This window comes from Puma concolor, chromosome C1 (genome assembly GCF_028749965.1).
Source record: "Puma concolor isolate L17-30 chromosome C1, mPumCon1.1.hap2, whole genome shotgun sequence".
NCBI classification, from domain to species: domain Eukaryota; kingdom Metazoa; phylum Chordata; class Mammalia; order Carnivora; family Felidae; genus Puma; species Puma concolor.
The window spans coordinates 18,029,735-18,099,101 of NC_141674.1; the positions used below are offsets into that span (position 1 = coordinate 18,029,735).

At 49.4% G+C, this 69,367-nt stretch overlaps 1 pseudogene; it reads right to left on the minus strand.

The window, feature by feature from the left end:
* Nucleotides 1–55,415: 55,415 nt before the first annotated feature.
* Nucleotides 55,416–55,522, minus strand: LOC147577841 (U4 spliceosomal RNA; annotated as a pseudogene).
* Between the last annotated feature and the right edge of the window lie 13,845 nt (nt 55,523–69,367).

Genomic DNA, 69,367 nt, shown 5'->3' on the forward strand with positions numbered 1-69,367 from the left:
TTGCCACTCCTGGCTCAGGCCTCTAGTGGGGCCCAAGAACTCTGGGGCTACCTCCAGCCTGAGTCAGGTCTCACTCCTGGGGCTCTCTCCCTCGGCAGCAGGCACCTCATTTCTGAATCTTTCTGCTGGAGAAGTGGTTGTAGGTGAGAGGGCTGAGCCCCGGCTGAGGTCACGCTTCCCCTGGTGGAAAAGACACAGAGCCTCACACTCTCTGTTCTTTTTGCAATGTGCGTTGTCCTTGCCTCAGAGAAAGGAGGTGGGGTCCCTGGAGTCTTAACGCTAACCCTCCCTTCCCTGAACAGGCAAGGATCTGACCCCTAGCAGGAAGCCCAGAGCTGACTCAGGAGATGGTTCTGGACCTTGGAGGGGAGGAGGGGAAGGATGAAGGGCTAGAAGCCAGGGCAGAGAGCCAACAGCTGGCTTTGACAAGGCACCGCATGTTTTGGAAAGTGCCACGTGTTGCAGGGGTGTGGCATTTTCGCCTCCACCCTCCTCCCTGCCCATCTGGGCCCCACCCCTCCTAAAGAGCTGCCTCAACACTCCCTTCCTCCAGGAAGCCTTCCTGGATTGATTCTATCCTGCATTGCCTGGCATCACTTCCCTTATGAGGGAAGGAGGTGAGACTGAGACCCAGCTTGGTGTAAACTCACGGTCCAGTCGTGAGCCTGCACGTCACAGAAGTGAGCTTGCACATTGCAGCTGGCCCGACCTGTCTTCCATCTCGTGCTCAAATGTTGGGTCTCTCTTTGGAAATGGCTGTCAGCAGGATTTTGCAGATGAAACGCGCACACACACACACACACACACACACACACACTACTTGATCGTCCTATCTTGTTTTTTGTGGGGTTTTTTTGGGCCAGGAACAGTAGATGTTTCCAAAGTGAGCACATTGTGAATCTCTGAGCACCTGCAGCTTCCCAGATTTACTTGACCTCAGAACTTTTTTTTTTTTTTTTTTTTTTTTACAGTGGAGCATTTCAGGGGCTCATTACTGAGCACCCTTAGAGAAATGCTGGGGCAAAGACTATTCCAGAAAGGGCAGACCCCGCTTAGCAGTAACTTAAATTAACAACACAACATACTTCCATGGCCCGAGGGCTAACTCTGTGCGGGGGGGGGGGGGGGGGGGGGGGGGGGGGGGGGGGGGGGCTCTGTGCTAATAAGCCTCTCAGCAAATTCTCAAAAACAGTTGGTGAGATGAATATGATTCTGGAAGGAAGGAAGGATGCCTAGGTCATTTGGTGGTTTAATTCATGATAACCTCCCAAGCCACAGGTCTCCCATGACCTGGAATGATGTTCAAACTATCAACCCACATGGGACAGCCATTGACCAATATGCAGGCATACCTCACGTTATTGCACTTTGTAGATACTGCCTTTTTTTTTCTTTTTGCAAATTGAAGGTTTACGGCAACCCTGTGTCAAGCTAGTCTATTTATCGGCTCCATTTTTCCAACAGCATTTGCTCACTTCACGTCTCTGTGTCACATTCCCACAATATTTCAAACTTTTGCGTTATTATTGTATTTGTTACTGTGAATTGAGTTCGGTGATTACAACTCCCCGAAGCGCAGATGCTGGTTAACATCTTGTAGCAATCAGATATATATTTTTTAATGTTTATTTTGAGAGAGCGCGCGTGCCCACGAGTGGGGGAGGGGCAGAGAAAGAGGGAGAGAATTGCAAGCAGGCTCCATGTGCTCAGCACAGAGCCTGACGCCGGGCCCCATTTCACCAACAGTGAGATCATGACCTGAGTGGAAATCAAGAGTCAGACGCTGGACGGATTGAGCCACCCAGGTGCCCCACGATAAGGTATTTCTTAATTAAGACACGTATATTGTTATTACAACATAATGCTATTGTACACTTAGTAGGTGACAATCCAGTATAAACATAACTTATGTTTGCACTGGGAAACCCCAAAATTCACCCGACTGGCTTTATTGTGCTATTCGCTTTATTGCAGTGGTCCGGAAGCGTGCAGGATCACAGAGGTGTGCCTGGATTAGAGACCAAGATGTAGTGAGATCCCCTGGTGAGCTAGGCATTAGTCCTTTACTCACTGAACCGTGGGGGAGACCTGGAAGACTGGAGGGTAGGAGAGAGGATATCTCGGTGTTGAGGGGGCTGGTGAGGGGCCTCTGGGGGGCTTAGGACAGTAGCAGCTTACCAACCAGATGGGAGGTGTCTCGCTATTTTGACAGCTTTGTGGATTCGCTCGCGCTGAGCATAGACCCCGACCGGACCACAGAAGACACCCTTCCTGTCTACTGGGAGGAAGCAAGGCACTGGTCACTGCCCAGGTTAACATTTTGGTTTTATTTGCAAATTGAGAAAACAGTCTAAGGTAAACATCAGGGCATGGACTTTGATATCGGGCAGATCTGAGGGTGAATCCCAGAGGCATGTCCTTGAATGAGCCTTTCGCACTCTTTAAATCTCGGTAGGGACGGCCACACGGTTCACCTCACAGGGTTGTTAAGGGGGTCAAATGAGAAAATGCATGGTCTACGGGAAGTGCCCCACCAATGGGAGCCCTTATCAATAAGGGCAGTGGTGTTTCTTATCAACAAAACGGTGAGCTGGTTCAGCCTTCTTTTGAGGAAGACGACCCAAGCGTGGGACCTTCCACGGGCAAAATCCATTTCTTTCTGGACATGTCAGGCATCAGTTAGGACAGGGAAACTGGGATCGCATCCTGAGAAATACAACTCGAGCAGCTTCACGTTGCTGTCACGTGGGTTTCTGCACGGGCCACCCTGGGCACGTGACTCCGAAGTCGTACCGTGATGGCCAGGCGGAAGTATATTCAGCCAATCAGAGTTTAGCAACGGACCGGGCCTGGCCAGGCCATCCAATTAAAGACAGCAAAGTCCCGAGCTGTATTTATCCACCAGTCAGAACTCGGCAATGACCTAATCCCTCGCTGCTGTTCAATCAGAACTTGGCAAGGTTCAGATCGTCCGCTGTTAACTCTATGAGAACCGGCAATGTCCCGATGCTGGGCAGAGGACTGAATGAGACCGTGGACCGGTGTCAGGCTGGTCAGTCACACGTACAAGAGCTGTTGGTTTGACCTCCTCCCCAGCTGAGTTATTATGGTGAATTCAGAGAGCTCTTTAAAAGACTTACATATAGATCAGGGCGCCTGGGTGGCTCAGTTGGTTAAACATCCGACTTTGGCTCAGGTCATGGTCTCGTAGCTGGTGAGTTTGAGCCCCACATTGGGCTCTGCGCTGACAACTCAGAGCCCGGAGCCCGCTTTGGATTCTGTGTCTCCCTCACTCTCTGCCCCTCCCTCGCTTGCGTTCTGTGTCTCTCTCTCTCAAAAATAAATAAACATTAAAAAAAAAAAAAGACATATACCATACAAAAGAACAAATCATAATCAAATTTAAATCACAATTAATACCATAATCATTTATGTTGTTTATAACAAGTATTATGTGTTTTATTATTTTGTTAACAAAAACTATTTAACTTTTTTTTTTTCAGAGAGAGAGTGCACAAGTGTGGGAGAGAGGCAGAGAGAGAGAGAGAGAGAGAGAGAGAGAGAGAGAGGGAAAATCACAAGCAGCTCAGCACAGAGCCTGACACAGGGCTTGATCCCACGACCCTGGGATCAGGGCCTGAGCTGAAATCAAGAGTTGGACGCTCAACCAACTGAGCCATCCAGGCACCCCATCAAAAACTATTTATAAAGGGCCATGCTCCCCATGAGAAAATTGGACACGGATGATTTCAAATGACAAAGGCTGGCGATGTTCCTCACGGATGACTTTTGCAGAGGTCCTCACCAGCCAGGAACTGCCTCTGTCCCACGGGTGGCCTTTCCAGTACCTTCTCAATAAAAATGGCCTTGGCCGCTGGTGAATGAGCTAGCTGCCCACTGCCCACCAGTCAGTCCAGGGGACGCCTGGGTCTCCAGTCCAGAGCGGCACTGCCTCAAAGCCAGTCACCTGGAAGTAGGGGTCGGCCTGTCCAGAGTCGCCACCTCCTTCCCAGAACAGTTGGGGGTGATTCTCAGAGGAGAGGTACGCACAACATGCTCCTGGCTAATGGACTCAGCATGCTTATCGCTGCCCAGATGAGGCCTGGTTAATTACTGACCAGAGAATGGAGGTGACCGAATCCTCGGCCTCTAGACAGTCCAGGGGGTCTCGCAGCCTGGAGGACAGTTTCTTGGCCCCCGCGAAGAGGTGCATTCACCACTCCAGCGAGAGGGAGCTGACTCAATTCTCTGGGGTGTTCAGACCTTGGGACGGAGGCCCTGGGGAGCCCCCAGGCTGTCTTCTGTGCGGCTAAGACAAGAAGCGGCACCTGCCCGTCTCAGTTGGCTTGATGTGTGATCCAGCTGCAGAGGCAGGGGCGTTGAGTGCTTGGACGGCTACCAAAGGGCGGTGTGAGTGGCCGAGCCAAGGCTGTGCTCGCAAGGCTCCCTGGACAAGTCACACTCCCTCTTTGACCTCAGTCGGATGAAGGTGCTGAAGGCTGTGATCGCCAGGGTCCCTCAGCCTGCTTTTCAGCCCTGCCCCCATTGTCTGGCACTCCCCTGTTCCTTCCTCTGCCCCTCCACCAACACCCTCTCCCTCAACCAGACAAGCTCTGCCCTGACCCTGCTCCCTTCCCCCTCTCCCCAAAGCCCTCTCCACGTCCCTCCTCCTGGGCAAATGCGACCTGAGCTGCAAGATCTGACTAAATGCCCTTCTCCTCCCTGAAGCCCCTTCTGACTGCACCAGCCCTTACGCATCTCCCACTCTCTAATGGTTGCCACGTGTGCAACCGGAACCTCTGATCTTCTTCCAGGTTTCTGGAAGAATCACAGCAGCTAATACTACATAGCACTGCCTATATGCCAGGCACTGGAGTAAACACGGTATGCATGTTAACTCATTGAATCCCCACAATTCTGCTTTTATTCCCAGTTTGCAGATGGGGAAGGTGAGTCCAGAGTGGTTAAAAAAAAAAACAAAAAAACCTGTGCACAGACAGTCAGTGTGTGTTGGGGCTGGGATACGAACCCAGGCAGTACGGGTTCAGAGCTGTGCTGGGCAACAGGGTAGCCTCCAGCCCTGTGTGGCTAGGAGCACTGGAAATACAGCTAGTGTGAACTAAGACGTGCCGTAAGCATTTAGCGCACACCGGGTTCTGAAGCCTCGGTGTGACCCACGGAATGTAAAATGTCACGTTAATATTTTTTGCATCGATTACATGGCGACATTAGATAAAGAAAGTATATCATCGAAATTAATTTATTTCACTTTTTCTTTTTACTTCTTGATGTGGCTACTCGAAAATTTTAAATTATAATATGTAGCTCATATTATATTTCTATTGGACAGTGGTGTTCTAAAATCCACACTCCTAAACACTCTGCTGAACTGCCTGTCTCTTGGATGAAGGAGGTGGTGATAGTGGGGACAGGAGTGGTGGAGGTGGTGATGTTGACATGTGGGATGGGATGGAGGTGATAACGGAGTGGTGATGGATGAAGCCATCTCATTGATAACATCTACTACTGGATTTTATTTTATTTTTGTTTTTGTTTTTATTATTTATTTTTGAGAGAGAGAGAGAGACAGAGCATGAGCAGGAGAGGGGCAGAGAGAGAGAGAGAGAGACACAGACTTGGAAGGAGGCTCCAGGCTCTGAGCTGTCAGCACAGAGTCCAACGCGGGGCTCGAACCCACGAACGGTGAGATCATGACCTGAACCGAAGTCGGATGCTCAACTGACTGAGCCACCCAGGCGCCCCTACTTTATTTAATTTTTAAAAATGCTTATTATCAGGGGGCCTAGGTGGCTCAGTCGGTTAAGCATCGACTCTTGGTTTCAGCTCAGGTCATGATCTCACCATTCATGGGTTTGAGCCTGGTGTTGGAGTCCACACTGATGGCATGGGATCTGCTCGGGATTCTCGCTCTCCCTCTCTCTCTGCCCCTCCACCACTCATGAACTCGCGTTTGCTCTCTCTCTCTCAAAAAAAAAAAAAAAAAAAAACTTTAAAAAAGCTTATTATTTAAGTATAGTTGACATACAATGTTATATTGGTTCCAGTTGTACAACATAGCGATTCAACAGTTCTACGTATTAGGCTGTGCTGACCACGTTGACGGTGATGTGCAGTTACCATTGGTTACCATACAGTGTTATGACAACGCTGCGGGCTACATTCCCTCTACTATACTTTCCAGCTTCATGATTGAATTATTTTACAGCTGGAAGTTTGTACCTCTCAATCCCCTTCTCCTATGTTTCCCGTCCCCTTACAACCCCCTCTCTTCTGGCAACCACCAGTTTGTTCTCTGTGTGTATGAGTCTGTGTCTATTTTTTTGTGTGCTATTTGTTGTGCTTTTTTAGATCGCACATGTAAGTAAAATCGTATGGAATTTATTTTTTTCTGTCTGACTGATTTCACTTCGCATAGTATTCTCCAGGTCCGTCCAGTTGTCGCAAATGGCAAGATCTCATTCTTTTTTTATGGTTGAATGATATTCCATTGTGTGTGTGTGTGCGTATGTATGCGTGTGTGTGCATATATATGTGTATGTATATATATATATATATATATATATATATATATCACATCTTCTTTATCCATTAGTCTCTTTATTTTTGTTATTTTTTGAGAGCGAGAGTGCGTGAGCAGGGAGAGAGAGAGAGAGAGAGAGAGAGAGAGAATCTTAAGCAGACTCCACACCCAACATGGAGCTAGACGTGGGCCTTGATCTCACAACCATGAGATCATGACCTGAAATCAAGAGCTGGACACTTAACCTACTGAGCTACCCAGGCGCCCCATCCATTCATCTCTTGAAGGACACTGAGGCTATTTGTATGACTTGGCTGTTGTAAACAATGCTTCACTAAACATAGGGGTGCATATCTCTGTTTGAATTAGTGCTTTTGTTTTCTTTGGGCAAAAATACCCACGAGTGGAATTACTGGATTGTAGGGTATTTCTATTTTTAATTTTTTGAGGGACCTCCATACTGTTTTTCACAGTGGCCGCACCAATTTGCATTCCCGGCATCAGCACACAAGGGTTCCTTTTTGTCCACATCCTAACACTTGTTACTTATCTTCTTGCCACCAGCCGTTCTGACGGGTGTTAAGTGATACCTTCTTGTGGTCTTGATTTTCATTTCCGTGATGATGAGTGATGTTGAGCATCTTTTCATGTGTTTGTTGGCCCTCTATATATCTTCTTTGGGAAAATGTCTCTTCAGGTCCTCTGCCCATTTTTAATCAGATTTTTTGTTTGTTTGTTTGTTTGTTTTTGAGTTATATAGGTTCTTTATATATTTTGGAGATTAGCTCTTTATAGGTTAAGTTATTTGGAACTATCTCCCCCTGTTTAGTAGGTTGCCTTGTCATGCTATTGATGATTTCCTTCTCTGTGCAAAAGCTTTTTGTTCTGGTGTAGTCCCGACAATTTATTGTTGCTTTTGTTTCCCTTGCTTGAGAAGACAGATCCATAAAGATGTTAACATCTAATATTTTTTTAAATTTTTTTTAACATTTATTTATTTTTGAGACAGAGAGAGAGCATGAACAGGGGAGGGTCAGAGAAAGAGGGAGACACAGAATCTGAAACAGGCTCCAGGCTCTGAGCTGTCAGCCCAGAGCCCGACGCGGGGCTCGAACCCACGGACCGCGAGATCATGACCTGAGCTGAAGTCGGCCGCTCAACCGACTGAGCCACCCAGGCGCCCCAACATCTAATATTTTAAAAGAAACATCGGTTTTTCTTCAAAATACGTATCCATTGTAAGAGATAATTCAAACAGTACAGAGAGAGTGAAAATCTCCCTCTGTTCTTTTACTTCAGAGATTGCCACTGGTTTAATGGGTTATAGCCTTCCAGACCTTCTGTTAATACGGAAACATGAGGTATATAAACTTAACGTGAGATATAAGCTTAAAAATAGATGATTTGGTATTTGATAGCATATATAGTGTCCTGTAACCTGTATTTTTTTTTTTTTTTTACCTAGCAATTTATTGTGTCTATTTTCCTTCATCAGTATGGACAAATTTAAATCATTCTTTTTACCAGCTATGTAATATCCCATTGCATGGTTCCATCAGCGCTATTCAACAAAACCCCCTATGAGTGTCCATTGAGTTGTTTCTAATTTGTACTATTTTAAGCAGTGATGCAATGAACATGTACACTGATCAGTCCTAGAATTTTGTGCTAACCATCCTATGGAGTGATTTGTAAAAACACAGCTGCTTGATTGAGGTGTCTACATGTTTACTATTTTGCCTCAGGTTGCTAAGGGACCCCTCAGAAATTACCCTCCTGAACACTGTATATGCAAGTTCCTGCTCCCATCTCAGCTCCATCCACTTTTGCTAGGATGTGTGCAGTAGTCTCTCAGCTCTCTTCCCACATTCACTCTGCTACCCCCAATTTTTCTTCTTAAAATAGCCAGGGGCACCTTTTCAAAATACAAGTCGTTCCCCCCACCCCCCACCTCCTCCCCAAAAAACACTTTGAGGCCACATTGCCCCTTGGGTAGAGACAGAATCCTACCCCTGCCCTATAGGGCCCCGTGGGATCTGGCCTCTGCCTACCTCGCCAGCTCTTTCTGTGCACATTCTCCCTTCAATCTCTGCAGCCACATCAGTTCTCTTAGAGTCCCCTGCATTCTCTGTTCTTTCTCACCTCAGGACCTTTGCATGAGCTGTATCCTCTACCTGGAATGCCCTTTCCAGCCCTCATCCCACCCCTTCACCTATTTAACTCCTGCTTATTTTTCATCTTTCAGCCCAAATGGCACTTCCTCAAGGGACCCTGCCCTGACCTCCCCCCAGACTAGGCTCTCAGAGGACGCTACCCACCCCACAGGGCACCTCTCACTATTGATGAGTGCACATCTCCCTATGTGATTATCCTTCTCCTGGGGGGCAAGGGCTCCTCCCCGTGGCACCCCAGACTCCACACAATGCCTGGCTCTCAGACACTCCGTAAAGCGTTGTAGAATTTTTTTTTTATTTAACACATACTCGGTCATAAAATTCTGACCCATACAATGTGTTCTTGTGTGACCCTCCCTGTGACCTTGCAAAGGAAGCGGGGCTTGGAGGATCACGATCCTTTCACAGAGGAGGAAGTGGAGGAACGCATTGCTTTGTCTAAGGTTACTGAGCAGGTAAAGGGCCAGGGTGTAGGATTCGAACCCAACTCTCCCACCGACCCTTCTCACACCTGAACTCTTTCTTCCAGGACCCCAACCCTTGCTACTTGTCTTTTTGATAATAGCCATTCTGACGAGTGTCAAGTGATAACTCTATCACTTTATGCACTTTATGCAGAAAATTGCATCTTTATGCAGAAAATTATCATTTTTTTCTTTTGCATCAACTACTAAATCTTCTATCTGGACTTTTATGGTTCAGGCAAAGTTAGAGGTGGACAGAACCTTGCAGGTAAAGGTCAGGTGCCTCGTTTACACCGGACGGAACCAGGGTACAGAGTCTGTCCCCCGGAAAATACACTCAGTCACCTAGTGAACAAAGGTGCACTGAGCATCAGCCATGTGTTGACCACTGTTCCTAGTTCTGAGGATGCAGCAAGGGAACAAGACAGACTCAGTCCTTGATCTCAAGCTGCTGCTATTCTACAGGGGAAAGACAATAAACACATCTGAGAATTTCGGAATATGATACGTTTTTGTCAGGAAAAAAAATTTCACCGAAAAAAGGGACAGGGAGTGCTTATCCATGGTGGCCGTGGAGGGCATTTCTAAGGGGATGACATTTGAACTAAGTCCTGAATGATGGGAAAGAGGGAGCCACGGGAAGTCCTGGGGTGGGGGCAGAGCATTCCAGAAAGAGGAGACAATGCAGAAGGCCCAGGTGCCTTGTGCACAGCGAGCAAGCGTGAGAATAGGGGCTGGTGTGGAAGGAGAGGTGGGCAGCGACCAATCCGACAGGATCTTGAGGTCATGGTGAGAAGAGTGGCTTTTAGCCCTGGTGTGATAGGAAGCCAGCTGGAAGGTCTGAGCAGGAGAGTCCTGCAGTCTGATGTACAGTTGTAAAATACCACTCCGACCACCACATGCAGACGGACGGTGGGAGGGTGGATAGGATGACCGGTTCGAAGTGACTGGTCATGTGGACCAGGCTGCAGGGAGGTGAGAGAGAAGTGGTCAGATGGAGTATATCTTGACCCACAAGAGGTGCTGATGAATAGGAGGTGGGGCACGAGAGAAACAGCGATCCAGGACGGCTCCTGGGTTTTGGATCTGAGCAACTTTTAATGGGCTGGGGGCCCTGGGGGTGAGCCAGGATGGGGGGGAGTGGCGATCAGAATTAAGTCTGGGGGACATAGTCAGTTTGAGATGTTAAGGAGACATACCAGTGGCCCAATGGAGTGGGCAGGTGGATTTCTGAGTCCAGCCTGGGGTGGGGGGCATCAGTGTAGAAATGGAACCAGGGAGGTCACCTGCCTCCCGTCTCCGGTGCTGTTTCCACCGTCTGTCTCTCTGCCTGGCCCTTTCTTGCTGTCTCAGCTCTCCTCCGGGAGGCAGGTAGCAGAGAGAGGCCTCTGGGGTGATGGAGAGCCCTGCCCTCTGCTTTCCCCGCCTACCCTGGCCCCGTTCCCTTGGCAAACAGCCCCAGGCCTCCTAGGCTGCTGTATTTCAGAAAAGCGTTCCAGTTTGGCAAAGCAAATATAGCCGAGGAGAAAAGGCAACACCTTGCAAAATAGCACCAGGCCCCCAAAGGAGATTTTCTTGGTCTTGCCTTTAACTTTCTCAACTGGCCTCAAGCCAAGAATGTGTCCTGTATTTTCTTCCTTGGTCCCTCCCCACCGCCCACCCCATCCCTGGTGTCTGCAGTTCCCAGAGTGTTAATCTCCCATCACAGGAGTGGGAGACCTCAGAAATGGCCTGGGGGTACACAGCTGGCCTGGGCCATCCTCCTCCCTCCCACAAAGCCCTGGGCTTCCAGTGGAATGGTGGGAAAGAGTGTGGGCTCTGGAGAGGAACTGCCAGGATTGGAAGTCCTAGCGTGGCAGCTGTGTGACCTTAGGCGAGTCACTTCCCTCTCTGTGCCTCAGTCTCCTAGTCTGTAAAATGGGATGATGATAGTACTACCTGACAGGCTGGTGGTGAGGAGAGGAGTTATTAATGTGTATAAGGCTTAGAAGGGTGCTTGGAAGTAGTAAGTGCCAATAGGTGATATTGATTATTATGATTTCCCTGGGCTTGGTCAAGATAAAGAACACAGGCCCCAGAGGGGCGCTGCCTGAGTTCAAGTACCGGCTCCACGACTTACCACTTAACCCCTAGGTGCCCCGGGCTCCTCCTCTCTAGCAGAGGGCTGCCCTCACAAGCTGGTAGGGCTTGTGGACATGCGACAGGCGAAGCACTTACCGGTGCCCGGCACGGGGTCCTGCGTGCTCCGTGGACGCTGATTGGTAGGAAAGCAGTGCCCTTGCTTACCTGGGCTTCCCAAATTCGGCCCAGGCCTCTGACCTCCGCAGCCCAGGCTGAGATTCACTCATGGGCAGACTTCCCGAAATTCCACCGTTACCGCCTCACTTCTTTGGCTTAACACTTTGCCATCATTAAAACACAGCTAGCGCAGGAGAGGGTGAGACTTTGGTCTTCTGTCACGCGAAGACCTCAGTGTGAAGATATTTGTCAGCTATTTTCCTGAGAGGGATGTGGGAAGGGAAATGTGCTCTCCCATCATGCCTCTCCTCCGGGCTTAGACCCTCAGGCCCTCCCCTTGCCTGCTGCGAGGGGCTCAGGCTCCTCTCCCTGGCCTGCCAGCCCTGCCCGACCCACCTCTCACCATACACGTCCTGCGCAGCCCCGAGGCCAGTCTGGACTTCTTGGCCTTTCTGGCCCCAGTGCCTTTGCTCATTCTAGTCCCGTCACCAAAATCACATCCCTTTCCCCCGTCCCTGCTCACGCTGCTCTTCGCCTCTCTCAGATGGTCTACGTCAGGGTTTCTGAGCCTTGGCACTCCTGACATGGCGACATGGCGGCGGGGTGGGGGAGCAGAATATTTCTTTGTTGTGGAGACGGTCCTGAGCACTGTAGGATGTTTCTCAGCATTGCCAGCTTCTCCTCACTAGAAGCCAGTTGCACCTCTCCAGTGTGGCATCCCCAAATGCCTCTAGGGGTCACCAGATGTCCCCCAGGGTGTGGTGGGGTTGAGAACCACTGGTGTATAAGCAAGGAGTGGGGACTTGGCTGGGCCTGGGTTGGGTTCCCACCCTGGCTCTGCTCCCGCTGACTGGGGGGCGGGGCGAGAGCTACTTGAGCCTCAGTGTGCCCAGCTGCAGAGTGGGCACAAGAAAGTCTGTCCCACAGATGCCAGGTTATTTACTTATTGTTAACGTTCATTTCTTTATTTTGAGAGAGACGGAGGGAGAGGGCAACACGCGCGGGGGAGGGGCAGAGAGAGAGGGAGGCAGAGATACAAACTGTAGACCAGGGCTCCTGCAGCCTCAACGCCCTGGTGTTGCCTGGCCCTCCCCTGGCCTAGTGGGCACCATCCACACAGGCCGCGTCCTCGGACGGAATTGTGGCCATGGCTGTGTCGCGGCCTTGACACGGGCAGAGGCCCCGACTGGCACACCTGGCCTCGGTGCCCACCTGGCTGGTGCCTCCGCACCTGTCACACTCCGGCTCTGGGGCCGTCGGGGGCAGGGCGCAGGCAGAGGCTCGCCCGACTCCCCACTTACAGCATCCTCCTCCCCCCTCCCCCCGCCCCAGGTACTCTCCGTGCCTTTAGCCCACTTTAATCTCTTCATGGGCTTTATCATGATCGAAACTATGTCCTTTATTTATTTACAACCTTGCCGATTCAGAGTTCTTCCCCAACCAGAATGGTCAGCTTCCTGGGAGAGGGGCCCTGTCCTGCCCACTGCCGCAGCCCCGGGGCCAAAGACAGGCATCCAGTAAGTGCTGGGTGAAGACGTGAGTCCAGCTGTAAAGTGTTGTCCGTCTTGGCCAGTCCAAACGTCATCTTGCTCCCCAAGTGGAAACCACATTTCTCTTCTCTGGGCCTCCGAATTATCTGTATCTCTCTCCCTTCGCTGAGTTACTTGGTCCTTTGGCTCTGCTCCTTATGGAACGTGAGCTCCTGGAGGGAGTTGCTTATTCTCCCTGCTTATTTCTGTAATCTGCACAGAGCATGGGATTCCCTGCTTATTTCCCTGCTTATTTCTGTATTCCCTGCTTATTTCTGTATTCTGCACACAGCATGGCACAAAGAAACCTCAGCATAAATACGGATAGGGACAGTGGGCACCCAAGGAGGCATGAGAAGGGCACTGCCGTTTGCTGATTGTTTCAGAAGCTTGGCAGACAAATTTCATCTCCCCTGCTAGAGCAGATTAAAGATGGCTGCAAAGTCTTTGACATTCATCTTACATAAAGGCAGGGCTTAAGTCCCCTTAAAACATGGTGGGCCCATGACTGCGCTGGCCAAGAGAATACAGCCGAAGGGATGTCCTTCCAGGTCCGGGGTTGGGCCCTGAGAGACCGGTAGCTTCTCCTCGCTGTCATGAGGAGCCTCGAGCTGCCCCGTGGACAGCGCTCACTGCCTTGGCTGGCGAAATCCGGCACGGAACCCCCGAGATGGTGTGGAGAGGGGACACAGCCTGGGCTGAGCCCAGCCTCACAGCTGTCCCCACCAAGCTTCCAGGAGTGCGAGTGACGCTTCGGAGGAGCCCGGCTGCCAGCCGAATCAGGCAACCTCAGTCAGGCCATCTGGAGCCTAATTATTGCCCTGCTGACCTCTGCCTGAGTGCTTAGCCCACAAAAGCATGAGACGCAATGAAATGTTTGTTTTAAATCACCAGCTTTGTGATAGGTTATCAGGACACATGTCAACTCAGTTGGAGGCAGCTGAACGAGCAGGAGTCTGAAGCTGTGACTGGTGGGGAAGCCTCTGTGATCAATTAGTGATGTCTGCCGGGGATGTGGGAGGGAAGACGCGGCTGCACTTTTCATATTCCCGGAAAATTGTGCCGAATACAGCAGGTCATGGTTTTATTTATTTAGTTCTCACAGGTAGGGCTTATCATTCCCATTTTATAAATGAGAAGACTGAGGAACACAGAGATTACAAAGCTTGCCCACGGTTGCTCAGCTAATGGGGGGCGGAATGGGTTCTGTGGCTCCAAAGGCCCCACTTTTCCCACTGGACAAGGCGAGAACACAGTCGTTTCCCCACAGGCGAGCCTCCCCTGTGTCCGGATTGATTGTTGACCTCTTGCCCTGCCTTCCGCCCGCCAACCCTCCAGAGCTCACGACCAGGCCTTCACTCTGGGGCTGGAGACAGCTGGCACTAGGCCAGCCTCGCCAGGGCCCCAGAACTGCTGGGTTTCCCCTTCTGTCATGGGAGGCTGGCGCTTAGGTATCGCTCAAGGGTGGAGCCAGGCAGGTTTGTAAAGAGCTTAACAAAATACCCGCTTCACGGCTCCAGGAGCCGGGCAAAGCCAAGCACTCCGTGCGAGGTTCTTAGAGAGCAGTTAGGCCAACCTTTCTCGGGGCGGGGGAGGGGAGGGGGTCGGAAGCCCGGGGTGGGAGAGGGAGGACCACAGGCTGCCAGCTCAGGCCCAGCTCCACCCCTTCCTGGAAGTGGGATCTTGAACAAGTGACTTCGCCACTCTGACCCTCAGTGTTTTCATCTGTCAGGGGAGGAATATTAGACCTCCCTTGGCATGATAATTTTGAAGATAAAAGGATTTAATGTCAGCGAATTCCTAGAACAATGCGTGGCACGCATTGGTGCCTATTAAATATCCCTTGATGAATGAATGAAATGCTGGAGACCTCTTTACTATGCCGAGGTGCATTCGCAGGTCTGGATCCCACGCTGGTCGGCTCGCTCTCTGTGCTCACCGAGTAGGTGCCTGATACGGATTTGCTGAAAAAAATTCTTCTAAGTCCAGCTGAAGGTAGTCATTTGCAGATACAATAAAAAAAAAAAAAAAATTTGTAGAATACATTCCAAAGCGGACAGAATGTATTCAGGTGATGATAATACTTGTGTTCTTCAGACCCCATATCAGGCAGCCTTATCTGTGAACCGGGAAGTAAGCAAACAAAAAAAAAAAAAAAAAAAAAAAAAAAGGCCTCCGAACACACGGAACAGGCGATATAAAGTTCATGCACCGCTACTTACGACTTTTCTCCTGGAAGTACCCTCCGATCCTCATTTTTAACCTAGTCACTCTTGGTTTACAAACAAATCCGACAAGCATTACATGGTGATTTTAAAGCCCACCCCAGATTAGAAGAAGCCCTCGAAGACGGAGAAGAAGTGCTCGGGCAGAAATGATGCCAACAGGAAACTGGGCTTTGTAGCCATGAAGTAGGAATGATAACAAAATTCAGTAAAACCCCGTAATAACCCAAATTCTTGTAAACCAGGATTGGCAACTGGCCCCTGGTCCCCTGGAAGTTTTGACCAGCTAGCTACGCAGGCTGCTCTAACGTTGCAACGCACAGTCTTGCATTATACGTGATTGGAATCTTTAGGCTCCGCGTCTGATGTTATGGCGGTTTTCTCGAGGCTTCTCAGTAAGCGCTCACTTACTGAGGACTTCATGTATGCCGGGTGTTTTATGTGCACTTGCTCATTTAATCCCCACAACCAGCCCGTGAGATGGGTGTTATTACCCCCTTATTAGACAGGAGGGCTTCTCAGCCTTGGCACTGTTTACATTTGGGGACAGATCATTCTTGCGCATTGTAGCGCGTGAACAGTATCCCTGGCTCTTAAACCACTAGATGCCGGGGACCCCCCCCATCCCCCATGTTGTGACAGCCAAAGATGTCTCTGGCAAGATGTCTCTGCCAAACGCCCCTAGAACTGAATCACCCCCAGCTGAGGATCTCTGTTAGAGGCGTAGAAACTGAGACTCAGAGATGGTGAGGGTTGCCCGAAATCATAAACTCGGGAGCGCAGAGCTGGGATTTGCTCCCAAGTCCGTGGGCCACCATAGCGTAAGCTCTGAGCTCCTAAAATGATGTCCAGGTTACCCCACAAAGACTGTTATAAGGCTCAAATGGGATTATATTCTGGAATAAAGGTCACACCTTGCTGTTCTTAAACCATTACTGATCAAGCTGGGCCCCTTGGGGATGACCTTTGTTCTTGGGGACAAATTCCCCTGAACTGCACCCTTGGCCTCCCTGACCCTTTCCTCTTCGGCCTTTCCCTGAGGGTTTTCTCCAGGTTTCCTCTCCACAAGATGGAGGTAGCAAGGAATGGCCATATGTGGCACTCTTGTACTCCATTTTTGATGGGCTCCTTGTTTCTTCAAAGAGTGATCCCCTAGGAGGAAACGACACTGTCCCTCCTTGCTCCCAATCTAGGTTTATAGGGTTGATAGCTCAGCCGGTTGCCCTGTTGAGGACACAAGTCAAGGACGGCAGTTAGGTTGGATGGAACGCAACAACCCCAATGAATTTGGGGGGCACCATGTTGAGAAGGATTCTGAGGTCGTATCTGGGCTTAGTGGGGAAGAGGCTTGTGCTGGTTTGTGGGCACAAGCAGTAGGGGTGTCCTGAGCTACTTTCTGTCCCCGCCTTAGGGTTAGAGGGAGCTGGTTCTCCCAGGTAGGTCCTGGACCAGGAAGATGGGCTTCAGAAGACAGGCCTTTGACAAAGGGACCGAGTGTCTGTATTTCCCCCAGGCCTCACTGCCCGTGATCTGGTTGTGGAGGAGTCTGGGTGTTCTAGGCGGAGGGTTCTCTTGGAGGGTGGAGAGGGCACTCTTTGCACACAGAGGCAGACAGGGAACTGGGCATTTCCTAAGCTCGCTGGATCCAGCACGGAGGGTGGGTGGCCTGTGACACAGAGAACTTAGCTGCCTGATGCCCTCTGTGCTTATGTTCCTCGTGTCCTCCCTGGCCGTAGTGGCATCTTGTTGAAAGGGTCTCGGCTGTGCTGTGGGGAACGAAGGTTAAAAACTCCAAGGCCACACTGGAAGCAGACCAGCAAAGAGAGCACTGTGTGTCTCCCCAAGACGGGAGGGATCAGCGGGAGGCCCCCAAAGAGATAGGGGAATCTCGAAGGACAGGACTTGGGGCCGCCCCACTTTGCTGCCCACCTTCGAGGATGTGGCTTTGGATGACGGATTCCTTATAAAACACCACCCTCCCTAAGGTCAGGGGCCAGTTCAGACCCAGGGATCTGGGAAGAATCTGAGACAATCTCTCAGTATTCAAAAGGATGGCCGCATACACATGTTCCAGCCTTTTGGTGAGCACTTAATTGCTCGTGGGTACGGGGATCACGGGCCCTGGATTTTCACAGCAGCTGCTTTCAAATCATCAGATCTTTTATTCCAGGCTGTGAGATGATAAAAGTCTCAAAACTGTCGAAAGCATGAACCTCTCGTGATGTGAACTAATTCATTCAATAAGTATTTATTGAGCACATCTGTGTGACCGGCATAATATTAGGCAGAGTGGTGAGCAGAATGGACAAAAATCCCTGCCCTCGTGTAGGTGACACTCTGGTGAGAGGGACAGACAATGACAAGCAAGAGAGTAAAGCGGAGGACACGTTACACCAGGCTAAGTGTGAAGAAGAAATAAAGTGGGGAAGAAAAGGAGAGGGAGAAGTAAAATTTTAAATAGGATGGCCAGGGGAGATGAGAAGGTGATTGTTGAGTACAATGCTGAAGGAAATGAGGCTGCTAGCCAAGGACAGTCAGGGAAGAACATTCCAGGCTGAGGAAACAGAAAGTGCAAAGGCCCTGAGGTGGGGGTGTGCCTGCCTATTCCCGGGAACATCCAGGAGCCGGACCAGTGAGTGAGGGGGAGAGTGGAAGGAAAGGGGGGCCAAGAGGTGACGGGCCCAGGCCATGTAGGGTCTACAGGGCTTGGTAAAGAATTTGAATTTTCCTCTCCGTCTAGAGGCTATGCCATACACAGTTAACAGTGGTTTTCTCTGGGGCATAGAATTTTAAGTAATTTGTCTTTACTTTTTTGTTGTATGTTTGTGTGTTTGCTTGTTAATACAATGAATATATATTGCTTTTAGAATAAGAAAAAGGCCAAATACCTTTTAAGTTTAAAAAAATGTATGCATTTTTGCTAAGTTTTGCATTCCCCCACCCTGTAATTTAAGGCAATTCTTTTTTTTTTTTTTTTTAATTTTTTTAACGTTTATTTATTTTTGAGACAGAGAGAGACAGAGCATGAACGGGGGAGGGTCAGAGAGAGGGAGACACAGAATCGGAAACAGGCTCCAGGCTCTGAGCTGTCAGCACAGAGCCCGACGTGGGGCTCGAACTCACGGACCATGACCTGAGCCAAGGTCGGCCACTTAACCGACTGAGCCACCCAGGCGCCCCTTAAGGCAATTCTTAAGCACATCACAAAACGAGATTGGATTTGTCTTTTGGAAGATCTTTCCTGTAAGTGAAAAGCACTTGAGATCTTTTATGGAATGAATTGGGTAAAAAAAATCGTGTTGAAAACACAAAGTAGAATATGCCGTCTTCCGCTCCGATTATTGTAGGTACTCCCAGTGTAAGGAGCACTGAGCAGGGTGCAGGATGCTGGTGACAGTGGGATACAGTGGCTAAGGGCATTACTGGAGGGTGACTGCCGGGTGCCATTGCCCCTTCCCACTCTGTCCCCAAGCTAGGTCTCTTAACCACCTGGGCTCAGCTTTCTCATCTATAAAAAGGAAATAATGATGATGCCAATGTGAGTGCGGGAAACAGAAGACATTCCAGGTACGCTGAACAAGAGAGATTTAACACGGGGAATTAGAAGCTTACAGAATCACTGGAACCATATGAGCCCCTGGGAACCATATCCAGAACTGACCCCCTAGGGGAGCTACAACTCTGAGGTCACACTCGCGATATACCCCTAACTGCCAGTCACGGGTCAGGAAGGCAGATTTAGAAGCCACCATCACGGGGCGCCTGGGTGGCTCAGTCAGTTAAGTGTCTGACTTCAGCTCAGGTCATGATCTTGCAGTTCATGAGTTCGAGCCCCACATCGGGCTCTGTGCTGACAGCTCAGAGCCTGGAGCCTGCCTCGGATTCTGTGTCTCTCTCTCTCTCTCTCTGCCCCTCCCCCGCTCATGCTCTGTGTCTGTCTCTGTCTGTCTCTCAAAAATAAAAACATTTAAAAAAAAATTTAGAACTCACCATCGCAACTGCCTCTTGGCTCCCTGTGTTTAAGGGGTACCGGAATCTGCTGCAGAAAAATGTCATTTCCTCACCTTTGCTGGGCAGCAGAAACAACTAAAAAGAGAGGAAAGGGGTTCTGCCGCTCCTCTGCCTACAAACACCTCATGAGAGCATCTAATGGGCAGAATCTAATTCCGAGCCAGAACCCTAGGTGCAAGGGAGTCTGGGAAATGTAGTTTTTCGCTTTCTAACCTTCTCACCAAAGATGAGATAGTCTGAGTCCTCTGGGTGCAGATGTAGGGACAGAATTAAACATGCAAGGATCTTATTAGGGGAAGTGCCCGAGGCGGAGAAAAGGGGAAGGGAGCCGGGGGAGCGAGGCTGGGAGATTGCAAAGCAAGTCTGACTCCAGGTGAGGGAGAGATGGAGAGAAGGTTGGGGGGTAGGAGGGGGAGCATCTAAGAAAGTTTTGGCAAAGCCACCTGAGAATCCTTGAAGCAGAACTGATCAACAAAGGAGTTTCGGGCTCCAGGGACCAAGTCTGTGGTCGCATCCCAGTCTTTCAAGGAGCCGTCCCTTGGGGATGGATTTCAAAGCTCGGCTGCCGGGGGCCTTAGGGCAACAACACCTGCTAGAGAGTAGGCTCTCAGCAGATGTTGGAGCAGCTTGAAGGTCCATAAGCCAGGAGGCCCCTTCTGGGCGTCAAGATCCTCTCCATCCTCTGTGGGAGACCATGCTGGGTGTCCTGGAAACAAGTAATTATAGGATGACGAGGCGGAGAGGGTGTATGTTGGCTGCGTGTCCTTGTCGACAGGGAAGCCTCTCATGACACGGGTTCCGGGCCCCACCCTGGCAGTTGATGGAGCTGGTGGAAGGGGGGGCCTGGACATACATAAATTTAACAAGAGGCCTGTAGTTCTGAGACCACAGCTGTAGGTGTCGGGGGAAAGAGGGCTTAGGCTGGGTGGAGGCGGGGGGGGGGGGGGGGCGGGCAGGAAGACTTTGGAGGTCTTGAAGAACGAATAGGAGGTCAAAGCGAAGGAGCGGAGGACATTCTGAGTGCGGGGACCAATGCGTACAAAGGCCGAGTGGCTTCCGCAAAGATCTTGGCGTGGTCAGGTCAAGGATCTTTTTCTTTTCTTTTCTTGAACAGTTACTAGCGGCCGGGCTCAGTGCTAAGGGTTTAACAGGCTTCGCATCGCTGAGCCCTCACAGCAACCCTAGGAGATCAGTGTTATTACCACTCCCATTTTGTAGGTGAGGCAACTGAGGCTCAGAGAGGCTGCCTGACTTTCCCCAAGTCACACAGCTATTTTAAGATGAAGTCGAGGTTGGGATCCATTTGTGGCCAGAGCCCTTGCTGTTGATGTTTCTGGGAGAAGAGGCTGAAGGAGCAGGTAGGGGTCTGGGAGGGACACGGGTGCACGTACGGCGTGACGTCTAGGAACACAGGCTGTGGGGTCGTCAGAGGTGGGTTCGGACCTCCTGCTGCTGGCTGTGTGGCTTTCGGCAAGTTAGCCTCTCTGTGCCTTGTTTTCTTCATCTGTAAAATGAGGTAATAATGCCTACCTTATGGTAGGTCGGGAGGTTAAATGAGTTAGGATTCGCAAGGCACCTAGCACCGTGCATAGTTGCGAACTGTTAGTAAATCGTGCAGACTCGTAGAGAGTGGGGAGCTAAGCGTTTTAAGCTGGACTGCAAATACCTCTAGGAGGCCCACTAGGGAGCAGAGCCCTAAATTAAACGAAAATGCCACTCAGACTTTGGGGCACTGGCCGGCAGTGGCCGGGAGGCTGCGGGGCAGCCGCGAATCCCAGAGGCAGCTGGCTTTGTGGTCATTTCAGAAGTCTCGCCACGTGGCCGGTCCCCCAGCGCCTGGTCCGCAGGCAGGGCCTCAAATTACTTTGGAAAAATCTCCGGAGGAGCCTCCTGGGCTGAGGTGAGGGAGAAAGCCATCGCACAGGGCCCGCTGACACAAGGGTGGGGCCGCGACTTTACAGAGACTCAGTTCCCTCAGAGTGAGGACAAACACCGCAATGTGACGTGTACTTATTTCTCGGGTGGTGGAATAATTGGGGATTCTTTCTCGCTCCTGCGTTTTTGCGCGCTTTCCACCCTGAGTATGCCCGGGTTTTCTATTTTTTTTGAAAAAACAAAATAAACGTTATTTGAAAGGGAAAACATAGACCCCCTCCCCCTGGGGAGGCTGACTCACATCTCCCCCCGCATCCAGTGAGAAGGCCACGTATCCCTCCCCTCCCTCCGTGGGAACAGGCCCTCGACACCCCCCTGCCTTCTCTGCAAGCCCACCATGGCTTGTGTGTTTGTTTAGGGTAGTGGTTCTCAAATTTCTTAGTCTTGGGGTCACTTGACACTCTTAAAAATCACTGAGAGTTCTTGTAGGTTATATCTGTTGCTAATTTTCACATTAGAAATGAAACCTGAGGGGTGCCTGGGTGGCTCAGTCGGTTAAGCGTCCGACTTCGGCTCAGGTCATGATCTCGCCGTTCGTGGGTTCGAGCCCCACGTTGGGCTCTGTGCTGACAGCTCGGAGCCTGGAGCCTGCTTCGGATCCTGTGTCTCCCTCTCTGTGTCCCTCCCCCGCTCATGCTCTGTCTCTCTATCTCTCTCTCTCAAGAATAAATAAACATTAAAAAAAAAAAAAAGAAATGAAACCTGAGAAATGTTAGTAATATTCATTTACTAATTCACTACAAGCAGTGATTGTCAGTCGGGGACAATTTTGCTTTCCAGAGGACACCTGGCAATGTCTGGAGATATTTTACTTCATCCCAACTGGGGGTTAGAGGATGTGACTGGTGACTGGTGGGCAGAGGCCAGCAATGCTGCTAATACCCTTCAACACACAGGCCAGCCCCCACCACAGAGAATTACCTGGTCCAAAACGTCAATAGTGCCAGGGTTAAGAAACCCTGATTTAAAGTAAGGATAAAGAACTCACTACACACTGACATGAAAACATATTTTTATGTTTTATTTATTTTTTAATGTTTATTTATTTTTGAGAGAGAGAGAGAGCATGAGCAGGGGAGGGGCAGAGAGAGAGGGAGACACAGGATCCGAAGCAGGCTCCAGGCTCTGAGCTGGTAGCCCAGAGCCCAATGTGGGGCTCAATCCCACAAACTATGAGATCATGACCTGAGCTGAAATCAAGAGTCGGACGCTTAACTGACTGAGCCACCCAGGCGCCCCTTACAGTCCTCTTCAATGCCTGTTTTCTTATGGCCACCACTGCGTTCAATCTGTTGCAATATCACAAGTCACGTGCCTTCTGGAACATTCCAAAGAATGCATTTTGTTAGAGTACAAGAGTGAAAACGACAAAGAACGTCTCAACACTAATTATGATCATTGCTTTGACCTGTGGGCCCCCCAAAGGGTCTCCGGGACCCCAAGGAATCCAGAGACCACCTTTAAAGAATGGCTGCTATAGGAAGACCCTTCCAGAAACTACTTCCAGAAACAACGGTTGTGTTCTGGGTGTGAACACATCTGGCCCCGCTGGCCTCGTGGGAGGGCAGTGGGGGGGGGGGGGGGGGAGGAATTGGTGAAAAGCCAAATGTGTGTCGACACACACACACACACACACACACACAAGCCCCCTTCTCTTCACCTCTGCTTCTATCACTTGTCAGCCGCTAGAAAAACATGACAATTTCTAAGGACAGATCTCACGTTTCACCTCCGTGAGAAAACAACAGGCCAGACAAGTGGGGATAAAAAGAAAGAGGGGAAAGGGTGGGAGAGGCGGGCTTCCCTGGCTGTTCTGAGAGGGAGGAAGGGGTGCCCCCAGCTGCTTTGGGGTCCCAGCGGCTGGAGGGGGGTGTGCAGACGGCCCACGCCTTGGCCTTGCCCATGAGCCTGGCCCTGGCAGCCGCAAGCGAGGTGCCCTGCCTTGTCTCTGAGTCACCCACCTGAGTTTCGAAGGGTGAGATAGGCTAATTTTTGGCAAGGAGAGAGGGAGCCCCAGCCTTTGGGGCCCAGGAGGGGTGAGCCAGGGTGTCACCTCTTTTCTCAAAAGGAGCCATGAATCCAGGTCAGGAAGCCTGCCACTCAGGAGGCCCGGCTCCCTGGGTCCCCTCTGGGCCAGCCCTTCAATGTGCCCACACCCCTGAGGGGGTGGAGAGTTCAGCTGCCACTCTATGGAGGCTGAGGAAACAGGAGCACTGGAGGGCATTTATGGAGCACCTGCTGTGTGCGGCAGGCTCTGAGCTCATTCCTTCTAGTGCGTTTTGCATTTACCCTCACCACAGCCCGCGTGCTGGAAATCGTCATTATTCCCCTTCTATCCACGTGGACAGCAAGGCCCCAGGAAGAAATTACTTATCCGTGGTCCAGGGAGACTGGAGTCGGGATTGGATCTCGGTTTGTCGAGATCCACAGCCCAGACTCACAACGTTTTCTCCTGTAAATTGTTGTGCTGAGAGTCAGGCATTTACGAATGCACCGGGTCACGAGGGCCCACTCTGAGCCCCGTGCTGGGAGTGCCAGATACGGGCAGTGAAACACGCTTCCCGCCTTCCTCCCAGCTCTCTACTTGGTGGGAAGGGGCAGGGGAGGAGAGGGTTGAGCGAGGAAAACAGGTGATGCTACTGGGTTGCGTCGAGTGCTGTGGTGAGGTAAGCAGGGTGCCTGGGAGCCGAGGAGGCCCCTGACTCAGACTGGGGAGAGAGTGGGCAAGGCCGGCTTCCTGGAGGAGGTAACACATAAGCTAGAGACAAGCTGGAGGTCACCACGCAAGGACGAGAAAGAGCACCACAGTGGGGGAATGACACTTTAGTGGCACACACTCAGCGACCCTGGAGATCTGGGATTTCTACCACCAGCCCCCCACCCTGTTTGTATTCTACTTCTGGGAGAGGATCGGCTGGGGCACTTACAGGGGAACGGCAGCTGTCCCTTCCCCTGTATGGAAGCTGGGGACAGTGCTGGCGGGTGGGGACTCAGGGTGGCTCCAGGCCCAGTGGTGTGGGTGGGGAGGGGGCGGGGCAGGAGATCCAGCTGCTCTTAGAAATAGGTATTTGCATGCTGAGTACATTTTTCATGCTGGGCATAAACCTGGGCACCGGCCATAAAGTACCTCACTGGAGTTTTACAATCCTGTGAAATTCGGGATGAATTTGTTTTATGCGAGAATCCTTTCACTGAAGGCCGTGCACAAATCCACACCCACAAGGTACAAGCCCAATCCTGACAAAGGGGTCTTGTGTGGCTGCGGCCGGCCCAGCAGAAGTGACCATCTCCCTGCTTGGCCTCCTGTGAAATGATTCGTGGTTCGTGAGTTCAAGCCCCATGTCGGGCTCTGTGCTGACAGCTCAGAGCCTGGAGCCTGCTTCCGATTCTGTGTCTCCCCCTCTCTCTGTCCCTCCCCCTCCCCCAAGAATAAATAAACGTTAAAAAAAATTTAATATGACTTTCTATCACACAACCTCCTCGCTGGTAACCACCACTATGCACTTTGCAGACGAGGGAAAGGGGACTTTGAGGAGTGAAGGCACCAGCTTGGGGGAAAGAGTGGGGCTGGAATTGGAGCTCAGACAACTGGTGTCCAAACTCTTGGATCCTCACCCTGCTTCTCTGATGCCAGAAAAATCCCTGAATCTGGGAAGGTCCCCTCCTCCCTATCGCCCGTCTGAGCCTCCCCTAGCCTAACTCTGGATGGCTCTTTCACCCCTTTCTCCCCGACCAGGGGAGCACAGGGAGGGAGAGAGAATGAAGCGTCTGCAGTGTGTGTTTAAGGTTTTCCCAAGTGACTCAGGGGCTGGGCCCTGAAAGAAAGTCAGCCTGGCATGTCTGGGCAAGCCCCCTGTCCTGGTTCCCCCCCTTTCCCCAAACAAGGCGATGAGTGTGGGGCCACTTGGGGCCCAGAGGGGCTGTAAGGAGGGCGGGGTGACTGTTGCGGGGTTGGAATAAAAAGATCTTAAGACTGATCCCTGGGAGGGAAGTGATTTCTTGCTTCAAAATAACTTCAGAATAGGAAGTCCTGATAAACCCAAAGAAAAAAGTGTAAAACCCACGATCCCATCACTCAGGCATAAACACTGTTCGTGTTTGGGCGTGCTTCTTCCCAGTGCTTTGTGTATGCACCTATCTATATACATATTTATATTTGTAATAATAAGTGTATTCATAATAACATTTTATTATTGCCAAAACAATGTGTCTTCACTGTAGAACGTTTAGAGAGTAGAAATGAAAAGAGAAGGAAGGAAGTAAAGGTGCGCCTGGGTGGCTCAGTCGGTTAAGCGGCCGACTTCGTCTCAGGTCACAATCTCGCAGTCCGTGAGTTCGAGCCCTGCGTCGGGCTCTGTGCTGACAGCTCAGAGGCTGGAGCCTGCTTCTGAGTCTGTGTCTCCCTCTCTCTCTCTGTCCCTCCCCTGCTCATGCTCTGTTGCTCTCTGCCTCAAAAATAAATACAAATTTTAAAAATAAAAAAAAAAAAAAAAGAGAAGGAAGTGAAAAATGATGATCTCAGCTAGTACGACTTCCTAGGTTTTTCTCCATTTTCTTGTAAATTGGGTTATAATGAATATATTAATATAAATCATCATGCCACTCCTGCCTGCTAGGGTTTTGGGCATGGAAGCGTTTCTCCAAACAAACAGAAGTTAAAGACAAAACAAAGGAGTGGATTTTAACCTCTTTTACAATACAGACCTTCTTGAGGATCCGATAAGAGCTACAGACACACAAGAATGCACACGTAAACGTTTTCCTAAAATGTCAGGGGGTCCACAGCATCCCTGAAGCCCTGGCATAGGAGCCATGGGCCCCAGTCTCCAACTCCTCTGTTCCTGAATTATCAAGTGAGAAGGGCTTCTTATCCAGGGTCAAGAGGGAAAGTCACACCCAGTGCCCTGGCTACCCCCCTCCCCTTTTTCACCTGAATATTTTTTGGGGGGGGGGAGTTCAATTTAGTTGGCAGAGTAGGAAGGGGTTTCTACTGTTAGTATTTCATTCTTTGGGAAAGAAGCGTGTGAAAATAGTAGGTGTGGGAGGAGGGGGTGCGGAGGTGGGGAGCGGGCACCTGGGTGGCTCAGGTGATTAGGCGTCCTCCTCTTGGCTTCAGCTCAGATCATGATCTCGTGGTTCCTGAGTTCAAACCGCAAGTGGGGCTCTGCGCTGATGGCACAGAACCTGCTTGGGATTCTCTCTCGCAAAATAAATACACAAAAGTGAAAAAAAAAAAAGTTAATAGGCTTCCATTTCCCCTGCCAACGCAGAGAACATAAACCTTCTCTGAGCCTCTGGGAACATCCATATGTGTGTATTTACATGAATATCTTCCCTTGCTTAAAAAAAAGCCATTATATATACAGAATAGTCTCTATATCTGAGATTTATGTTTTCTATTAATTGAAACTAAATACAGGGGCGCTTGGCTGGCTCAGCGGGTAGAGCACGAGATTCTTGACCTTGGGGGGGGTGAGTTTGAGCCCCATGTTGCATATAGAGATTGCTTACAAGCAAAGACACTAAATATAGCTGTCTGGGGCTGGCTTGCTGACTTCCAACCATTGGCAGGGAAAATGCTCAGGAAATCAGGAGGGAAAATGACAATACAAGGAGAAAATCCAAGGGATGCTCGGGCAGCCTTCAAGGAGCGTGCATGGGGAGCCTGAAGCACAGCTCTCCACAATTCACTTCTCATTTAACCTTCTTTCTGACACCCTCTAGGGCGACTTCACTCTTGTTAGTGTTTCATACTTTTTCCTTACGGTGCTGGGTGGTACTTTCTTCAGCCCTTCCCTATAGGTAGACATCCAGGTTGTTTCTGATTTGCTGCAGTGGATAATCATTCTGATGTAATCATCAAGATGATATGTCTTTAACCTCAACCGTATAAAACTTCTGTGCACATTAGCAAAAGGTGCCCATCCAGGTAGACGCGGGCCAGTAACAAGGTACTGACTTGGCTTGGCAAGTAGAGGGTATACCGATTCCAGCCCCACATGCCCCTCAGCCTGATGTCCTTGTGCAGTGAACAACCTGCACATCTATATATGGTAGTCTCACTTTGCACCTTATTTTTTCCCATGTAAGATGGATCTCTAAAAGTAAGACTGCTCAGATAAAGGGTGGGCATTTTAAAAACTTTTTTAAGTGTTTATTTTTGAGAGAGAGAGAGACAGAGTGTGAGTGGGGAGGGGGAGAGAGAGAGGGAGACACAGAATCCAAAGCAGGCTCCAGGCTCCGAGCTGTCAGTGCAGAGTCTGATGCGGGGCTCAAACTCACGAGCTGCGAGATCATGACCTGAGCTGAAGTCAGAGGCTTAACTGACTGAGCCACCCAGGCACCCCAAAGGGTGTGCATTTTTAACTGTAAAAGATTCTGCCAGATGTGTGTGTGTGTGTATGTGTGTGTGTGTGTGTGCATGTATGTATGCTTTCAAAATTGGGATATTTGTTATAACATATTTATATGCTATAACATGTTTATATAAACTATAACATATTTCAGTCCTAACATATTTTGACTGCCTTTCTTGTCACTACCAATTCTATGTTTTCACCTTGATTTTTTATTTTATTTTAAGTTTATTCATTCATTTGGGGGGGGGAGGGGCAGAGAGAGAGACAAGGAGAGAGAATCCCAAGCAGGCTCCACACTATCAGTGCAGAGTCCCACACGGGGCTCAAACCCACGAACCATGAGGTGATGACCCGAACGAAATCAAGAGTCAGATGCTTAACAGACCGAGCCACCCAGGCACCCTTGCACCCTGATTTTTTAAACAGCTTTTGCGGTATAACTGACATCCAATAAACTCTACATTTTAGGTTTATTATTATTATTATTTTTTTTTGGCAACAGAAAAGGCTAATTAGAAAGTTCTCACCCTGGGGTGCCTGGGTGGCTCAGTCGTTTGGGCGTCCAACTCTTGATTTCAGTTCGGGTCGTGGTTCCTGGGAGTTGTGGGATCAATCCCTGCGTTGGGCTCTGTGCTGCGTGTGGAGCCTGCTGAGGATTCTCTCTCTGCCCCTCTCCCCCACTGGCACTCTCTCTCTCTCTCTCTCTCTCAAACAGCAATAAATAAAGAAAAGAAAAAGAAAATTCTCACCCTGGACTGGTGAAGTGTAAATTATACCTACTTAAATAATGTACAACTTTTTACAAATCTCGAGTCATTATGTTGTACACCTGAAATCAATACGTTACACATCAATTACATCTCAATAAAAAATAGATAAACCCATAAACGGACTCATAAAAAATGTAAAACTTCATACGCTGTGACACATGGTTACACTATTGAAACCATAACCAAAATCAAGAAGATAAGTACAACCAAAAATAAGTAAACAATAGTCAAAATAAAGAAGATAAAACATATCCGTCACACCCCAAAGCCCCTTCCTATCCCTTTGTGCACACGCCTCGATCCCCAGGCAACCACTCCTTTGCTTTTTTCACTGTAGATTAGTTTATGCTTCCTAGAATTGTAAAAAAAAAAAAAAAAAAGTGGAATTAACATACTGTCTTTTGTCTAACTTCTTTCACTTAGCAAAATTATTTTGAGATTCATCTATCATTTGTATTGCTAAGTAGTGTTTCGTTGTATGGGTGTACCAGGGTTGTGTATCCACTCACCTGCTGGTGTTGTTTTTTTATTTCTTTAACATTTATTCATTTTTGAGACACAGAGACAGAGCACGAGTGGGGGAGCGGCAGAGAGAGAAAGAGACACAGAATCCGAAGCAGGCTCTGGGCTCTGAGCTGTCAGCACAGAGCCCCACACGGCGCTCGAACCCATGAACCCCAAGATCATGATCTGAGTCGAAGCCGGATGCTTAACCGACGGAGCCACCCAGATGCCCCTCCACTCGTCTGTTAATGGACATTTGGGTCGTTTCCTATATGGAGCTATGACAAATAATACTGGTGTGAACATTCACGCATAAACCTTTGTATGGATCTAGGCTTTCATTTTTCTTGGGTGAAAACCTAAGAGTGAAATGACTAGATAGCATGGCTGGTGTATGTTCAGCTTTTTAAGGACATGACAAACTGTTTTCCAGAGTGGTTGTACTATTTTACATGCCTACCAACAGTGTCCAAGAATTCTGCTTGTTCCAAGTATTCATCAACATGATATCGCTGGGCTTTTTCATTTTTATACTTTTATGCTGGACATTTTTTCACGTGCTTCCTTTCCATCTGTGCATCTTATTTGGTGAAGTGTCAATTTGAATCTTCTGCCCATTTGTAAATTGTGAAATTCTTATTATTGAGCGTTGAGTGCTTATAAATTCTCACAACAAAAAGTTCCTTATCAGATTTGCAAACATTTTATTGCTTGTATTTTATTTTTTAATATTTTATCATTTTTGGTCTTATTTATTTTTGTTATATTTCCTTTATTCTATTATTCTTAACAATTTAATTTTTGTTGTTATTTGCAAACATTTTATTTACTTTTGTGGCTTGTCTTTTTCACTCTCTTGATGGTGTTTTTTGAAGAGCAGAAGTCTTTAATATTAATGTAATCCAATCAGTTTTTCCTGTATGGAATTTTGGTATCTAAAATCTAAATCTAAAAATCTAAAAATCTAAATCTAAATCTAATCCAAGATTACAAAAGGTTTTTTCTAATGTTTTCTTCAAGAAGGCTTACACTTAAAAAAAAAAAAATAATGTTTATTTTTGAGAGAGAGAGAGAGACATAGATTGTGAGTGAAGGAAGGGCAGAGAGAGAGGGAGACACAGAATCCGAAGCAGGCTCCAGGCTCCGAGCTGTCAGCACAGAGCGTGACATAGGGCTCGAACCCATGAACCTCGAGATCGTGACCTGAGCCGAAGTCAGTCGTTTAACTGATTGAGCCACCCAGGCACCCCAAGAAGTCTCACAGGTTTAAATTTTACACTTAGGTCTACGATCCAAACTGAATTAATTTTTTTTGTTTGATCTGTGATTTTGTTTTTAATTATCTTAAGCCTTATCATATAATCTACAAATTTGTGCTGATGATATATCTCCTCTATTTTAATCCTTCTAACGAGTTGGCAGAAGCACCGTTACCAATCACACGTACACGGTAATTCTACAACTGTGTTTTTGAATAGCTGTTTAGAAGACAATCCTGAATTACAACTTGCTCTTGGTAAAGAATTCACAAGCCAAGTTTGCTCCTTTATCTTGTCGCCCTGAATTTTAAAAGCATCTGACCTTATAGATTGTCTACAAAATGTGAGAAGTGTTATATATGTAAGCCACAGTAAAATGGCCTTCATGAGGGCTGCCTGGGTGGCTCAGTCGGCTAAGCGTCTGACTTCGGCTCAGGTCATGACCTCACGGTTCATGGGTCCGAGCCCCGCGTTGGGCTCTGTGCTGACTGCTCAGAGCCTGGAGCCTGCTTCCAGATTCTGGAGGCCCCCCCCCCCCCCCCGCCTCTCCCCCTCTTGTGCTCTCTCAAAAGTAAATAAATGTTAACAAAATTTTTTTCATGCCTTTCATGAAGCAAAAGGCAACATTTTGGACGCAGAGAGTTTTAATTAAACTGGCATAGTTAAGGCCAAAAAGAGAAAGTGGACATTGCCAGCCTATCTTCACCCCTTGCCTTTCCCGGGCCAAGGAACATGACTTGAAACACAGCTGAATCTTGCTGTCACTATGAGATGGTGAAGGGATTCCCTCAGTATTTAAATACGTTGATATAACCAGTTATATAAATCTAAATATAAAACCAGGTTTAGAAATGGCATCTACCACCTCCGTGAAAAAGCTTCACATCACGAATTGTTTCCAATCGTATCTTCGGAAGGGGAGAAATGACAGCACTTGCTGAGCCAGAATTACTGTCAAAGTTCAGAAAGCTGATCGCATGCATTTAACCACAAGCCAATCTTATCGCAATCAGGACCATCCAAAAGAAATGTCCGATCAGCCATTCGTCATCTGAGTTCTGGTGTATGAGATCAATTTAAATACGGTACACGTAAAAAAAGTCAGGAGACATTTTTGTTTTGTATAAATAAGACCGTGGCCAACCATCACTCCTTAGTAGTTTTTGTGAAATAGGCTGTTAAGTCTGTGTGTTCTCCTGTCTTATTTTTTTTTCATGTTTGTTTATTTTGAGAGAGAGAGAGAGAGAGAATGCACACAGGCGCTAGGACAAGTGGGGGAGGGGCAAAGGGAGAGGGAGAGAGAATCCCAATGCCAGGATGCGATGTGGGGTTCGATCTCATAAACCGTGAGATCATGACCTGAGCCAAAGTCAAGAGTGGGATGCTTAACCTGCTGAGCCTCCCAGGCGCCCCTCCCCTGTCTTCCTAATGCCGGTGAAGATCATTTTTGCTCCAAGGATGTACTTCTTGGGATTCTCCAAATACTCCATCAGTGTCTCCCCTCCCCAGGTGAGGCCTTTGTTCACGTTGACATCCACGTTAGAAAATCCAGGGACCCGACCCGCCTTTCGCCAAATAGACCGTCGAGATTTGGCCCAGTCTCCTGCTTGCTTCTCTTTGCTGCCGTATGGCATCAGGCACGCTTCTGACCAATAACCTTGCCCTTCTCAGCATCATTCGTGTTTAAAACACTCTTTCATGGTACAGGAAACAAAGGTGCCCGCTCGCAAGCCGGATGTCTGCTCTTTCCGACAGGAGTTAAGTTTTACACATACGGGGTGAGGTGTGGATGGAAGTTTTTTGGTTTTCTTTGTGTTTTTGCATACGGTTATCCACTTGGATGCTGATGTTAATGGTGAAAGGTAACCATTGCCCAGCAAATCTCCTCCCCCCGCTTCCTGAAGACAAGTCCTACCCTAGATGATGTCTTTCCCACAGTGCTGCCTCCACTGAGGGCACTTAGTGAGCCCTTGTTGAATGACGAAATGAATCTGTTCCGCCTCAAGGAATCCCTGAATGTCAGAGCTGGGGCTGATCTCAGATTATCTAGTCCAGATGAGACCCCTTACCCCCATGTTACGGGGGGGGGAATACTCCAGCTTCGGGACAAGGAGTATTTGCCCAGAGCACAGGTGACAGAACCAAAGCTTAAACTCAGGGCCTCTGATCCTTTGTCCAGCGCACTTCCCAGAATACCACGCTGGCTCCTGTCCCCAAGACTGTTTGCCAGGAGCGACGCCGTCTTGTGAAAGCCCCGACTGGGCGAACGTGTGTCAAACCCCTTTGGAAGGGCTACCACGTGCTGAGCACCTGCCTTGTGCAAGGCATTTGCACCCAACATTTCACTTCATGCTCACAGCAGCCTTTGCAAAGTTCATTATGGTCTCCATTCTACAGATCAGGAAACTGAGGCCCAGAGAGCTTAAGTGCTACAGGCTCATGGAGGAGAACGAGCTCTAATTCACGACTGCCAAACTCCAAAGCTTCCTTTTGTCTTAAATATTCCTTCTCTGGCCCCGCTGCCGTCCAAGAGACCCCGCAGATTGGTTCAGAACCCAAACTCGAGCTGGAAGCCTGGTTTGAACCCCACCTGGGACAAGTCAGCTGTCCTTCATGTGCCCGAGTTTCCTCATCTCTAAAACAGGAACCGTGACACTAACAATGCCTGGCTGTGAGATTAAAAGAGCTGACATGTGGACCAGCCCTCAGAACAGTGGCTGAGAGTAGCAAGCCCTCAATGAGTCTCGGCGGTTATCCTTCTGGGGCAGGGAAGCTGGGACAGTCTGATGGGAGCTCCCGCACATCTGCCCGTAAAAGGGCAGGGGAGCCTGTGTGCCGAGCCAAGGCGAGGCTGAGCAGAAATGAGAATGGGCCAAACAGATGCAACCAAGGCAAGAGGCCAGGAGGGTACCCGCCTGGCCCAGGCTCCACAAACAAGGATCAAGCCCTAGTCTGACCCCTTGCTGTTCTGTGGAACGTTCCAAAGGCGAGGAAAAATTACATGCCCAGACACACTCATACTCACAAGTAGGTTCTCACAGATGGGGTGAGCTCGTGTGCGCACGTGAACTCACAGAACACTCACAACGTAAAGATGGGACTATGTGCTGTGGGGATCCCCTCTCGCCTGTTTTCTGAGAATGACGGAGAAGGTATTTGAAGGGGTTGGTTCAAGCCATCATGAAACTATAGCTTCAGGTTTAGGAGGGATCTCAGAGACTGTGGTTCACTCTTATTCCCTTCCCTCTTCCCCATTCAGGGGAGACAAGACAGCAGCACTATGGGTAAACGCAGGCTTCAGAGATCACAGTCGTGGGTTGAAATCTGACCTATTCTGGCAGTTTTGCAGATAAGTCATGTGCTTTCTTACTGACCTCTGGGCCTTTGCACATGCTGATGTGGCTGCCTAAGCCCTCTCCCTCAACCTTTCATCAGACCAATGCCTCCTCCTTTCTTGGGACTCAGTTTAGACATCACCTCCTCTGGGAAGCCTTTTCTGACCACTGCCTACCCCCTTTTGCCCTAAGCTAAAGACCTTCAAAACATTTTGGTTTTTGCCCAGCACATATACGTCATGCTGTCTTCAGACGATCTGTCTGTTGTCTGTCTCCCCCAGTAGACTGCGAGCTACTCAAGTGCAGAGATTATGGCTTCTGTGTTATGTCATTTCAGACAATTCATTTAACTTCCCCAAGCCTCGGTTTCTTTACTGGGGTGTTGTGTGGATTAAGTCAGATAACCAAACAAAATTCATACAAAGTCCATCATTCAGTGCTTGGCACGCAGTAGGTGCTCAAGAGATGGTTTAGATGATGATGATTGATGATGATAATGGCAACTGCATTTGTCAGACTTGCTACAACCAGTAAACTCGAGAAATTTCAGGGGGTTAGAACAATACAAGTTATTCTGCTTTGGGGAATATGCCCCAAAGAATCAAAAGCAGGAACTCTTTAACAGATATTTGTACACCAGCGTTTACAGCAGCATTATTCACAACAGGTACAAAGCGGAAACAACCCAAACGTCCACCGACAGAAGAATGGATAAGCACGATGTGGTGCATCCATACAATGGGGTACTATGCGGCCTTAAAAAGGAAGGAAATTCTGACATACGCCACGACATGAATGAACCTTGAAAACATTGTGCTAAGCGAAATAGCCCAGACACAAAAACACAAATGCCGTCCGATTCCATTTGCATGAAATACCCAGAGGAGTCAAATTCTCAGAGACAGAATCTAGCCTGGTGGGGGCTGGGGGAGCTGGAATGGCCAATGATTATTTAAAGGGAACAGAGTTTCAGTTTTACAAGATGAAAAGAGGTCTGGGGACACAGGAATGATGGTGGTTGCACAACGGTGTGTGTACTTATTGCCACTGAACTGTAGGCTTAAAAAAGGTTAAAATGTGGGGCGCCTGGGGGGCTCAGTCGGTTAAGCGTCCGGCTTCGGCTCAGGTCATGATCTCACGCCCCGAGTTCAAGCCCCGCATCAGGCTCTGTGCTGACAGCTCAGAGCCTGGTGCCTGCTTCAGATTCCGTGTCTCCCTCTCTCTCTGACCCTCCCCCGTTCATGCTCTGTCTCTCTCTGTCTCAAAAATAAATAAACGTTAAAAAAAATAAAGTAAAATTTTAAAAAATTAAAAAAAAAAAAAGGTTAAAATGTGGGGCGCCTGGGTGGCTCAGTCGGTTAAAGGTCTGAATCTTGGTTTCGGCTCAGGTCATGATCTCACGGTTGGCGGGTCTGAGCCCCGCATTGGGCTCCGTGCTGACGGTGAGGAGCCTGCTTGTGTGCTCTCTCGCTCTCTCCCACTTTTTCTCAAAAACAAATGAACATAAAAAGTAGTTAAAAGGCAAGTTTTGTGTTATGCTTATTTTACCTTAGTAAAAAAAATAAAAGTTTTATCTTTATTCCAGTTTTAGCCAATGAGGGTGCTCCTATTTGGGGGTTCTCCTCCATGCAGTGATTTAGGGATCCAGGCTTCCTCCTCCTTGTGCCTCTGTCATCTTCAGTGTGTGGATCCCAGTGTCACCCTAGAATAGAGGTTGTAAGCTAACCCTGTGAACCAAACACAGCTAGCAGTCTGCTTTTGTATAGGCTTAAATCTAAGAATGGATTTACATTTCCAAAACATTGTGAAGAAGAAGAAGAGGGGGAGGGGAAGGGAAGAAGAAAAAAGAAGGAAGGAAACGAGGGGAGGGCGGGAAAAGGAGGAAGGAGGAAGAAGAATATGCAACAGAGACTGTATAACGCACGCAAAGCCTAAAATATTTATTGTCTGGCCCTTTACCAAAAAAGTCTGCCAACCTTTGGCTTAGACACATTTCCCATTCCAGACAGCTAAGTGGTCCACATCGCTTCCGCCCACATCCTATTGGCTAGAACTGTCACATGGCCTTATCTGGCTGCAAGGGAGTCTGGGATATGTAGTCCAGCTGTGTGCTCAGAAGGAAAAGGAAATGAACTCGGTGTCACCCCCAGAATCTCTCTTACAACGAAGACAATAGTCATGATGGTGATGAAGAACATTGGGGTTGTCTCTCTAACTGTTCCATCCCTCTCTCACAGCAGCGATAATGTAGTCAAGGAAGTTTATCTCAGCCCAATTTAGTTCAAGACATTCCTGGTGACCCCCATCTCCAGTGACTGGTTCAGAAACCCAGGCTTAAGCCAAGCAGAGAACGGCATTCGTCTGGCAACAGTTATTGCTTCGGGGATGGGGAAGTGACCCAAGTTGTCCTAGTCAGACCGAAAGGAAGAATTCTGTTTGGGAAGAGGTTCTCTCTCTTCCCCTAGTTGTGAAAAAGGGAGCATGTAGCCAGAGGAAGCACAAAATTCAGAAGGCAGTCATCCTGAGGAGACTTAGGCGATGTCAACCTTGTCACCACAGCACAGAGAGAGAGAGAAAGAGAGAGAGAGAGGATCTGCTACAGAACCAGCCCCTAGCGTTCAGTTACGAGACCACAAATAACCTACTTGAGGCCATATAGTCAGTGGCAGAGCCAGAATTTGAACTTAGGCAGTGTGATTGCAGAATCCACCCCCAGAACGACCACCCCACACCATCCTTGTGAACAAGCCCTCCTGGAGAACCCTATAGAAACAATAAAAAGGCATTAGAGAGGGGCGCCTGGGTGGCTCAGTTGGTTAGGCATCCGACTTCGGCTCAGGTCACGATCTCACATTTTGTGAGTTCGAGCCCCGCGTGGGGCTCTGTGCGGACAGCTCAGAGCCTGGAGCCTGCTTCGGATTCTGTGTCTCCCTCTCTCTCTCCCCCTCCCCAATGGTGCTCTGTCTGTTTCTGTCTTCCAAAAATAAATAAGTGTTCAAAAAATTAAAAATGTCCCCTCACAGTGCCTCTTGAAATCTGATGAAAGCCGGTGGTAACCCTCGCCACAAGAAAACTGTACCCTCTTGCTTTTGAAAATTCTGATACAGTTTCAGGGCATCTGTGAACCTCTTGAATCGGTCCCCATCCCAGGTGAAGAACCCCAGACTGACTGATTTAAAAAAAGAATTCAAACTCCAGGGGGCCAGAGAAAGCAACAGTAAACCCCAAAAGAGGAATGATCAAATGGGGGAATTTCAGCCAACCACTTAGATACGGTCAGAGGCTGGAATCTTACTGGGACGGGTTCCTGTTGGGAAGCGGGCTCCCCAGGGTCTGGGCCCAAATGAATGTGTCGTCTGTCCATACACTCCTCAGATGTTCGCAGGGCATCTGCTCCGTACCTGGCCTTGTGCTCAATTCTGGTTCAGAGATGAACCAGACACAGGCTGGCCCTTAAGGAGCATACAGGGCAATGGCAGAGATGATAACTTCAGGGTTAGTATTTAAACAAAGGCAATCTGGGGCGCCTGGGTGGCGCAGTCGGTTAGGCGTCCGACTTCAGCCAGGTCACGATCTCGCGGTCCGGGAGTTCGAGCCCCGCGTCGGGCTCTGGGCTGATGGCTCAGAGCCTGGAGCCTGTTTCCGATTCTGTGTCTCCCTCTCTCTCTGCCCCTCCCCCGTTCATGCTCTGTCTCTCTCTGTCCCAAAAATAAATAAACGTTGAAAAAAAAAATTTAAAAAAAAAAATAAATAAATAAACAAAGGCAATCAGAAAATACAGAGCGAGGCCCAACAATCCTTGCCTTGCTGGGGCTTTAAAATATTTCCCTTACTGATGAGAATACGGTGACCGACAACAGCTAGAAGGGGCCTGCCAACCAATGATGAAGCTTGATCTTAACTCAGGAAAGGGCCAGAGTCATACTAGAGGCGTCTCCAGCTCCTAAGATGACTGGGGGATGGTATGGGGAAGAAGGAATTAAGAACCAGCAAGAATTTAAGGGTGGAAACCTTTGCGTGTCCCTAGATAATGACCCCTCTTAATTGATTCTTTTATTTTTTATTTTTTTTTTAACGTTTATTGCCCAGAGAGAAAGAGACAGAGCATGAGTGGGGGAGGGGCCGAGAAGGCGGGAGACACAGACTCGGAAACAGGCTCCAGGCTCCACGCTGTCTGCACAGAGCCCGACTAAGGGCTCAAACTCACAAACCCTGAGATCATGACCCGAGCCAAGGCAGGACGCTCAACCGACTGAGCCACCCAGGCGCCCCGATACTGAGCCCTCTTTGTAACAGGCCAAAGAAGGCAGGGCTCAGCCTCTCTCTTCCTCAACCACTGAAAGGTCCGTCTTACCCCGTGAAAGGCCAGCTCCAGATCGAGGCCTGCAGAAAGATCGGGACACATTCAGCAACGGCATCAGAAACCCGGCGGATGTCAGCACAAGAAGGGAAACGCGTCAGGGATTCCCGTGCGCCTGCTCTGTGTCACCTAGGGCCACCCGTGAGCAGGCATGAGGTTGAGTAAATGCCTGTGCCCTCTGTCTGCTTGACCGTCTCTCCTTATCATTGGAGCATCGTAGGCCCCCGGGGAATGGGATGGTGTCTGGGAAACTGAAGCAGCCACGGGTTCCAGCGCTGACGTGGTGGCTTCTTTAGTTTTGTGCCGTGCTGATCTGTGAGCATGAGATTGTCCACTTGAGAATTCATAACAACGTTCTCACTTAAACCTTATAACCCCGGGAGGTGGGTGGGGTAAGGTCACAGAGCTAGGACACTGAAGAACAGGAATTTGAAACCGAGTGGACTGATGCCGGGACCTGTGCTTCTAACCGTTATGACCCCCTGCCTCCTGCTAAGAGAGAGAGAGAGAGAGAGAGAGAGAGAGAGAGAGAGACCGTCCCGGCACTCGGCGATGGCCAGAGTGGCATCATCCTAGCAGCCATCTGTTCCTTCCTTCCAGCTCCAGAGCTCCAGTGCGACTCCGTGAGGCCCTCCCAGAGCACCAGAGCACCCTCCCTTCATCCCTTTTGAGTCACAGGTCCTTTCTGCTTTGCATTATGTTTCTGTACATGTGCTTCTTTCTCCAAGACAGCAGACGCTCTTTGTAGGACATGGGCCTCATGTGCATCGTCTGGGAGTTCCTCCTGGGGCCTAAGCCATGGCAGGCGTCAATAAAGTCCTGTCCAGGCTTCTAATTCACGAGCGAAGAAAGTAATTTCCCCATCTTGGTCTCACGGCGGGTCATGCTGCCAGGCACACAAATACTGTCCCAGGGCCCTGGATGATGCCACTCGGGCCGGTGCCTCATAAATACGGGCACGAAGGGCAGACTCGAGTCCATCTGAGGAGCAAACGTCCTTGAGGAAGTGGCATGTTAAGGCAGGGATATGAGCCAGCCCGACCTGTGAGCTCCCGCAGTCCAGAAGGTTCTAGGAAACGGCTCCTTGTGGGGTGCGTCCGGGGTCAGACCTGTGCACTGGGAAACCCGCAGCCCCGCCTTGGCGGATTGGAGCGGGGAGGCTGTTGGCACGAGGCTCTGCCCAATAGGAGAGCTCAGTGCCGGACAGTAACCCAATCAGAGCCTCCCGTGGCCACGCGGTGCACTCTGGGACCGGAAATTCACGATCCGGGGCCCAGAAACACGTGGTTCTTCTAGGCCTCCATCTTTGTTTCTGGGGAAAGAGGCGCAACCAGGTTGTGGAGAGGGCCCTGGCGTGCCTCGGATCCTCTTTGTTCGTCTGGCAGAAGATCTCGGGATCTTCGGTCCCACAGCTGGGATGGAAGAGTTAGCGTTCCGTCTTTGATGTGCTACCCTAGCCTGCTCTTAACCACAAGTGTTTCCGTTAAGTGGTCCTGAAACCCATCCTGTCTTGCACAACCTTCCAGCAGCCAGTATCAGCCATCATCGCTTGAGTAGTTTCCTCCTACCCCCACCTCCCAGGCTTAGAGGGGTAAAGTGGCTTGCTCAAAATGGCACCATTGAACTATCAGGACCCAGTTTTGAACCCAGCTCTGTGTGATTCCAAGATCTTTTTTTTTTTTTTTTTTAAGTTTATTTGTTTTTTAGTAATCGCTACATCCAACGTGGGGCTCGAACTCATGACCCTAACCAAGAGTCTGCATGCTCTTTTGAGCCAGCAGGTGCCCCTGGTTCCCAGATCTCAGTAATTAGAGTTCCAAGTAAAAGTCAGCTTCTGACTGGAGTCTTGGGTTGTTGGCTGTTTCCTTCACTGCCTAGCAGTGTAGGAAGGGCATGCTGTCTGTGCGCTGAGGGTTTAGCATAGGGCTGAGCACACAGTAGGTCATATATATGTGCTGGCTGGTGAACGCATTTTCTCTCGACTCTGCTTCACCGCTTACTGCCCTGATGAGGTCACTCAGGAGACCTCGCCACCCTTGCACGCATCCGTCAATTCGTCAAAAGGAGTGAGGAACAATAAATGATTGGTCAGCCTGTTGTTTCACTGGCAGACCTGTGGTGAGTTTCCCATCCTTCAAGGCTGGCAGCGTGGCACAGCCCATGGGAGAGAGGACTGGCTCAGAGGTCAGACTGGCACAGGCCAAAAAAGCAACACTAAACTAGGGGAACTACATCAGACTAACAAGCTTCTGCACAGCAAAGGAAGCAATCAACAAAATGAAAAGGCAACTTACAGATCGGGAGAAAATATTTGTAGACCAGATCTCTGACAAGGGATTAATATAAAGCATATATAAAGAGCTCATAAACACAGAACAAACTCAGGTTTTAAATGGGCAAAGGAATCTAAGTAGACATTGATACAAAGGAGGGATACAGATGGCCAAAAAAATAAAAGGTGCTCAACATCACTGATCGTTGGAGAAAGGCAAATCAAAACCACAGTGAGTTTTGGTTAGAATGGCTATTATCAGAAAGATAAGAATAAGTTTTGCTGAGGATGTAGAGAAAAGAGAAACTTTACTGGTGGGAATGTAAACAGGTTCACAGCCATTATGAAAAAACAATATGGAGGTTCCTTCACAAATTAAAAGGGGAACTACCACGTGAGGGTTAGATACACAAAGGAGAGGAAATCAGTACCGTGAAGGGCTGTCTGCCCTCCCATGTTCCTTGCGGCACGATTCACAATCGCCAAGATACGGAAATAACCTAAGCGTGGGTTGGCAGATAAATGAATCAAGTAATTGTCATATATACATATATATATGAATATTAATCAGCCTTTAAGAAGAGGGAAACCTGCCATTTATAACAGCACGGATGAACACGGAGGGCGTTATGCTAAGTGAAATAAGCCAGACACATAAAGAAAAATACTGCATGATCTCGCTCATATGTGGCATCTGAAAAAGCTGAATTCATAGGAGCGGAGAGTAGGACAGCAGTTACTAGGGGTGGGGAGACAAGGGACACTGAGCGTTGCAGTTAGATAAGACAAGTTCTAGAGATCTCAGGGACAGAAAGGTGATTTATGCTTACTAATACGGTGTTGTATACTGGAAATTTGCTAAGAGTAGATCTCAGGTGCTCTCAGCACACACACCAAAATTACTATGGGAGGAGATGGATATGCTAATCAGGTTGACTGTAGTCGTCGTTTCACTGTGTATATAAACATATCATGCCATAATACTTACATATACACAATTCTCATTGAAAGAATAAAATCAGACCCCCCCCCCCCCCAAAAAAAAAAAACAGACCAAGTTTCAAATCTTGGGTAATTTACTATCTATAAGACCATGTCTGGTTTCAGTTTCCTCCACTGTATATAATAATTATCAACCTGACAAGCGCCCAACACGTCAACACATTAGTTTCCAGATGCTTTTTGTTTGTGTGTTTGCTAACACATAACCACTCGGGAAATTGATCCAAAAGAGAGATTCATTCCTGTGTCTCCTGACTCTGGATCCAGTCCTTTTTCTCCAAATAAATCAAACTCTCCTGTTCTCAATTTCCCTCTCTCTCTCTCTCTCTCTCTCTGACACACACACACGTACACTTTCTTTTTTAGTAAGCCAGACCTGGGTTCAAATCCTGCCCCTGCAACTTTTTTGTTTCCCCATCTTGGGCAAGGACTAACTGATATAACTGTATGTTAGATGCGATCATCGTTACAGCTTGGCTCCGTACTTTTCCTGCCTCTGCTACCGGGCGCATAACAAATTTATACATTTGTACGCAAGTTCGTACGCAAAGCAAAGCGTGTTGTTCCTCATCCTGGAGACTCCCCCCAGCCCCAGTAGCACCGGCACAGGCACATTTACTGAGTACCTCCTACGTGTCGGGGACTGTGTTGAAGCCCTCACGCCATCACCCCTCTGCTTCTCACAGAAATCCTGCGACTGGGTCACATCAGCCCCATTTGACAACCGACGGATGTGACCGCTGAGACTCAGAAGGTTGAAGTGATTCGATTAAAGTTACCCAATAAGGAAGAAGCGGCCCCAGTCTCCAACCCAGGTCTGTCTGCTTCTGGAGCTCGTGTTGGCTGACCCATGTTGTGCCGCCCGGCCCTGCGAGCAGGTGTTCGGTAGCCGCGATGAATGGGTGGTGAGCTGTGCAGGGGAGTCAGGCGGCAGCCCGTGTGGCATGTGACCTGTCACCCGTGCCTACTTATGTCCAGTAGTATCTGAAGAGCCCTTTCTCTAGTCACACCGTCTTTCCTGAGGGCCCTGCAGTCAGGCAGCCTTCACGGGGTGGAGACCACATCCTCTGGCCCAACCTAGACCCCCAGTGGCGGCAGGGGCTTGCCACTGTGCCGGGCGCACGACCTTGTCAGCAGATGGATAGATGGGTTGGGTGACACAGAGGGCCCGTGAGACACGGCCCTTGTTGTGAAACTGCTCTTGGTTCCGGAGCAGGGAAGATTCCTTCCTGCCCACCTCCGGAGGGCTGGGCCGCCCGAGGGCCAAACACCCTCCTAGGAGTTGAGGAGGTTGTGGGACGGATGCGGGCGTGGTAGGTGGCCGTGAAATTTTCCAGTCCCTTCCCTTCTCCTGGTCCTGTGACTGTCTTCACAGCCAGCCTACCAAATGCTATGCGTTGGAGTTCCCAGCACGCTTTCACATACATGAGCCCATTCTCGGGCCCCTCAGCCATACCTCGCAGGTAGGTGTGGACAGAAGGCAGCTTGGCACGGTGACAGAACCCGGGTTGTCGTCAGATCTGGTTCAGATCCCAGTTCCACCACTCACTAACCTTTGACTTCAGGAACTGTCCTAAACGTCTCTGAATCTGGGCTTCCTCTGTCTGTAAGATGGGGATAAGTGTAGTGCCTTCATCACAGGGGGTTGTGAGCATTAGATGACTTCTGTCGGATTGGGAAGAACTCAAAAACTGAATTTGTAGAAGTTGCATATTCCCTATATAATTATCCTGTAGTCTGCTGTCCACTGGATAAATGGCTTACCCCTGGTCGCTCAGCTTGTGAGTGGCAGAGTTGGGCTCACTTTGGGACAGTACCAGTAAGTGCTTATTATATGTTCCAGCCAACTGGAATAGGTTGGCAAAAGGGATTCAGGCTGCCCTTCACTTCCCGTGTTCCTATCATGCTTCTTGGGGACAGGAGAGGGCACCGGGCTAGGGAGTAGTGCTCAGAGGCAGCAATGTGGGAGTGGGGCCGGATGGAAGGATATAGGGGGGTTCATGATGCGCCTTATCTTACCTCCTTTCCATCCACCCCCCCCCCCCCCCCATCTAAGGTCTCCTCCCTGCCGGTTCTCTGCCTGTTGCTGTAACTTTCCAGCCTCTTGGTGATTTCCCAAGATTAACGTGCCACACCTCAAATAAGCTGTTTGCCTAAATGATAGGATGCTCTTGGGTCATCCAATGAATGAATATTTATGAAGTCTCCACAAGGCAGACAACCCTGTAATCAGAGCTGGAGGGCGGAGGTGGTGGACGAAAAAGATCTGGGCCCGAAGGAGCTTCTGCTACAGCAGTAGACCCAGGAAGCCGTACTGGGTGGATGTATTTCTGTCCCCTCCACCTACTTCCTGATTCACGCACACCGGGGTTCTTTTTAAATCGGTGTCAGTTCCTTTGTCAAACTCTGCACACGGTGGGTGGAGTTCGGCTTCTTTTAGTCCCCAAGGGCTGTCTGGCTGGGTGGGTTCAGGGAGCCAAGAGCAGACAGCTATTTAACATTCTCTGGAAGAGGGACGAATGAATCACGGTTGTCTTGGGTGGTGAGTGCCAGCTGCCCTGTCTCTAATCTGTACCTGAGTGGGAGACTCTCGGAGAAGAGGACAGGGCGGCTTCTGTGTCCCTGCCCTCCGGCCCTGCCCCGAAGGCAGCTGCCTTTCTGAAGGGCGGGCAAGATGTCTGGCAGAAGTCAGGATGCTTTTGACCTCATATGGAGCCTAGGGTTGCCTTTGCCCCAGGTTGTCCGCTCTATCGGATGTATTAAATGCGAAGGCCTGTTGGGCCCACTTTCTTTTTCTGCTGCCCTTAAAAAGAAATGAATCTTATTTTATTATTAGAAAGGTAATTAATACATGTCTAAACACTTTGGAAAAAGGGGAGTGTCGAAAGAATTTTTTAAAACTGTATTTAGACCTACCACCCCAAGACAACCGCAAATGTTGGTATATTTTATTTAAGTCCTTTTAAAAGTATCTTTGTAGATTTTATTATTATTATTATTATTTTCATTTATTGGAGTATAATTGACACACGACGTTACATTACTTTCAAGTATACAACACAGTGACTCGACAGGTCTATATGTCATACGATGCTCATCACAAGCATAGCCACCGTCCGTCACCATCCAATGCTATTCCAGCACCATTGACCATATTCCCCATATTCTTTCATCCAGGTGACTTATTCACTCTGTAACTGGAAGTCTCCTATCTCCCACCCCCCTTCCCCCGTTCCCCCCCCTTCCCCCCCACCCCTGCCGGCAACCTGTATTTATGGGTCTGTTTCTGCTTTTTGTTTCTTCGTTTTGTTTTTTAGATTCCACATGTAAGTAAAATCATACCGTATTTGTCTCTCTGTCTGACTCATGTCACTTAGCATCATACCCTCTAGGTCCATCCACGTGTCAAAGGGCAAGATCGCATTCTTTTGGATGGCTGAGTAATATTCCATTGTGTATAGATGCCACATCTTCTTTATCCTTTCATGTATCAGTGGACACTTAGGTTGCTTCTAAGTTGCTTCTAGGTTGTATCTTGGGCTATTATAAATATTGCTGCAATCAACGTGGGGATCATATATCTTTTTGAATTAGTGTCTTGTTTTCTCTGGGTAAATACGCAGTAACAGAATTATTGGATCCTGTGGTATTTCTATTTTTAATTTTTTTTTTTAATTTTTTTTTTCAACGTTTATTTATTTTTTTTGGGACAGAGAGAGACAGAGCATGAATGGGGGAGGGGCAGAGAGAGAGGGAGACACAGAATCGGAAACAGGCTCCAGGCTCTGAGCCATCAGCCCAGAGCCCGACGCGGGGCTCGAACTCACGGACCGCGAGATCGTGACCTGGCTGAAGTCGGACGCTTAACCGACTGCGCCACCCAGGCGCCCCTCTATTTTTAATTTTTTGAGGAGCCTCCAGACTGTTTTCCACAGTGGCTGCACCCGTTTACATTCCCACTGTAGTATATCATGTTAAAAATAATTTGCCATCATACTACGTGAAATAAATAAGTCAATCACAAAAAGCAAATACCATACGATTCCACTTATATGAGGTTCCTAATGTAATCAAACTCATAGAAACAGAAAATAGAACAGTGGGATGCCAGGGGCTGGAGGGAGGGGGAACAGGGAGTTGTTCAATGGGCATGGAGTTTCAGTTGTGCAAGATGGAAAAGTCTAGAGATCTGGTGTACAACAATGTGCATACAGTTAACAATACTGCACGGTACACTTAAAATTGGTAGGAGGGTATGGGGCGCCTGGGAGTGGCTCACTCGGTTAAGCGTCCGACTTCAGCTCAGGTCACGATATTGCAGTTTGTGAGTTCGAGCCCTGCGTCGGGCTGTGTGCTGACAGCTCAGAGCCTGGAGCCTGCTTCCGATTCTGTGTCTCTGTCTCTCTCTGCCCCTCCCCTGCTCATGTTCTGTCTCTCAAAAATGAAAAAACATTAAAAAAAATTTTTTTTAATTGTCAAGAGGGTAAATTTATGCCATGTGGTTTGTTTTTTGTTTTTTTTTTGTTTTTTGTTTTTTTTTTTTGCCTCAATTAAAAAATATTCTCTTTTTACCTGGTTATTCTGCTGTTCATGCAGTTTTGTATCCTGCCATACTCACTTAACAACATAAAATATTAAAGGAAATCTAAACTCTTCATTACCATTAGTTTTAGTGGCTACATAATATTCACCAAGTAGAGACACCATACTTTAATATTCCCCTTTTGGACATTTAGGTTGTTACTTTACTGAATAGACAAGGATAACTTGAGTGGTTTATATGTAAAGATTTTTTTAAATTGTTTCAGATTCCCTGGGCTAGCCTTCCTGAAGAGAAGGCGCAGGATCAAAGGATATAAACATTCCAAGGCTTTTGATAGACATTGCTAAATTGTTTTCCAGAAGGGTTGTATTAATTTCCACTCCTACTAGCAATGAATGAGGGTGCCTGTTTCACCACACCCTCGGCAACACCGAGTGTTATCATTTTCTCAAATCTGGGCTGATTTAGTAGGCAAATATTTACATATTGTTCTAATTTTCATTCCTTTGATGGCTAATGAGAGGGAACATCCTTCCGTATGTTTGTGAATCGTCCATCCCTCTCTCTAGCCTTTCCTTTCCTGCGTCCCTTTCGCTTTCGGAGTCTTCTGAGTTTGTCTTAGGAAGTTACCTAAGATCTCCTGGGACTACACTTCTGATACACCCTGTAACCCCCGACCCGGCATGGCATGATATGTGCCCCTTCCCTTTCCCAGCCCTGTCCCGCCCTGCAGTGGATGGACTTGCCCACCTCCCGCCCTTCTTCAAGGCCCAGTCAACACTCCGCTTTCAAAAGCTTACCTTGCTGGCTCCCATCTCTGTCTCTGTCCCTTTCCGCCGCATCTGGCACGACCAGGTATTTCCCCATGAGGTTATGCTTATGTTTCCAGAATCATGCAGGGTAGGTGTCTACTGTCTCACTGTACCTTGCCTGCCCCCGGAGCGTGGGTCCCCCCCTGCAAGACCCTGCACCGAAGATGCACAAATAAATGCACGTTGAATGGACGTGGCGGAGACCCACCGGCTCTAAGACTCCCCCACTTTCTCTGGCCTCTGCCTGCGCCACAGCAGACCCACACTTCCACTTTGGGAAAAGCCCAGTGATTTGGTGACAGGCGGGCTTGAGTTTGAATCTTGGCTCCTCCGCTGGTTTAAAGAGACTACATCACCTGCATTGGCTGGGTCTCTGTTTTCTCAGAGGGCAAATGGGATCATGGTTCTCATCTGGTGGTGGGAGGGTTAAATGAGATAATTTGAAACGAGGGTTTTAAACACTGCTTGGGACAAACTAAACACACACACACACACACACACACACACACACACAAAAGGAGCTATGACTATCTTTTCACCCTCAATTCGTGTCTCTCCCCTCCATCAGAAAACTTGATTTTTCTAAGATGCCTTCTGAATTCGTTTCCTTTGCCGCTGTGACAAATGACCACACACGCAGCGTCTTAACACAACAGAAATGAATCCTCTTACAGCTCTGGCAAGCAGAAGTCCGAAACGGGTTTCACTGGGCCTCAGTCACGATGTCCGCAGGGAGCGTGGGCTCCCTCCAAGGCTCTAAGAGAGAATCTGCGTCCTTCCCTTTTCTTGCTTCGGGAGGCTGCTGCTCCCCTGGTAGGTGGCCTCATCCTCCACGTCCAGAACGCACACTGTGACCTCTGCTCTGTGGTCACGTCTCTTCACGCATCTCTGACCTTTCTGCCAATCTTGTCTGAACGCTTGAGAATACCCTGAGCCCATCCAAATTACCTTCCCATCGCAACTTAATCACAAGTGATGTTGCTCTATATTAACTTAAATTCAGTTCAACGAGCAACTCTGGAGCACCTGTCTTGAGCCAGACAGCATGTAATATATCACACGATTTCTTGCAATTTTATGTAAAAGTCGTTCTTTGACCTTGGGCAAGTATTTGACTTTTTCAACCTTAGTTTCCTTCAATGCAAAATGAGGAGGGGGCCACAGGGGGGAAAAATGAGAGCTATGAGCAAGCACTTTACAGAGGAGGAAATCCACGCGGGCAAGAAATGTATGGAAAGATGCGTCACCTCATTCATAATCAAGGAAATGCAAATTAAAACAACAATGACAATGTCTGCGTTTGTCTTTGCCTCTCCGAGTAGAGTTCAGCCTTTGAGATGATGTGGGCTCCAGGCTTTCCTCTCTTGATTGGCCCTACGGACCTTGACCCAGTTGTGTGTTCCAGAAACTCTGCTGGTGGCTTTCTATCAGTCATGCCCACATGATCTCAGAAAATGCCTGAGAGTTGAGATTGCATATTCATTTAAATTAAATCCTCCGAAATGTATGGAGGGGGTAGAGGGATAAAGTATTGGTAAGAAAATAGAGTCACTCCTGGCCAATCCTGCCCGTTTCCAAGAAAAACTTTGTTGTGAAGACAGGGACACTGTGCTAACAGAACTGCCTTCTTCTTCTTCCTCTTCTCCTTCTTCTCCTCCTTCTTCTCCTTCTTCTCCTTCTTCTTCTTCTTCTTCTTCTTCTTCTTCTTCTTCTTCTTCTTCAAGATTTTTTTTTTTTTAAGTTTACCACCAATGGTTGGATCATGACCTGAGCCCAAATCAAGAGTCAGACGCTTAACAGACTGAGCCACCCAGGAGCCCCAGAACCGCCATTTTTATCTGCTCACTCATTTATCTCCATGAGGACGGGGACCTCAACCGTCTTGTTCACTGTATTGCCTGGTACCTAGTAAGTGGTCCAGAAACATTTGTCAAACTGAATGAATGAATTGCATCACTCTGGGTTTGGCTTTCTTATCTGGAAAGCGATAGAGCTGAGTTTAGTGATTGATTGATGGGTTGATTGATTGATCGATACATTCATTCATTCAAAAAAAGTTGATTAAGCTCTTGTATGCCAGTCCCTCGCTAGGTGCCAGATGTATGATGTCGAACAAAACAGGTGACACTTCCTGCCGCCCTGGAGCTTCCATCTAACCACAGAGGCAGAAATTCACTAATTTTACGCAATTAATTTTAAAGGTACGGTTGTGATAAATGTCCCCGAGGAAGACATACAGACTTCTATGAGAGCGTTTAATAGAGGGAGGCTAAATTTAAAAAATCCAACCACCGCGTCAGAACTGTTGATCCTCAGACATCTCTCCTTGTTTGATGGCCAACCAGATAGCGGTGCCCAGGGTCAAGAGCTCCAGACCGGCTGTAGCAGCTCATAATTCCGAGGTCACTCTCCAAAAACGCTGTTCCTTTTTCTGCTTTGCACTTTTGCTCAAGCTGTGCTCTCTGGCTGGGGTGCCCACACAGTTATCACCTGTAATTTCTCTGTGGTACTGTTCTAGATTTGTTGCCTACAAGACGGGGCTCCAATACCGCTCTCATCACGCATTCCAAAGAAATTCTATGTTTCTGGAAAAACACGCTTGGGCCTTTCTTTGTAAGAGTACTTAATACCTTCTGCCTTGTGCAGCTGTGCAAATCCCAGTATGTTACTAGCTGTGAAAACTTGAGCAAGCATTTCATTCTCCAGGCCTGAGTTTCCTCGTCTCTGACATGGGGGGGAAGATCAAACCTTTCTTGCAGTCTTGTACAAACTAAATGTGAAAATAAACAAGTATTTCACAGCATCTGGAAAATACTAAGGGTTAAGCACATGGTCGCTCTCCCCCACTAAGTCCCTTTATGACAAAACTTGATTTTTTTTTTTTTTTGAGAGAGAGAAGGAGAGCATGATCAAGAATGGGGAAGGGGTGGGGTGCCTGGGTGGCTCAGTCGGTTAAGTGTCAGACTTCGGCTCAGGTCATGATCTCACAGTTTGTGGTTCAAGCCCCACGTCGGGCTCCGTGCTGACAGCTCGGAGCCTGGTGTCTGCTTCGGATTCTGTGTCTCCCTCTCTCTCTGCCCCTCCCCTGCTCATGCTCTGTCTCTCTCTGTCTCAAAAATAAATAAAAACATTTTTAAAAAATTAAAAAAAAAGAATGAAGGAGGGGCAGAGGGAGAGGGAGAGAGAGAATCCTAAGCCAGCTCTACACTGTCAGTGCAGAGTCCAACTGGAGGCTCGAACTCACGAACCATGAGATCATGACCTGAGCCCAAACCAGGAGTCAGATACTTAACCGACTGAACCACCCAGATGCTCCGACAGACTTTGATCTTAAGGGAAATGAAATAAGCAAGGATTGCACGTCGACTGCCTGCCAGCATTATGCTATCTACACATATTTCCTTACTCCTCACAACAGCCGGATCAAGTAGGTATTATAATTGCCCCCATCTTACAGATGAGGCGATCGAGGCTCAAGAGAAGGGAAGTGACTTACCCAAAGTCATGCAGTGATAATGGGCAGAGCTGGATCTGAGCCCAGACTATGTGCCTTCAGAGGTCACACTGACCCTGAGTAATTCAGCACAGGTTAGCAGGTCCCCTAGAAGCTACTCTCAAAGTGTATGGCTCTTGTCAGTTTACTTCTGTTTGCCTTATGAGCTTGTAAATTCCTGGAAGCAGGGTCTGTGTCTTACTCCTCTTTGTATCTCTGATACTCCCAACGCGTGCCTTGGAAACAGACATTTCCTGACGGACGAGCAGACGAGTGGATGGATGAGTGGCTAGACGGACCGATGGGTGGACAGATGGACAGGTGGATGAACCAATGAGCGGATGAACAAAAGAGTCCCCAGATGAAGGGCTTGCACCCCAAACATTCCTCTTTAATAGCTCCCTGCCCCCTTCCCCAGGGACAGCCCGGCTCAGAGCAGAAGACGGAGGGAGACAAGTGGGGGAAAAAATACACCCCACGTGACCACCAAGCCTCTTTCAAAGTGTCATCGTGGTGGATACGACAGATTCCAGCCTCAATAGTCATGCTGGCCTGTTGGATGCCTCCACGGTGAGCAGACTTCCCAGATACCCATTAAGCATGGGACTAGAGCCTGATTCACGCTTCAGCCTTTCCTCCCCCTTTCCCTCCACCGGCACTCACTGCCCCACCCCAATTCTTGGCCAAAGGAGAGAGCCCCCCCCACCCCCATCAGATTCTGTTACCAGAGCCACCAAAGCCCCGGAGAGGGAGAGAGGCCCTGAGGCTGGCTTTGGGCCAGGAAGTGGGTCAAAGGCCACTGCCTCATTATCAAAATAGTAGCGAACCCGTCATCACCGCACTGAGCTGATAACATCTCTGCCTCCCCACGGTAGATAGATATCATAGATATCCCGGGAGGAAGGGAGGGGACAGGGTGGCATGAATATCTCCAGCCCACGCTCACTTGGGAGGGATGAAGGAGATGATGCATTCAAAGCACTTCACAGGGATGTGGCCCATAGTAAGCGCTCAATAAATGGAAGCCACGATCGTTCGTGCTACCAATGATCGTTAAAGATAATTCACTGCCATTGAGGAAGCACTTCGCTCTGGCTCCGTCTGGAATGGTAGCCCATGGTTTTGATCTCGCGGCCATGGCATACCCCATGGGAAATGCCGTGTTTATTTGCAGGCATTTCGGCTGCGGTCCTCGAGTGTTCAGGCGTGAAGTCAGGGGCGCCAGCGAGTTTCTTCAAGCCACTTAAACTTCCAGGGCCTCCGTTTCCCAAACGTAAAACGTCCTACCTGTGGATGAGTAAATGAGGGCTGGCATCCCTACGCTTGGTGTCGAACGAGAATCCTGAGAATAAGGACACAAGTCCAAATCCCCATATTTCCAGCAAACAACTCGGGCAGGTCTGATGCAGCAGACCCCAAAACTGCTTCAGGGAACATGGAGTTAAGATTTGTAAACAAGGAGGGGCACCTGGGTGGCTCAACCTTCGGCTCGGGTCATGATCTCACGGTTCGTGGGTTCGAGGCCCACGTCGGGCTCTGTGCTGACAGCTCGGAGCCTGGAACCTGCTTCGGATTCTGTGTCTCCCTCTGTCTGCCCCTCCCCTGCTCACACTCTGTCTCTGTCTCTCTCTCTCTCAGAAATAAAATAAACATTAAAAAAAAAGATTTGTAAACAAGCTTAGCAGTTCTTGGCAGTCGTAAGTGCTCGGTAAAGAACTTGCTGTTACCAGCGGCCTCTGAGCTGTCCCAGAGCTCTCCACTCCCCACCTCTTACATCTGTCGACTTCCTTCAGAATTAAGTCTGAGCCCCTCCAGTGCTCGGCCACGTCTCCTGCTGCAACGCTGGTGTGGGCCACCTACATTCCTGCGATTGGTTTCCTCTCTTCCACACGTGGATCCCCAGAGTCTAGTCCCCACCAAGCAGCCACGCGGATCCTGTTTCTCCAACAGTTAAATCGGATCATGACACTGAAAGCAAAATGCAAACTGCTCCCCATGATCTGTAAGATCTGGCTCCTGCCTGTCTCTCCAAATAGAGCTTGATCTTTCACTCCGTGGCCAGCCACACTAGCCTCCTTTGCTGTTCCTAAAACAGACCAAACTTGTTTCCACCCCAGGACCTTTGCACCTGCTGTTTCCTCTACCTGGATCTAGTCCAAGGGTGGCCTGTGCTCATCACGAAGGCCCCAGTTCAAGGGTTACCTCCTCAAAGAAGGCTTTTATGACCCCTCTCAAATGTTGCCCCCCGACATATTGCATTGTGTTTTTCATAGCACGATCAGAAGTGAACGTTTTATTTTCGGCCTGAAAACTCCACTGAGGGGGAGACTTTGTCTCTTTTGTTCATTTCTGTATGTTCAGTGTCTAGAGAAAGTACCTAGAAAATATTTGTGGATACCATAAATATTTTGCTGAAAGAACGAAGTTATTATTACTGTTTGGTGAGCATATTAACATGTCTGTGGTAGGCGAAGGCAAAAGAGGGGTTTCTTTTTTTTTTTTTTTTTCAACGTTTATTTATTTTTGGGACAGAGAGAGACAGAGCATGAACGGGCGAGGGGCAGAGAGAGAGGGAGACACAGAATCGGAAACAGGCTCCAGGCTCTGAGCCATCCGCCCAGAGCCCGACGCGGGGCTCGAACTCACGGACCGCGAGATCGCGACCTGGCTGAAGTCGGACGCTTAACCGACTGCGCCACCCAGGCGCCCCTAAAAGAGGGGTTTCAAAACAGAATGACATCTCCCTTTTCTAAAATTTTATTTCAAAAAGCACACACACACACACACACACACACACACACACACCTAAATGAATATATACACATCTATAAGGGATTTATCAATTTTTTGTAAGTTTATTTAATTTATTTAATTTTAAGTAATCTCTACACCCAATGTGGGCTCGAAATCATGACCCTGGGATCAGGAGTCGTGTGCTCTTTCAACTGAGCCAGCCAAGCGCCCCATGGGATACATCAAAATGTTGAGTTTTTTGTTTACAGTCAAAACGCTTTTATTTTAAAATTAGAAATAACCTACAAAACACTTTCTATTTTGAAAAAAAAATGTTAAAAACGTTTTTTAGGGGTGCCTGGGTAGCTCAGTCCATTAAGTGTCCAACTCTTGATTTCAGTTCAGGTCATAATCCCACGGTTGGTTCGTGAGTTTGACCTCCGCGTCGGGCTCTGGCCTGCTTGGGATTCTCTTTCTCTCTCCCTTTCTCTCTGCCCTTTCTGCTCTCTCAAAATAAATAAATGAACTTTAGGGGTGCCTGGGTGGCTCAGTCGGTTAAGCGTCCAACTTCCGCTCAGGTCATGATCTCATGGTACATGCCATGGAAGTGGCAGAATCAGAGTCTGGACCCAAATTTCTCTGTCCCCCAAGCCAGGATCTTTCCTTTCCATTTCACACGCTCCTCTGTGTGGCACAGACCCCGGGAAAACGAGTTTCAGAGTCAGGGATGGTGGCGGCACTGATTGAGGATGGGAGAGAGGGGTTCGGGGAAGAGGGGAAAAATGAAGGTCAGAGGAAGCAAGACAAATGGAGGAATCACTACCCTGTGTTGATTAAGGCAGGTTGGTAACATTGCAAGCCTTTTTAAAACTCTTTAAAGTACAGGGGCGCCTGGGCGGCTCAGTCAGTTAAGCATCTGACTTCCGCTCAGGTTGTGAGTTCGAGCCCCTGCATCAGGCTCTGTGCTGACAGCTCAGCGCCTGGAGCCTGCTTCGTTCTGCCCCTGCCCCGCTTGTGCGCGCGCTCTCTCTTTCAAAGATAAATTAACATGAAAAAAAAATTAAACGAAAACTCATTAAAGTGTAACATACCTGTAGTCAGAAAAAAGTAATAGACATTACGGAAAAGTGTACGAATCGTGAAGTTTCACACACCGAGCATTGCCATCAGCACCTCAGTGAGGAAGCAGGACCTCTCCAGCGACCCCCTCGCGCCCCCTGCACTGACCACTGTCCTGACTCCTCATCAGTGGGTCACGTCTGTTTTGTTTTGAATGAAATCACGCGCATTCTTCCGTGTCTGGTTTCTTTCATGCAACATCATGTTTGTGTCTAGCAACTGTATTCTTCAACATTTTCTTTGGAACATTTTCAAACATACAGCAAAGTTGAAAGACTTTTCCAGGGAACTCCCACAAATCTACCACCCAGGCCCTACTGTGAACATTTTATTACACTTGCTTTCCTTTCATATCAAGCCATCTCTCTATCCATTCATTACTATGTCTATTTTATTACACATTTCAAAGTAAATTGCAGACATCGGTCCACTTCCCCTAAGTACGTCAGCTTGCAAGTTATTAAGGGGTTTAATATTTGTTCACGTTGTCTGGTGTAAAATTCAGATACGACAAAATGCACACGTCTTAAGCACGCAGTTAGTAAATTGTGATAAACGCACGCACACGGGTCACCCCAAACCCTGTCAGGTTATAGAACATTCCCGTCACCCCCAAAACGTCCCTCGTGCCCCCTCCCCGTCAGTACTCCCTCACCCCGCGCCCATGGGCAACTACTGCCCTGATATTTTTCTACGCTATATTAGTTTTGCCTGTTCTAGAACTTCACATAAATGGAATCATGCAACATTATACCCGTTTGTGTAAGGCGTCTTTCTCTCAGTGTAATGTTTTCGAGATTTATCCAGGTTGTTATGCCTACTGGTAATTTGTTCTTTCTATACCACAGTTTATTTAACCCTTCTCCTAGTGATGGCCACCAGGGCTCCTTCTTCCGGAAAAGATGCTGTAAACACCCTTCTATAAGCCTCTTTGTGCAAGTACTCTTACTCGAGTAAGAGTACTGATAATACCTGCACTAAGGCGTGGAAGTCTTAAGTATTGGGTCACAGGGTAGGTATATGTTTTGTGTTACAGAAAACTGACGGGCTCTTTGCCAAAGTGGGTTTTATCAATTCATATTATCACCAACGATGAATGAGAGACCCAGTTCCTTCACAGCCTTGTCAACATTTGGTGTTGCCTTCTCTTCATTGCTTCTGGCAGGTACTTTGCATTTCCATGAAAAGGCATCCCTCCCTTCAGGTGGATACAGCTCCTTGCCCAGCCTCACAGCCTAGCAAGCAGAGTACATGCTCTCTTGTGCAGACCACAACCTGCCCAACTGTACATGGCAACCCTGCTTCAGGTCTTCCTGTCCAATGAGAACAATGAATAAGAACCAACCGTTGGAGCGCCATCTTTATTTTAAAGAAAAATAGCATTCACAGCGGTTGAGATTGGCCTCTGCTGTCAGTCCGGCTGGACTCACACCTCGGCCTCACCACACACCAGCCGGCTGATGATAGACAGATTACTTAACGTTTATAACTCGTTCTCTCTAACCTACTCACAGGTTTGTTGTGAAGATTAATGAGATGAGACACACGAGATGCTTAGCACAGGGGCACCTGGGTCGTTCAGTCGGTTAAGCATCCGACTCTTGATTTCGGTTCAGGTCACGATCTCACGGTTGGTGAGTTCAAGCCCACATCAGGCTCCGTGCTAATGGTACAGAACCTACTTGGGATTCTCTCTCTCTCCCTCTCTCTGCCCTTCCCCTGCTTGTGTGCACTCTTTCTCTCAAAATAAATTTAAAAATTTGGGGGGGGGTGGAATTTTCAATTAGCAACAATCGTGCCTCAGATAAACCTCATTGGCTATGACACTGCCACTGTGCAAAGCTTAAATTTAAAAATTAAGAAGAAAATATGCTCAGCACAGTGCCTGGCACCCAGGAAACACTAGCAAATGTTAGCTGTTTTGTTATTTTTATGTCCGATCAAAAAAGCTACGTCTGTGCTTATTGCAGAAAAGTTAGAAAGTGAGTAAAAGTAGAAAGAAGCTTGAAGTCATCACGACCTCGCCAGCAGCCAAAGATAACCAATACTAATACTTGGTGCATTTTTTCTAGCACTTCTTCTACAGAATCTTTTTATTTTATTTTTTATTTTTTTTATTTATTTATTTTTTTTCAACGTTTATTTTTTTTTTGGGACAGAGAGAGACAGAGCATGAACGGGGGAGGGGCAGAGAGAGAGGGAGACACAGAATCGGAAACAGGCTCCAGGCTCCGAGCCATCAGCCCAGAGCCCGACGCGGGGCTCGAACTCACGGACCGCGAGATCGTGACCTGGCTGAAGTCGGACGCTCAACCGACTGCGCCACCCAGGCGCCCCTACAGAATCTTTTTAAACACACAGTTGGCATCATACTCTATCCGCAGCGTCATATCCTCTTTCCTAGAATTGACTCTTCGTCATTAGTGCCTTCCCCCGTCCTCGCGGATTCTTCAAAGATTCTGCTCTGAAAGGCCGAGTGACGCTCCAGCAACAGTCGTGCCACATCTGGAACGTGTATCCATGTGCAAGGAGATGCAACAGTGGGTTCAGGAGCAACCACCCTTAGACAACAGCCTTCGTGTCCTTGACCACGTGTGGTGTTGCCTTAGGATGGTTTTAAAGCCGTCGATAAACGTGGCCGGATTGGAGCCACGATGCAAAAACACCCTTTTGCCTATGTCCAAACATAGCAGGATGAGACAGTAAAAAGTTGCGAAGAAAACAAGTGAGACAAGCCACGAATGCGAAAGAGACCAAGCAAAAGCCCCTCCCTGGTCCCCTCTTCATCCCACTGGTAAACAGCAGTCACTTTGATGTACATGCTTCTGGCCCTTTCTTCCATATGTTCGTAACCACAGACCTACTGATCCAAGGCTAGGCAGGGGTCTGGGAGCCTGCCCAAACATGGGTCCAGTCCTGACTGCCATGCGTGACCGCGTGGGACCCCGGGCAAGTTACCTAGCCTTGCCACGTGCTCCATTTTAGAAGGTCTCGGGCAGTTTTCTAATGTCTCCAGCACCTCCCCCCCCACCCCCCACCCATCCTCTGTCAACCTCCGAACGGATATGGAAGATTGGGTGAAAGCCCATTCCTGAAGCCGGGTGGGGGTCCCCTTTGCCCTTTGGACCAGACATTCCTGCTGAGCCACTTCTCGAAGGCCCCTGGACCACAGGCAAGGTTGGCACCCCTGACGCTTGAAGCAGGGAGACGTGGGTTCACCTGGGCAGATGGGGGATTGCACAAGCTGCCTACACGGATGCCTCCCACCTGGCTCCTCCATGCTCACCCAGGTGGGTGTGACTATGTGGGGACAGGTGGGACTTGGGAGCCCCAATCATGGTCATCCTGTCCCCGTCAGGGAGCATGGAGAATGCCATCTAACGCTTTCTCAAAAATGACATCGCCTTCTCCAGCCCAGGGTGTTGTCAAGCTGTGGCTGTGACCACGGGACAGGAGGGCATCTCACAGAACATTTAAATAAATGTGGAACAGGCCGCAGTGAGTGACCCCCGCCCCACTTAGGCCTTCCCCAGGAATTGTCAGATGCGCCTTCTGTGTGCACCGCCCCCCGCCCCCCCCCACCCACCCCCTGCTTCTGTCTGTCACCTCTTGGAGCTGACCTCATTCAATCGCGTGGGGAAAATCAACTGTGTGATTAACGAAAATTGCAAGACACGCTCAGCTTTACCTGGAAACTCTCCAGAGAGCTGCTTCCTCCAGGAGCAGGGAACTGGGCCACATGTTCACTTTATTTACTTCCCTACACATATCTGGCCCACTTTGCACAGTGATTCATTTCAGGAGAGGTGGATCAGATAGGGCAGCACCCAACGCGGAACCCGGCTGGGAACGGATGCTTGAGTCCCGGAATTGCCTTCCCGGTAACCTCGGAAGCGGGCTCTCCTCTTTCCCACTCCCACTCGCCCTGTCTCCTACCTGACGAGGCTCCTCGCCAGAAATCCCGAGCCTTTTGCACATTTGCCACAGGAAAAGGGGACTGGCCTTTCGGAGGGGCGGGTGACTCAGGTGGAGTCCCCAGGGAGACCCCACGGGCTCAGAGTGCCACTGTGGAGCCCTAGCAGGTTGAGGACCTCCTGAGGACCCGGTTTCCTCGTCTGCAAAATAAGATGCTTCCTCTTGGGGTGCTACCATTTTCAGCGAAATCACATTGTGGGTAAGCTTGCCTCTGGGCCTTCACACACGCTGTTCCTTCTTCCGGAGACACGGTTCTTGTCACTCCACCCCAGTCCCAGCCCCTCCGTCTGACGGACACCAACGATACTTTTGGACATAGTTTAACGCTATTTCTTCACCCCCAGTCTAGCCTGCGCCCAGAAATACACAGTCTTTTGCGCTTTTCTTTCCGCCTCAGCTTAAGTACCTCTGGACTCTTTTTAACGCCTGCCTCCTCGGCCCGGACGGGGAGCTTCACAGGGCAAGGCTGGGTCTGCGTGGCTCGACCCCCCCATCCCCGGCTCCTCACACAGGTCTGACCCATCTCTGGCCCTCAGGAAACACCAACGTCCCTTTCAGAATCAGGAGGCGGCCAGCGGCTCTAAAGCCTCCCATGCCTACGTGGGAGGCCCTTAGACTTGGCATCTTGCGGATCAAGGCCGGGCCAAGGCCAAGGGGACTGTGGCAGAAGCCTTGACGTTCGCTGGGGTGCCTTGCAGCCCTGGGCCCGTGGCCGAGCTCCCCCTAGAACTCGGGGTTCAGTCAGTTCCCTGGTTGTGCGGTCAGATTAGGGGCGGGCAGGCCCGGGCAGGCCTCCTCTGAAGCACAGGCCGCTGGGACGGGCAAACCCAGGGCCTCGCCCACGCTGCCCTGCACGCTGAGCGCACGCAGGCTGCTACACGCCCGGCGAGACGCGGCGGGCTGCTCGCCCCACACAGTCACAGCCTGTCTCCGTTTTGAGGGCAAGGGAAGCCCCTGAGGTACAGTGTGGCCCCTTGAGCCCCCCAGGCCAAAGACACACCGGGTAGATACGCACGCTGACAGATGCCCCTGTGCGCCCACCCTCCACTCAGAGAAAACTGGGGGGGCCGGGCCCAGACCTCTGCTGTGGGTTTTCACGGGCCCAAACAGTCCTGGGTTTACGAGCTGAGGAGGGTGGTAATCCTGATAAGCATGGCCCCGTGCCACAGGAAGCTGCTCGTCTGTGTGCCCTGGGGAGCTACATTGAGTGTGAGAATCATGCCAACGGTAGCCGCCACCGAGGCTGGCTTTTGTCAAAGGCTCGCCGTGTGCCAGGCACTGCGTTAGGCCCTTGGGACACAGCAAGGAGATGAGCCAGACCTAAGAAGTTCTGGCCTCGTGCAGCCGATGGCTGGAGAGGACAGACGATAAATGGGATAAATGGCGTGGCTTCCAGCGGGTTGGAAGGCGGCCGGTGCTGTGGAAGGAGAAGAAAATAGGAAAGAAGTGTGGGGCTGGGCGGGGGATCTCTGAGCTGCTGCACGGCGGTGATCGGGAAAGGCCTCCCGGAGAAGGAGTCCGGGGATCATCTCGCGTCACCTTGTTAACAAGCTCTTGGAGTCATAACACTCACCATCCCCATTTTATGGATGAGGGAACTGAGGCTCCAAGGGTCTCCCTGATATCCAGGCGCTAACCTGCCGTGAGACCCTGTCCCCTTGCCCCCTTGCGTGGTGGCCCCAGCCTGCCAGGCCCCTGCGGGACCCTGGGCTGTGCTCAGAACCCCACCTGCTGGGTTGGCCCAAAGAGAGCAGCTGCTGAGTGTCCTAGGGCCCGGCACTCCTGCCCGGCAGACCTGTTTGGGCTGGACAGCCCAGCCCCTGAAAAAGTTCTTTTGTGTTTTCTCAAAGGGCCTCACAGAGGGTTAAACGCCCTCACATTAGTGCTAATTTGGGGCTGACTGTCCTATTCAGCCAGTGACAAAGCCAGGTGTTTGCACAAGGGCCTGAGGAATGGGACCACACGCACTGCCAGGAGCGAGGCTCTGTGCCCTCCGCCCCCTGCCCTCCCAGGCACCTGTTTCTGTCCCAGTAAGTAACCAGAGCTCTGTTTCTGGCTCTGCCCCACATCTGCACCAGCCTTCGCCCAGCTCTCCCAGTGGAAGAGACCTCTGGGAAGGACTGGGAGCCCCACCTACAAAAGGGCCCAGGGGGCCTTGATTTGGCTGCAACCCCCTCATTGGCACGAACAAAAATGTTTGTAATAGGGGCGCCTGGGTGGCTCAGTCGGTTAAGCGGCTGACTTTGGCTCAGGTCATGATCTCGCGGTCCGTGAGTTCGAGCCCCGCGTCGGGCTCTGTGCCGACAGCTCAGAGCCTGGAGCCTGTTTCAGATTCTGTGTCTCCCTCTCTCTCTGCCCCTCCCCCGTTCATGCTCTGTCTCTCTCTGTCTCAAAAATAAATAAACGTTAAAAAAAATTTAAAAAAATGTTTGTAATAATGAAAAATGAAGACACCCTAAATGACCATCGAAGGGAGAAATAGCTTAATAAATGAGAGAATACACCACAGATATTTAGAACAAGTGAGGCAGGTCTGTAGGGACCAAAACACAGAAAGTAGCACACAGCCTGCTGTTATATGAGAAAGGGAAATTGCACAATTAAATAGACAGTAGTCTCCCATGTAGGTTAATTGAAAAACAACCCAAAAGAGGGGCACATGTCTTTGGATATGGTTGTAAACATATATATGAGTCTGATTTAAGGATTTAGAAATCAGTTCACTTTGGTCAGTAAAATCATAAAACATTAAAAAAATTTTTTTAATTTTTTAACATTTATTTTTGAGAGAGAGAAGGGGAGGGGCAGAGAGAGAGAGGGAGACCCAGAATCGGAAGCAGGCTCCAGGCTCCGAGCCGCCTGCACAGAGCCTGACGCGGGGCTCGAACTCACGAACTGTGAGATCATGACCAGAGCCGAAGTCAAGACGCTCAACCGACTGAGCTACCCAGGCGCCCCTGAAATGTTTTTTTTTTTTTTAACAGTCTGGAAACAAAACATCAAACTATGAATGGGGAGGGGTATGGATGGGGAAATAAAAGTGGACTTTCAATGTTTCATTGAATTTTCTTCTGAATTGTTAAAAAGTTTTTAAAGAATGAGACTACATGTATACATATGTATTTCTGTATGTATATGTCTCTCAGGGGTGGGGGGCTGGGGAGAGAAGCACGTTCAACAAAGAACTCCCATTTTGTTATATACAGCGGCTTCTCATCGTTTGTGATAGTTCTGTTCTGAAGTCCCTACTGTTCCCAGGGGAAATACAGGCGAACGTTCCCGCAAGCCTCTGATCACGTTTTCATCAATCTGTAACCTTGTGTTGCATGTTTCTGTTTAAATGCACCTTATTTAATATAATTGCTGATTTATTCACATTGACCTCACAGCCTCTCTCTCCCTCTCTCTCTCTCCTGTTCTCTCTCTCCGCCCCTCCCCCACCCACGCATGTGCGCACCCTCTTTCTCTCTCAAAATAAATAAATAAAACTCAACAAAACAAAACAAACCCGAAACAAGAAGGTGGAGCGTCACCTTGTTTATCGTCAACTGGGAATGTGTGTGTTGGGCAGTTCGTATCCCACCCCCCCCCCCCCCCCCCGACTGGATGCGTGTCCAAAAACGACCACAAAGGTGCCTCGGGTGCTGACTTGGGGGTTGCGAATAAATCTTGGCAAGCTGGCTACTCCACACACACAGACTCTACGAATAATGAGGGTCGACTGTCCGTTCTTCAGCCTTCTTCCCACCGCAAGCTCCGGGTACCCGTGTCAGGCCGCTGGGGGGGCTGCGTGACCTTGGCTATGTCAGTATCTGAGCTCGGTGTTCTCTCTGTACCAACGCGGTGCCTGACAACTTTTTGGTAGGTCTTCAAAATTCGAAAGACGACCACCGTTGTTACCGCCACCCCACGCCCCTGCGTCTGTGCCCTGCGGGGAGGGGGACGTTCACCTGAGGTTTGGAGAAGTTTGTCTGCCTCAGAGCACCGGGGTCACATCCTTGGCACGCACGCTCTTTGTCCCAACCTTCCCCTCTCTGGCTGTCCCGCCAAACCCAGACGACCATCTGAATGTCGAAAGTTGCAGTCACCTCCGGTGCGGCGGTGTGGCCCTGGGGCTCCGCTCGCTCCTTGGGATTCCCCTGAGACGCTCAGCCCAGATCCCACTGGGTGATGGTTTAACGGGCCAGATACTCGGGCCCCAGGGCCAGAAGAGCCGCTCACCCTGGGCAGTCAGTACTCCCCGGGCTCAGCACGGGGCCCTGCAGAGATGGGCCTGTGATCGCCGAGCTGGGCAGAGACCGGCGCCCTGTGAACGCCGAGTGGAAGAAATAGGGACCGGGAGTGAACAGAACTTCCCACCACAAAACTCCCAGCACGAGCAGAAGTCAGTGAGCCCGTGGAGAATAGATCCAAAGTAGTGCTTGTCATCAGTGTGTGCTTCATAAGTGGTATCCAATGTTACTGATATTTTTGGCTCAATCTAGTGTATCTCAAATCCTAAATGGCCCCCGATACATTTTGCACTCTAATAAAACTACGAATAAAAGGCCTGGGAGCAGAGCGGGGATTGCAATTTTTCATTTAAAAATTAAAACTGAGCCTGGGTGGCTCAGTCGGTTGAGCATCCGACTTCAGTTCAGGTCATGATCTCGCGGTTCATGAGTCTGAGCCCCACATATGGAAGCCTGCTTCAGATTCTGTGTCTCCCTCTCTCTCTCCCCCCCCCCAAAATAAATAAACGTTAGAAAGATGAAAAAAAGATTTATCCAAAAAAAGAAACTTTTAATATTGAAGAGATTAAACACAGTAATGGGGAAAAAAGAAGGAAGCAGTGAACAGTTAGCGCCCCTTACATACTTGCGAAGAGGGACAGGAAAGGAGGAAGCAGAATGCCTGACAACTAAATAACCAAACAATCCAGTGAAATGACACCTGAATCGGACGGAGACATCGGAGCCCTCCTCCTCTGACCACAGCTGGAAAGGGCAAGCAGTGAAATGAGCCAGGGGATAGGTAACAGGCACTCGCGCGACAGGTGCAATTGCGATGCGATCGGTTCTGTGCTGTGTCTTTTGAGTGTGTGAACCAATTTAAGCTCCACACCAGTCCTAGAAGTATTACTGACCCCATCTTACAGAGGAGCAGACTGAGGCTCCAAGGAAGCAAAGCAGATTGCCCAAGGTCACAGGGCCGGAGGGCAGGGCGATTGAACTTGAATCCACACGGCTGGCTCTAGACCCTGCCCTCCTAGCCACTACGGGCCACTGTCCCTCTGGGCTGTGATTGTTCTTGTCCCTCAGAGGCACCTTCCAGGTGGTGGACATCCCATAGAGTGATGATAACACGAGGCTTGTCGGGACCACGCCCAGATTCCGCCGCCCAGATCACTGGGTCCGGACTCCCTTGCTTGCCTCTTTCCCATTTCTGTGCTGCCTGTTCCAACAGACCTTCCCAGTCTTATCTCCTTCCCCTTCTTCCCCTTTCCACCGACTCGGACTCGACTCGGTGCCCCAGCCCAGCCCAGCTCCTCCCTGTTCTCCAGTCACCCCCCGTGCATTCCTGTCTCCAGGCCTTTCCCGTTGCTGTTCCTTCCTCAGCCCAGAACGTGTTCTCCCACCCCTGTCCACTGGAGTCCTCCCCACGTCCCAAGTCAAACTTTGGGACCACCTTGCTCGCGAAGCCCTCCCTGGCCGTCCTGGGTGGAATGTGTCACACCTTGCCAGCCTCTCGATCGGCCCCAAAGCCTGTCCCCCACGGCCACAGCCCACCCTAAGAAATTCTCATTGACCGGCAGCCTGGGCCGCACGTTCGCGCCCCTTCCCATCACAGATGTGGGGGTGCCGGAGAGCAGGGAGCTTTGTATAGCTCATGTCTCTGTCCCCACAGCCTCACCCGGCATTTGGCATGGTAAACAGAAGTACTTCCGGCCCTGCAGGTGCAATGAATATCTTGACGGCAAAAGTAGTGACAGTTTCAAAGTCATCTGTTCTGTGGATCCGTGCTCTGTGATTTATTTGCCCCATGAGTCTCTGGGTGCCGTGAGTTCGTGTTGTCAGCCGTTAGGCTGATGATAGCATGATGGTGTTCCCAAATCTTCAGTTCCAGGGCTCCTTGGGGCTCCCTCAACGTACACCATTTTTCATCACACCTTTACCACGCTGTTCCCTCCATCAGGAATGCTTTTCCCTCCCACAGTTGCTCAGAGAATCCAATCCTTGCAAACTGGGTTTACATGTCCCCTCCTCGGAGAAGCCTTGCCCGACCACTCAGCACCTCTTTTGTCCCCAGAGCTAACCATTTCTTTTGAGTTCCGACACACTTCACACCTACCTGGGTGGCGGGTAAGCTTGCTGTGCACTACAGTGGATCTGTCTGTATGTCTGTCCCCTGATGGCTTTTTAAGGCCAGGGACACGTCATATCATCTCTGTGTCCTCAGGATCAAAGATAGTAATGTTCAAGCGTTTTTAGGCGTGGACCTCTCTCTCCAAAAGAAAATCTATGAGCATCTTGATATAAAACAGGTTCAAGGAAAACAGTTCCTGGGGCGGTGGGTAGACACCCGTGCCTGTGTGGTCACCTCAGACCCTGCCTGGGACCCTCCCTTGGAGCCCCTGAGCTTCTACAAAAGTCTGAAAGCCCCTGACTCAGCACCATGCTGGGAACAAGGTCACTGCTCAACAGATACTTTTTAAATGACTTGAAGAGCAAACCCCTTCGTGACCCAAGGAATGAATTCCTTGGAGGAGAATTTCGGACACCTTGATTGCAAGGAGGGGTGCACCAAGCCTCTGGGTCAGGAGACAGGGGTTCAAGTCTGAGCCCGATTGCTGTCTGGCTGGCAGGGACCTCACCTCCCTGGACCTCATTTTTCTCATCCATAAAATGAGAACGGTAACACCTCAGCAGGGCTCTGGGTTTGTGATTATTCCCAGGGGCAGGGCTGTCTAACCACCCCTTCCCCTGCCCATCATTCATGTCCACTGAAGTCAGGATGGTTGGCCAGTCTGGTATAAAGATGGGAGCATGGGCTTTGGCACTAGATCCCGGCTCTGACGTCGACTAGCACGGTGAGCCTCAGTTTGTGCATCTGCCAAATGGGGATAAAAATAGTAGCTCAGAGGGTAGCAGTAAGCATGTGGCCAGGTCCAGAATGTTCTACCCTGAGGCCTGAGGCCTCACTTTCTAGCCCTGCGACCTTGAGCAGGTTAGGTTACTTAACCTCTTGGAACCTCAGTTTCCCCATCTATACAAAGGGGCCCATAGTAATTGCTACATGGGAGCAACTGATACCACCCCCCATGGGGCTGTTGTCAGGATTAAATTAATTTATATCTAAAATGTGCTTAGCCCATGGGGCACCTGGGTGGCTCAGTCGTTTGAGCGTCCGACTTCGGCTCAGGTCATGATCTCATGGTCCGTGAGTTCGAGCCCCGCGTTGGGCTCTGTGCTGACAGCTCAGAGCCTGGAGCCTGTTTTGGATTCTGTGTCGCTCTCTCTCTGACCCTCCCCTGTTCATGCTCTGTCTCTCCCTGTCTCAAAAATAAATAAAATGTTAAAAAAAATTTTTTTTAATAAATAAATAAATAAATAAATAAATAAATAAATAAATAAAATGTGCTTAGCCCAGAGCCCAGTACGTGATAAGAGTTCGCTTGACAAGAGCTGATATTTAATATGAATTCAGTTCGAATTCAGCATGTTGCATATGAGCTTTGGGGGAAAACACACACACACAAAACCCAAAAAACAGAAGATGGGCAGAAACTCCAGGGCTTTGGATCTCCCTCTGTAACCTCCTGTGAAAGGGACAGAGGCAGCTTCTCTGGTAGGGTGGGGGTGCCCCACAGTGTGCTTCGGGGCGTGTCCTGCTGCCTGACTCAGAGAAAAGCACCCCCTCCCACCTGTCCCCCACCCGTCTCCCACGGCACCCTGCGCCTGCCCATCCGTGTGGTGATCAGACCTGACCCTGGAGAGCTGCAAAGATCCTATCACTGCCCCAGGGCTAGGGGTGGCAGGAGCGGTTATAATTACGGGTTTCATCGAAATTGTGGCTATGATGAGCCCCGCTTTCCACGGCTCCTCTAAGAGCTCTGCCTGGGCCCTCCCCAACCCCTCCCACCTGGGTGCTGCCAGAAGCCGGCACTCCCAGCCCAGGGAGCTAAGCACTGTATTTGAAGTATCTCATTTAATGCTCACAAAAGCTATTGTCTCTCCCCCCTCCACGCCCCATTTTACAGATGAGGAAACTGAGGCTCAGGGAGGCAAAGCGATTCGCCCCAAAGCAAGTGGCCAAGACAGGCTCCAAGGTGCTTCTGGCTCATGGCCCGTGATCTTAACCTCCACCCCAGCCTGCATCTTGAACAGTGCCAAAATCTGCTTGTAATCGTACAATTCGGAAACTGGGCTCTAGAACCCAACTGCCCAGGGTTTGAGTCTAGGCTGTGACATTGTGTGATCCTGGGCGGTCACACCGCCTCTCTGAGCCTGGATCCCCCGCCACCCCCTCCCCCACCCCCTATCCCCCAGCTTGGATGTGAGAACTATGTGAGAAAACATAGGTATCTGTAAATGCCTGGAATAGAGAAGGGTCCGGTCAGGGTCAGATACCCTTCCTTCGCTGTTGTTAGTGTTAAGGTTTATTGATGAAGAGTCTGCATAGATACAGTCATCAGGGTGTGAAGAAACCTCTTGGTATTAGACGTGCCACATGTGACATTCCCAATTTTCTCCAGATTCTGAGTCATGAAAACGCGGATTGAGTCACGGGGTTTCCATTTTGCTTATATTAAGCCATCAAATTGTGGGATCTTTAACAGAATCTTTGGTGGAAAGCAAATGAAACAGATTCCTCCCCCGCCCCCCCATTTGCTGTGTGAGTGGACCCCAGTCAGTCAACGTCTCTGATCCCAGAGTGTCTCCCTCTAGCTGAATGTGTTGATCCTTTGCCTGGAGGCTTGTAGCGACCACGGTGCAGAGCCTGGAGCTCTGGGAGGGAAAGGGGTTTTAGAAGCCCTAGGTTGGGGCGCCTGGGTGGCTCAGTCGGTTAAGCATCCGACTTCAGCTCAGGTCACGATCTCGCAGTCTGTGAGTTCGAGCCCCACGTCGGGCTCTGGGCTGATGGCTCAGAGCCTGGAGCCTGCTTCTGATTCTGTGTCTCCCTCTCTCTCTGCCCCTCCCCCGTTCATGCTCTGTCTCTCTCTGTCCCAAAAATAAATAAACGTTAAAAAAATTAAAAAAAAAAGAAGAAGAAGCCCTAGGTAGTCCTGTCCCTTGTTTCCTGTTTCCTGTCCCTTGTTTCCTGTGATAAATGACTGAGAGACAAAGATGCCCAATAGGGAGAGGGAAAGGGAGGGGGTGTCATTTACTGCTCTGGGAGCACCTCTCTAAGACACAGCTTGGAGTTCTAACCATCTCCGGTGACCCACTTCACTCTGTGGCCCAGAGCAAGTATCACTCTGGCTTTCAGTGACTGTGCCGTGATCACTTGTCTCAGACTTACTCACATCTCCCGGCGAGGCAGGAAGGAAACACCGTGCCTGGCATTAGGCAATCCCGAGGACTGGGCAGGATTCCATTAACCCCAGAAATGAACCTTGGGTTCCCATCTGCCAGGTCCCACCCGCGCCGAGGCTGGGGCTTTATCCTAATTTACAAGCTTCTCCATTTTGCCTGTTATTATGTCCCTCTTATTCATGAGCAGGCTTAGGACATTCAGGATTTCCTTAATTAGCGTTTCCTCCTTCCTGAGCATTCTGTCTTAGGATCTTTATAGGTCATTTACGACCTTGCAAAGTTTGACATTGTCCCAGGCAACTCTGGTTTCTTCGCTGGGAAGGACAAGGGACAGTTTGAGAGAAATGGGCAGCTCATCTCAGTGGGCAGGTGGGAGCCGCTTCAGCTCAGGTCAAGGGCAGCCTCTTAATCGCCAAAGGCCGTAAGCTCATCACGTCCGGTCACTGGAGGACAGACACCATGCAGACAACCGGCCCGGAGCGGAGGTTTTGTACGTACGCTCTTTGAAAATCCAGAGGGCCAGAAACTGGTCTCCAAAGACAGCAAGTTCCTATCACCTTCCCCACTTTTTTTTTTTTTTTTTTTTTGAGCTCCTGGGTTTTTTTTTTTCTCCGAGCTTCTAGTTCTGCGAGGTGCTTTCTCCCGGGGCCCTTTTCCCCCAGCCTCAAGCTCTCTCGGGCTGAGGTGGGCAGGGGAAGGGCCAGAGGTGAGATACAGTCCCAGTCGACACAAGCACCTTTCTTTTCGTTCTACCGTGTTGGACACACGGGCACGCTTAATAAAACAGGTGGCTGATCCGAAGTGCTGATTCGGCCACGCCCCCTCCCTTTCATCTTGGGCTGTGAGTGTTTAACAGCCACGCTTAACAAGAAGAAATGGAATTTATCTCCTTAATAAGCCACCCTGAAGTCACTGGGCTTAATCATGTTCATCTCCCAGGAGGCTGCGGGGATCATTTCTGGTTTTAGTAATAATTCACCTAGTGTGCTGCACAACGATCCATATGGTCATTTAAAACAACAGCAACAAACTCGGGGCGCCTGGGTGGCTCAGTCGGTGAAGCCAGGCTTCGGCTCAGGTCGGGATCTCACAGTTCGCGGGTTTGAGCCCTGCGTCGGGCTCTGCGCTGACAGCTCAGAGCCTGGAGCCTGCCTCGGATTCTGTGGCTCCCTCTCTCTCTCTGCCCCTCTCCCCCTTCAAAAATAAATAAACATTAAACGACAACAACAAAGAAAACCCATCGATACGGGTCTTTTGAAAAAAAGCAAGTTTATAAAACATAGCACCTTGTGTGCATTTCCGGTTTTGTTGGGGAACGTCCACTTGTGGACGGGAGAATAGTTTGGAAGGTTTAAAATATCAGCACTGGATGGTGAGGTAACGTGGTTTTTGAATTTTCGGGTATTTACTGCCTCTCGAGATTTTGATAAATTCCTTCCACAAACATACATTATACTCAAGAGTCAAGAAAAAAGTAACCCCCAGGATATCCCTCAAACAAACTTGAGCTTGGCTCAAACAGTCTCGGGGACTCAGACCAGAAGAAAAATCTAGATGTAACTAATTTCTGCTTTTATATCCCCTTCCTCAAGTCAGGCCCACCTCCCCGCAAGGCCCAGGAGTTGAAGCTAGGGAGAAATGATCACTCGTCATTTGTGTTCGACTCAGTAGCACATTTTTCCCCCTAGTTCTGGCTTCTTCCCACAGTGACAGCTGTCACAGAGGCATGCAGGGGTGGGAGTGGCTGTCTTTCCACAACCCTCAAATGTTTGGTTTCTCCCAGCCTGTGCTTTATCCTGAAGGCCGGGGGTTAGAACTACCGTTCACTTCTCTGAGGGAGGGGTGTTGACAGGAATTTGCCGGTTCAACCTGGGTGGAGGCAACCAGACCTCGAGTGTGGAACCAGCCTCTTTCTCGCAGCCTTTCGGGGGGCAGTGTTCTCGGCAGAAGCCGGGATGGGCAAGGCCTCAGATAGGGGCTTCAGGTACTAACTCTCTTCAGCTTCCTTGAGAACAGCCTGATTCCCTCCCCGCCTGAAGTTAAGCCTGGAAAGTTCCATCCCCCTGATTGGAGGAAGAAGAGGGGTTTACAAAAACGCCCTGGAAGATGAGGAGGAGGGCAATAGGCCGTTTGGGAGTCAAACGACATTTGTGGCTGATGAAGGCTGATTTTGAACCCCAGGTGGTAGTTTCCCGTGGG